The sequence below is a fragment of the Triticum aestivum genome, chromosome 5D (assembly GCF_018294505.1).
Source record: "Triticum aestivum cultivar Chinese Spring chromosome 5D, IWGSC CS RefSeq v2.1, whole genome shotgun sequence".
NCBI classification, from domain to species: Eukaryota; Viridiplantae; Streptophyta; class Magnoliopsida; order Poales; family Poaceae; genus Triticum; species Triticum aestivum.
The window spans coordinates 37,054,579-37,126,667 of NC_057808.1; the positions used below are offsets into that span (position 1 = coordinate 37,054,579).

The window sequence follows — 72,089 nt, forward strand, 5'->3', positions numbered from 1 at the left end:
GGTTGATGCAGCGGCCGAGGCTGAGGAAGACGAGAGGCGCAGCGGCGGCGGCGGAGCTCGGGCTCTGAGGTGTTGAGAGGAGGAAGACGATGGAAAGGGAGGAGTGAGAGAGGACCCGGTCGGGCCTATTTACAAGGGACGGCTGTTAAGTGGGCGCGAGAAACGAGGAGGCTGAAGACATGATTATCCAGCTGCAGAGGCGCCTCGATTTTCAGGATAGTTATTAAGATAAGGATTCGTTGAGATACGTTGGACGGAACGTGCATTAATGGCGGATGACGTCACGGCGGGTTACCAAGAATCCAGAAGATGACGTCATGGCGGGTTATAACCTTCGTGCAAACAGAAGCCGGAAGATTTTCTCTTAAGGTATTGAAGATTGACATGAACCGGTTCAAATCAATCTGGGGCCTAATGTTGAGGATATAGCTACCAGTGTAACCCGCCCAAGATGGGTCGGGTTACGTTGCAACAGCTCTTCGTTCAGAAGCCCAAGGACAAGTTAAGGATGGCGGTTTAGTAGTAGGTTTAAGGCCCAGAGGCGACTTAAGGCCCGTAGTGGTAAACCACCGTTGTGGCATGACTTGTAATGTAAGGCAAGAATAGTTAAGAGTCCAAGCCGGACACAGTTTATGAGCCGGCCGGGACTCTGAGAGCCGCTGGGCGTTAACCTTTCTATATAAAGGGACGACCCGGCGGCGGTTCAGGACAAGGAAGATCAGATCGATAGCTAGGCAGAGCGGTTTAGCTCCTGGTCATCGAAACCCTAAGTAATTCCACCTCAACTGGAGTAGGCTTTTACCTTCAACGTAAGGGGCCGAACCAGTATAATCCTCGTGTCCTTTGTCCCGTTTAACCCCTTTAAGCTTCCTAGCTGCGATGGCTCCACGACTAAGTCCTTGCACGAGGACATCTGCCGTGACAATTCCACGACACAAGGTGTTCCTCCGGTATTCGGGAGTTGCATAATCTCATAGTCAGAGGAACATGTATAAGTCATCAAGAAAGCAATAGCAATAAAACTATACGATCATTATGCTAAGCTAACGGATGGGTCTTGTCCATCACATCATTCTCTAATGATGTGATCCCGTTCATCAAATGACAACACATGTCTATGGTTAGGAAACTTAACCAACTTTGATTAACGAGCTAGTCAAGTAGAGGCATACTAGGGACACTCTGTTTGTCTATGTATTCACACATGTACTAAGTTTCCGGTTAATACAATTCTAGCATGAATAATAAACATTTATCATGATATAAGGAAATATAAATAACAACTTTATTATTGCCTCTAGGGCATATTTCCTTCAGTCTCCCACTTGCACTAGAGTCAATAATCTAGTTCACATCGCCATGTGATTTAACACCACTAGTTCACATCACCATGTGATTAGTTCACATCGCCATGTGACTAATACCCAAAGGGTTTTACTAGAGTCAATAATCTAGTTCACATCGCTATGTGATTAACACCCAAAGAGTACTAAGGTGTGATCATGTTTTGCTTGTGAGAGAAGATTAGTCAATGGGTCTGTCACATTCAGAGCCGTATGTATTTTGCAAATTTCTATGTCTACAATGCTCTGCACGGAGCTACTCTAGCTAATTGCTCCCACTTTCAATATGTATCCAAATTGGGACTTAGAGTCATCCGGATCAGTGTCAAAGCTTGCATCGACGTAACTCTTTACGACGAACTCTTTATCACCTCCATAACCGAGAAATATCTCCTTATTCCACTAAGGATAATTTTGACCGATGTCCAGTGATCCACTCCTGGATCACTATTGTACCCTCTTGCCAAACTCATGATGAGGTTCACAATAGGTCTGGTACACATCATAGCATACTTCATAGAACCTATGACTGAGGAATAGGGAATGAATTTTCATTCTCTTTCTATTTTCTGTAGTGGTCGGGTTTTGAGTCTTTACTCAACTTCACACCTTGCAACACAGGCAAGAACTCCTTCTTTGACTGTTCCATTTTGAACTACTTCAAAATCTTGTCAAGGTATGTACTCATTGAAAAAACTTATCAAGCGTCTTGTTCTATCTCTATAGATCTTGATGCTCAATATGTAAGCAGCTTCACCGAGGTCTTTCATTGAAAAACTCTTATTCAAGTATCCTTTTATGCTATCCAGAATTTCTATATCATTTCCCATCAACAATATGTTATCCACATATAATATTAGAAATGCTACAGAGCTCCCACTCACTTTCTTGTAAATACAGGCTTCTCCAAAAGTCTGTATAAAACCATATGCTTTGATCACACTATCGAAACGTTTATTCCAACTCCGAGATGCTTGCACCAGTCCATAGATGGATCACTGGAGCTTGCACACTTTGTTAGCACCCTTAGGATTGACAAAACCTTCTTGTTGCATCATATACAACTATTCTTTAAGAAATCCATTAAGGAATGCTGTTTTGACATCCATTTGCCAGATTTCATAAAATGTGGCAATTGCTAACATGATTCGGACAGACTTAAGCATCGCTACGAGTGAGAAAATCTCATTATAGTCAACACCTTGAGCTTGTCGAAAACCTTTTGCGATAATTCGAGCTTTGTAGATAGTAACACTACTATCAGCGTCTGTCTTCCTCTTCAAGATCCATTTATTCCCATGGCTTGCCGATCATCGAGCAAGTCAACCAAAGTCCACACCTTGTTCTCATACATGGATCCCATCTCAGATTTTATGGCCTCCAGCCATTTCGCGGAATCTGGGCTCATCATCGCTTCCTCATAGTTCGTAGGCTCGTCATGGTCAAGTAGCATGACCTCCAAAACGGGATTACCGTACCACTCTAGTGCGGATTTTACTCTGGTTGACCTACGAGGTTCGGTAGTTACTTGATCAGAAGTTTCATGATCATCATCACTAGCTTCCTCACTAGTTGGTGTAGTAATCACTGGACCTAACTTCTGTGATGTACTATTTTCCAACTCGGGAGAAGGTACAATTACCTCATAAAGTTCTACTTTCCTCCCACTCACTTCTTTCGAGAGAAACTACTTCATTAGAATGTATCCATTTTTAGCAATGAATATCTTGCTTTCGGATCTGTGATCGAAGGTGAACCCAACAGTCTCCTTTGGGTATCCTATGAAGACACATTTGTCCTATTTGGGTTCGAGCTTATCAGGTTGAAGCTTTTTTAGATAAGCATCGTAGCCCCAAACTTTAAGAAACGACAACTTGGGTTTCTTGCCAAACCACAATTCATATGGTGTCGTCTCAACAGATTTAGATGGTGCCCTATTTAACGTGAATTTAGCTGTCTCTAATGCATAACCCTAAAACGATAGTGGTAACCGGTAAGAGACATCATAGATCGCACCATATCTAATAAAGTACGGTTATGACATTCGGACACACCATTACGCTGTGGTGTTCCAGGTGGCGTGAGTTGCGAAACTATTCCACATTGTTTCAAATGAAGACCAAACTCATAACTCAAATATTCACCTCCACGATCAGATCGTAGAAACCTTATTTTCTTGTTACGATGATTTTCCACTTCACTCTGAAATTCATTGAACTTTTCAAATGTTTTAGACTTATGTTTCATCAAACAGATATACCCATATCTTCTCAAATCATCCGTGAAGGTCAGAAAATAATGATACCCGCCGCAAGCCTCAACACTCATCAGACGGCATACATCAGTATGTATTATTTCCAATAAGTCAGTTGCTCGCTCCATTGTTCCGGAGAACGGAGTCTTAGTCATCTTGCCCATGAGGCATGGTTCGCAAGCATCAAGTGATTCATAATCAAGTGATTCCAAAAGTCCATCAGCATGGAGTTTCTTCATGCACTTTACACCAATATGACCTAAACGGCAGTGCCACATATAAGTTGCACTATCATTATTAACTTTGCATATTTTGGCTTCAATATTATGAATATGTGTATCACTACGATCGAGATTCCATAAACCATTTATATTGAGTGTATGACCATATATGGTTTTATTCACGTAAATAGAACAACAATTATTCTTTGACTTAAATGAATAACCGTATTGCAATAAACATGATCCAATCATATTCATGCTTAACGCAAACACCAAATAACATTTATTTTAGGTTCAACACTAATCTCGAAGGTAAAGGGAGTGTGCGATGGTGATCTTATCAACCTTGGAATCACATCCAACTCACATCATCACCTTGCCCTTAACTAGTCTCTGTTTATTTTGCAACTCCCGTTTCGAGTTACTACTCTTAGCAACTGAACCAGTATCAAATACTATGGGGTTGCTATAAACACTAGTAAAGTACACATCATTAACATGTATATCAAATATACCTTTGTTCACTTTGCCATCCTTCTTATCCGCCAAGTATCTAGGGCAGTTCCACTTCTAGTGACCATTTCCTTTGCAGTAGAAGCACTCACTTTCAGGCTTGGTCTATCTTTGGGCTTCTTCATGGGAGTGGCAACTTGCTTGCCATTCTTCTTGAAGTTCCCTTTCTTTTTCTTGCCCTTTTACTTGAAACTAGTGGTCTTGTCAACCATCAACACTTGATGTTTTTGTTGATTTCTACCTTCGCTGATTTCAGCATCGCGAAGAGCTCGGGAATTGTTTTCATCATCCCTTACATATTATAGTTCATCACGTAGTTCTAGTAACTTGGTGATAGTGACTAGAGAACTCTATCAATCACTATCTTATCTGGAAGATTAACTCCCACTTGATTCAAGCGATTGTAGTACTCACACAATCTGAGCACATGCTGACTGGTTGAGCTATTCTCCTCCATCTTGTAGGCAAAGTACTTGTCAGAGGTCTCATACCTCTCGACTCGGGTATGAGTCTGAAATACCAATTTCAGCTCTTTGAACATCTTATATGCTCTGTGGCATTCAAAACGTTTTTGAAGTCCCGGTTCTAAGCCGTAAAGCATGGTGCACTAAACAATATCAAGTAGTCATCATATCGAGCTTTGCCAAACGTTCATAACGTCTGCATCTGCTCCTGCAATAGGTCCGTCACCTAGCGGTGCATCAAGGACATAATTCTTCTCTGCAGCAATGAGGATAATCCTCAGATCACGGACCAAGTCCGCATCATTGCTACTATTATCTTTCAACTTAGTTTTTCTCTAGGAACATATCAAAAATAAACGGGGAGCTACATCGCGAGCTATTGATCTACAACATAGATATGCTGATACTATCAGGACTAAGTTCATGATAAATTAAAGTTCAATTAATCATATTACTTAAGAACTCCCACTTAGATAGACATCCCTCTAGGCATCTAAATGATCACGTGATCCATATCAACTAAACCATGTCCGATCATCACATGAGATGGAGTAGTTTTCAATGGTGAACATCACTATGTTGATCATATCTACTATATGATTCGCGCTCGACCTTTCGGTCTTAGTGTTCCGAGGCCATATCTACATATGCTAGGCTCGTCAAGTTTAACCTGAGTATTCTGCATGTGCAAAACTGGCTTGCACCCGTTGTATGTGAACGTAGATCTTATCACACCCGATCATCACATGGTGTCTCAGCACGAAGAACTGTCGCAACGGTGCATACTCAGGGAGAACACTTATACCTTGAAATTTTAGTAAGGGATTATCTCATAATGCTACCACCATACTAAGCAAAATAAGATGCATAAAGGATAAATATCACATGCAATCAATATAAGTGATATGATATGGCCATCGTCATCTTGTGCCTTTGATCTCCATCTCCAAAGCACCGTCATGATCACCATCGTCACCGACTTGACACCTTGATCTCCATCGTAGCATCGTTGTCCTCTCACCAACTATTGCTTCTACGACTATCGCTACCGCTTAGTGATAAAGTAAAGCAATTACATGGTGATTGCATTTCATACAATAAAGCGACAACCATATGGCTCCTGCCAGTTGCCGATAACTCTTACAAAACATGATCATCTCATATAACAATTTATATATCATCACGTCTTGACCATATCACATCACAGCAAGCCCTGCAAAAACAAGTTAGACGTCCTCTACTTTGTTGTTGCATATTTTACGTGGCTGCTACAGGCATCTAGCAAGAACCGTCCTTACCTACGCATCAAAACCACAACGATTTTCCGTCAAGTGTGCTGTTTTAACCTTCAACAAGGACCGGGCATAGTCACACTCGATTCAACTAAAGCTGGAGAAATAGACACCCACTAGCCACATGTGTGCAAAGCACGGCGGTAGAACCAGTCTCATGAACGCAGTCATGTAATGTCGGTCTGGGCCGCTTCATCCAACAATACCGCCGAATCAAAGTATGACATGCTGGTAAGCAGTATGACTATTAACGCCCACAACTCTTTGTGTTCTACTCGTGCATATAACATCTACGCATAGACCTGGCTCGGATGCCACTGTTGGGGAATGTAGTATTTCAAAAATTTCCTATGATCATGCAAGATCTATCTAGGAGAAGCATAGCAACGAGCGGGGAGAGTGTGTCCACGTACCCTCGTAGACCGAAAGCGGAAGCGTTTAGTAACGCAGTTGATGTGGTCGAACGTCTTCTCGATCCGACCGATCCTAGCACCGGACATACGGCACCTCCGTGTTTAGCACACGTTCAGCTCGATGACGTCCCTCGTACTCTTGATCCAGTTGAGGCCGACGGAGAGTTTCGTCAGCACGACGGCGTGGCGACAGTGATGATGAAGTGACCGGCGCAGGGCTTCGCCTAAGCACTACGACGGTATGACCGAGGTGTGTAACTGTGGAGGGGGGCACCGCACACGGCTAAGAGATTGTCTGTTGTGCTATTGGGGTGCCCCCTGGCCACGTATATAAAGGAGGGAGGGAGAGAGGAGGCTGGCCAGGTTGGGCGCGCCAAGGGGGGAGTCCTACTTGGACTCCTAGTCCAAGTAGGATTCGGCCCCCCCTTTTTCCTTTCTTGCACCGGAGGGAAAGGGAAGGGAGGGAGAGGGGGAAGGAAAGAGGGGGGCCGGCCCCCTCCCCTAGTCCAATTCGGTTTGGGCAAGGGGAGGCGTGCCCCTCTCTTGTGGCCCTTTCTCCTCTGCTCCATAAGGCCCATTAGGCCCAATACTTCTCCCGGGGGTTCCGGTAACCTCCTAATACTCCGGAAAAATGCCCGAACCACTCGGAACCATTCCGTTGTCCAAATGCAACCTTCCAATATATGAATCTTTAGGTCTCGACCATTTCGAGACTCCTCGTCATGTCCGTGATCTCATCCGGGACTCCGAACAAACTTCGGTACAACAAATCACATAACTCATAATACAAATCGTCATCAAACGTTAAGCGTGCGAACCCTACGGGTTCGAGAACTATGTAGACATGACCGAGACACATCTCCGGTTAATAACCAATAGCGGAACCTGGATGCTCATATTGGCTCCTACATATTCTACGAAGATCTTTATCGGTCAAACCACATAACAACATACGTCGTTCCCTTTGTCATCGGTATGTTACTTGCCCGAGAGTCGATCGTCGGTATCATCATACCTAGTTCAATCTCGTCACCGGCAAGTCTCTTTACTCGTTCCGTAATGTATCATCCCGTGACTAACTCATTAGTCACATTGCTTGCAAGGCTTATAGTGATGAACATTACCGAGAGGGCCTAGAGATACCTCTCCCATACACGGAGTGACAAATCCTAATCTTGATCTATGCCAACTCAACAAACACCATCAGAGACACCTGTGGAGCATCTTTATAATCACCCAGTTACGTTGTGACGTTTGATAGCACACAAGGTGTTCCTCCGGTATTCAGGAGTTGCATAATCTCATAGTCAGATTATGCTAAGCTAATGGATGGGTCTTGTCCATCACATCATTCTCTAATGATGTGATCCCGTTCATCAAATGACAACACATGTCTATGGTTAGGAAACTTAACCATCTTTGATTAACGAGCTAGTCAAGTAGAGGCATACTAGGGACACTCTGTTTGTCTATGTATTCACACATGTACTAAGTTTCCGGTTAATACAATTCTAGTATGAATAATAAACATTTATCATGATATAAGGAAATATAAATAATAACTTTATTATTGCCTCTGGGGCATATTTCCTTCAGGATCCTTCGTGACCATGGATGCGAAGGCATCGTCGTTCATACCATTGATTAGCCCCTTCGCGAGCCGATGCTCGTCGAGGAGACGAAAATTGTAGTCTTGGTCCTCTTGCGCCTGCTAGAACGCTGACACAGGCGACGTTGGCTGCTCTTCCGCCATGATGGCATTGAAGTCCACGTGCATGGGCAGTGGTGCCGGCTCGTCCTAGGTGTTGGGTAACGTAGCAGAAAACAATAATTTTGTGCCTACGCACACCCAAGATCAATATGAAGATACATAACGGGTTAGGATCACAGTCGTTACCATCACCGAGTTGCAGTGGAAGAAGATTGTGTTGGTGTAGATCGTTCTTGGAGTCCCTTGAACCGTCGACGAACGATCCCACAAACCGCTCATGAACAGTTCCTCAAACCGAAGACCGAAAGCACGGTCTCTCTACTTGGTTTCAAGCATGCAGCCTTCATGATCCGGCAGCACTTCGCCGTCCAGAACAATCGTCGCCGGAGAATTAGAGGGAGAATATTAGAACCACGTGGGGCTTCTAGTTATGACTATTAGAGGTTTGGTCTAGCTCTAATTAGTCAACAAGGACCAAGTAGAATTGGAATTATAAGAACTAGAGGATCAAATGCCTTTTTTGCCACGAGCTCCTCGAATTAGTCAACAAGGACCAAGAAGAACTAGAACTAGAAGAACTAAATCTAGATTATGTCTTTTTTGCCACGAGCTCCTCGAATGTACAAACTTCACGAAATTTTGCACGGAGTTCACGCACAGGAGCATCTTGCACCACAAAAGAATTTGGATTTTTTTGAACTTTTTTCCTTTTTAAATTGAGGTACTGTTCACCGGACTCATGTGAGCCCGGGCTCTGGTTTGAATTATCGCAATATTTATGACTATAATCATTCATGATATAATCGCATATAGGTATTACATTTGTGATAAGTAAATCATTAATACAACTTCATCTATTACTAAGGCCAACTCCAATGCATGACCCCAAATGGTCCAGCCGGGTCCGTTTGGGGGTAAACGGACAGAAGAGGCCGCCCAACGCGTGGGAGAAAACGTACCAATGTCCGTTTTTGGTCCGCTTTCGACACATTCCTGACCAACCTTTGGGTCGCGTTTCGGCCGAACGGACACGCCCGGACGGGCGCGGCGCACGCCCTAGTCCCCCCTGACCCGCCCGTCGGGGAAACAGACATTTTCCTCTTCCCCTGCCCTTCCCCTCCGCCCTCCGCCAGCCGCCCCCACCATCTTCGCCGCCACCCTTGTTCCCGTCCGCCCGACAACCACGCCATGTCATAGCCGGCCCACGCCCGCGTTTTGGTAGAGCTTTTTGCCGGCGTTCGTGGTTCCTTGTTACGGGTGGGAGAGAAACTACGAGCGCCGGCGCCGACAGTCGACCCCAACAACTTCCGGCAGGCGCTACATTGCCGCAGGGCACGCACCCACCAACACCAACCTTGCTTCTCTTCCTCGACTTGCTCTTTCCGGTCGCGTCTCCACCACGACCGCAAGGTGTTTGACAATTTACAAAAATGGTATCATGGATAGCGGGGATGAGTTTTTCTTTCACAACTTCATTTGTTCATCGTGATTCGTCCTCAGATGATGAAGAGCTTGTGGTGGCTGCATTGGTCGTGCACGACCACATTAGTAGGAAACGGTCTTGGTTCAGGGGATTAATCCTCGGCCATGCTCCAGCCTTGCACCGCAATAGGGAGAGAGGCCACTGATGGAAATATGCCCTAGAGGCAATAATAGATTGGTTATTATTATATTTTCCTAATCATGATAAAGGTTTATTAGTCATGCTAGAATTGTATTGACCGGAAACTTAAATACATGTGTGGATACATAAACAAATACCATGTCCCTAGTGAGCCTCTACTAGACTAGCTCATTGATCAAAGATGGTTAAGGTTTCCTAACCATAGACATGAGTTGTCATTTGATAACGGGATCACATCATTAGGAGAATGATGTGATGGACAAGACCCAACCGTTAGCATAGCATATGATTGTTCAGTTTATTACTAATGCTTTCTTAATGTCAAATACATGTTCCTTCGACCATGAAATCATGCAACTCCCGGATACCGGAGGAATATCTTGTGTGCTATAAAACATCACAACGTAACTGGGTGATCATAAAGATGCTCTACAGGTATCTCGAAGGTGTGTGTTGAGTTGGTGTGGATCGAGATTGGGATTTGTCACTCCGTGTATCGGAGAGGTATCTCTGGGCCCTCTCGGTAATACACATCACAAGAAGCTTGCAAGCAAAGTGACTAAGGAGTTAGTTGCAAGATGATTTATTACGGAACGATTAGAGAGACTTGCCCGTAACGAGATTGAACTAGGTATAGAGATACCGACGATCGAATCTCGGGCAAGTAACATACTGACAGACAAAGGGAATTACGTATGTTGTCATAAAGGTTCAACCGATAAAAGATCTTCGTGGAATATGTAGGAATCAATATGGGCATCCAGGTCCCGCTATTGGTTATTGACCGGAGAGGTGCCTCGGTCATGACTACATAATTCCTGAACCCGTAGGGTCACACGCTTAACGTTCGTTGACGCTAGAGTAGTATTGGGATATTTGATGAGTGGTTACCAAATGTTATTCGGAGTCCCAGATGAGATCCCGAACGTCACGAGGAATCTCGAAATGGTTGAGAGGTAAAGATTTATATATGGGAAGTCATATTTTGGGTTCGAAAAAAGGTGCAGTTTTTTTGGTATTGTACCGGGAAGCTTCCAGAAGGTTTCAGAGGATTCTGGAGGGGTCCGGAAGTCCACAAGTGGGTTCACCACGACCCAAGGGCTAGCATGGGCTGTGGGGAGGCGCCCTGGCCTTATTGGGCTAGGCGGACCAAGTCTCAAAAGCCCATGTGTCTAGGTTAGGCAAAAAAGGAATTAGTCCTAGTAGGAATAGGATTGGACTTGGAGTCCAAGTCCTCTCCCCCTTAGCTGCGCCCTCGGGATTGGAGAGGCTGTTTCCCACGCCCCTCCACCTATATATAGAGGGGAGGGGGCGCGCCAAGAGGACACACCAAGCCCTTGGCGCCCCTCTCTCTCTCGCGCGTTACTCCGTAGTTCCACCGCCTCGTCCCGGCGACGCTTAGCGAAGCGCTATCGGTGCACCACCACCACGCCGTCGTGTTGGTTGTGATCCTATCTACTTATCCTCTCCCGCTTGCTGGATCAAGAAGGAGGAGATGTCATCGAGCCGCACGTGTGCTAAACTCGGAGGTGTCGTCCGTTCAGCACTAGATCGGTTGGATCGTGATTGGATCGCGAAGAGTATGACTACATCAACCGCGTGATAAATGCTTGCGCTTACGGTCTACAAGGGTACGTAGACACACTCTCCCCTCTCGTTGCCATGCATCTCCATGGATAGATCTTGCGTGTGCATAGAATTTTTTTGTTTTCCATGCAATGTTTCCCAACAGCCACACCCTTCTCTATGCCGATTACTTTGAGAATAGCGCACTCTTCAAACCACAGAAATTTTGCCCCCGCTTCCGTATGGCGAGACATGTGTTCAATCGTATTCGGGAGGGAGTGGTAGCATATGATCCATACTTTGAGTGCAAGGAGGATGCCCTTGGCAAGCTTGGCTTCTCTTCTTACCAGAAATGCACTGCGGCTATTCGCATGCTTGCCTATGGAATTCCTGGTGATCTTGTGGATGAGTATGTGCATATGAGTGATTCCACATGTCTCCTCTCAATGTATAGTTTCTGCAAGGCCGTGGTGGAAGTGTTTGGCCTTGAGTATCGGAGAGAGCCAACTGCCGCTGATACAGAGAGGTTGTTGGCGATCAATGTCGTAGGGGCTTTTCGGGCATGCTTGGTAGTATATATTGTATGCACTGGTAGTGAAAGAACTATCCATTTTCTTGGCAGGGGCAGCACAAGGGGCGTGTGAAAGGTGCCACTGTCATACTTGAAGCAGTGGCTTCACAAGATCTGTGGATATGGCATTCCTTCTTTGGCATGGCTGGTTCTCACAATGATATCAGTGTTCTTCAGCGTTCTCTAGTGTTTGCAAGGCTTGCATAAGGCCACTCCCTGGAGGTCCACTTTGAGATCAATGACCACCATTACAACAAGGGATATTACCTAGCTGATGATATCTATCCTCAGTGGTCCACTCTTGTGAAGACCATACCCAATCCGCAAGAAGAGAAGAGAAAGAGGTTTGCCCAAATGCATGAGAGTGCTAGGAAGGATATGGAGCGTGCTTTCGGTGTTCTTCAGTCTCGATGGGGTATCGTTCGAAATCCTGCATTGACATGGAGCACTCAGAAGCTCTGAGAGGTGATGACTTCTTGGGTGATCATGCACAACATGATTATGGAGGATGAGCGTGGTGATAGCATCTACGACCAAGGGTTTGATTTCGAGGGTGAAAATGTTGAGCCTCAGCAGCCACCTCCTGCAACCTTTGAACATTTTGTCCATTTTCATCGTGAAATGTGTGGTTTGCATACTCATGCCCAGTTCCAGGATGACTTGGTTGAGCACATGTGGATTCACATTGGCAACCAGTAGATCTATCAGTTTAATTTCTTTTCATGCAAACAAATTTCGATTGGGTTGTAATACTATTTAATATTGTTTTTATTTCGATTGGGTTGTAAGAATATTTCGAATGTTGAACTATTTGCTATGTTTGATTTGAACTATTTTTTTATGCTTCATTTTAGTATGCTAGCTAGAACGGACGAGATGCCGCCAAAATGCGGCCATGCGTTGGGCGCACGGCCTGCCCATCCACAAAGCCGGGCGGACACGGCCCCATTGCCACCCCCAAACGGACGAAAAGCGGACATCCGTTTGGGGCCGTGTGTTGGAGTTGGGCTAATACTCCGCCCAAAACCGCTATCCAGCATGCATCTCAAGGTACTAAGTTTGCAAAAAATAAAGTGTCGCAATAAGCAAGATGACATAATATAGACAGAAAGAAAATAGTCAACATGATAAAACCCCATTGTTTTACCCTTAGCGACAACAATAAAATAAATTGTCTTGGCCCTTATAATCAACAGGCTAGATCACCGCAAGACTGAACCCAATACAAAGTGCCACTTCCTCCGAAGGAAAACCACCGAACTTGATCAAAGAAAACAGACAGACCGAAGACGCAAAGTTATTTAATGATAAATAAATAAATAAAACCACAAAAAAGTTCAGTTGATTTCAGTGAACAATATGATCATAAAGTGACAACTCATCATCTTCCAACAAACACATCATCGATTACATCGAATTGATCCCGATCATACGAGAAAGCTCACTAGAATATGGTATTGAAAATACAAATACAGAGAGTCATATAGCTACTACCATGGATCCATAGGTCCCGATACTCATACATCATCACGGAGACAGCAAGATTGATGAAGAAGACTTTGGCAATGGCTTCCCCCTCCGATGGAGCTCCGGAAAAGGCCTCTGGGATCTTCGTGCAATAGGAACTTGCGACGGCGAAAAAATTCTTCTTGAGGTACAACAAATAGTTTGGGTATTTATAGGAATTTATAGTAGTGGAATCAGATCAAGGCGGTGCAGAGGGCCCCACGCGCAGGCAGGTGGCGCGCACCTAGGCCGCGCGGGCCACTTGTGTGGGCCCCACGCAGGCAGGTGGCGCGCATCTAGGCCGTGCGGGCCACCTGTGTGGGCCCCTGGCAGCTCCTCCTGAGGTGTCTCAAAGCTTCGTGTGTTTCTTATTGCCCAAAAAATCGTATTCAACAACTTATTTTGACCTTAGTAAATATTGATTTCCGGTGAAACCAAAACAAGCAAGAAAAACAGAAACTAACACTGTGCACTAAATTAATAGGTTAATCCATGAAAATAATATAAATTTCTATAAAAATTAAAAAGTATATAAAAGTGGTAATATAATTAAACAATAAAAAAATTATAGAGGCGTTTGAGACGTATCAACGGGCTCCTCCTTCACGCGGTAGCGTGGCGGGGATAGTGGCTCCTCCTTGACAGCACACGGAGGAAAGGGTGGCGTCTGAGAGCGATCACTCCGTCATGAGCTCCATCTGATGGACGGATTCCTCATCTCACATAGCGGCCTCCGCGAGAAGGTTTGGCTGTTGCTGCGGCCGCTGCTCCTTCGACGGCGCTTGGTCCTCATCATCGTCGGAGGAGATGACGATCTCCTCTTTGCCGGAGGAGCCAGCCGACATGGATGCCGAGGGGCTCGGAGAGCTAGGGCATCGGTGGCATGAGCTGCATGACGAAGAACTGCAGCAGCCTTCGCCTGCCGGCGTGGAGAACTATGACTTCGGCATCGCCAGAGTTGGAGATACTCGGGGAGGAGAAGGGGCTCAAAAAGGATGAAGTATGGATGTTCATTGCCGACACGCGGCTTAAATAGCCGCGACCAGGCCATGCGAAGGGCCGGTCTTTTTCATTTTGTCGCAGCGGCCGGAGTTGATTTCTCGGCACGCGACGTCCGAAGCGGCGACGTCCGAGAGGTTGCGTCGGTTCAATGTCACCTTCCTGTCAGGTCCGTCGGGCAGCTTCAACGTCGGCCGCGCTGTACTGACATGCATGCGGTGCGGGGACAATCTTTTATAGTCATCTTCACCTTCAGAAGTTAAGACGGGAAGAATTTTTTATAGTCAACCGAGAGTTGTAACTAGTATTTTCTTTGTACAAAAAGGAAACCATCTCTCTTTGGGGTGTTTGGTTCACAAGTCCTAGAACTTTTTCTAGTCTCAGGGACTAATCAAAAAAAACTTTCTAGTAGAGTCTTTTTCTAGTCCCTGTAGAAAAAGTCCCTCCCGTTTGGTTCCCAGGGACTTTTTCTAGTCTCTAGGACTAAAAAGTCCGTGAACCAAACACCCCCCTTTGTTCCTTGTATGATCTACTCGTAGATCCTTGTTTGTTTGTTTTGGGCTAGCACGGAGTAAAGCAGCAGCATCTTTTGCAGTCAGCCGAAAGCTGAAGAAAAGAACATAGAGCACATATTTTTTACTGAAGCTATCATGTGATGAGCTGCCATGGCAAGATAAGCCAGACATGACCTGATCTGATTCGAGTGGCCGCCGTGTGTCTGAAAACCTTAGAAGCATTTTCACCGACTTGGCTTGCGCATGTGAGGTTCTGTCAGTGGTGCGGGCACATCCCAGTGTAAAACTACGCTTCTGCCCTGGGCGCACCCACGACGATGCTTCTGGAGCGCACTGTGGAGCGGGATCGCCATGCTGTCCACAACACGTACCCTTCCTGGTGCCTGCCAAGTGCCACGTCGTACACGTACATGTACTCGCTTGTATACTGTCCGTACACCTGTAGACTTGCTGTAGGTGGCCATGGGGTACTCTGGTCTCCCGGTCTCTCTCACATCGTCGCATCACACTAGTCTCTCTCCTCTCACTCTCTTGCAGTGAAATTTCCAAAATCTGATACTAGTACAAATTCAAGAACCGTTTCTCCTATTTGATCGCTTATAGCTACTATTAATTATTAAAGGGGCATATATATCATCTTCTGTTTGTGGTCAGCCGGGAGTTGAGCAAGCACACGGACGGCATTCTTGTCACCAGCAATACACACACGCACCGTACATTGCTCCTTGGACAAGCTAGATTGGCAAAACAGAATCTGATGCGTCTGGCATGGGCGGCTGGGTCGGCTGACCGATGAGTGAATAGAAAAATCAATGGACGAGAGAGAGAGAGAGAGAGAGAGAGAGAGAGCGACCGTCGGTCCGAAAAATAGTCCCGTCTGTTCAACCTGAATGCGCATTGTTCCTTGGGATCGTCACAGTGGGTGGGTGCGTGCATGCACGTGGCACATGTGATGTGAATGCCACATCAGTGCATGCGAACCAGCTGTGACATGAACCGACGGCCGATGAGCTCCATGTTCTCAGAAAAGTGTCAAAAAGTGCAGGGCCACGGGCATGACACGTCAGCGTCACATCTCTTCCGGTTACGAGATCCAAATTCTCTGAGTCAATGGAAACGAAACAAAAAAATTAGTTGCTGTATTCCGCGGAGAAGCGCACAACAAAGGTGACAACTTTCCCGCCAAAACACGAAAACGATATACGTACTACTACTTTTTTTATAATACACATATAACCCCGTATGGTTCGCATGGTTTTTGTAATATTGAATATACGATGTGTACGTATAAATAATAATAAAGTATGCCTAAATTATCATCAGGATTCCCGAGCGTGTTATCTGCTCTGGCTCTTGGACGGTGTCTGTGTACGTGATGCGTCGGTCCGTCCACGGCTCCGCGTGCCCTGCCTTGCCTGCCAAGTCATATCTGACAGAGTACGCACACTTGTAGCCTTCCCGTGGGTCAGGTATGGATAATATCATATAGTACTACTAATTGTATTTTAGATCGAATAGATAAAGGGTCAAAGGGAATGCCCAGCCAGCCACATGCTCTGGAGACTCACAAATCCATTAGAGCAACTCCAATGGTGCGACCCATTTTGTCTCCCTGCGTCTGTTTGAGTTGACGCGGACAAAAGTGAAGGCCCAACACGCTGACCCAAACCCAAATCTCGTCCGTCTGGCGTCCACGCCGACCCATTTTCGGCCCAAAATTGCTCCTGAAATGCGTCTGCGCCGACGCGCCTCGCGTCTCCTCGGCGTCCGCCGCGGCCTCACTTGTAGGCCACCCAACTACCGCCGTTGTTTTATTTATGACGACCATCGACAGCGGGCCCACTAGTCAGCCACTGGAAGCGTCCTTTTTAACCACGCGTGCGGCGGAGGCCGGCCTCATCCACTTACGTCCACATCTGGCCCCTCACCACCCCCTTGTGCTTCCTCGCCGGCGACACCGAACCCTAGCAAGCAATGGGCCTCTCCGACAGCAGCAACCGCAAGGGCAAGGGCAAGGGCACCCCCGGCGCCTCATCCTCCCGTGCTCCTCCCCCCTCCTCCTCCGGCGCCGGCGCGTTTCCGCCCAGGTCGCCGGCGTCTGCACTTCCCGGTGCACCAAGTGCGGTGGCACTAGAAGTACAGGCAGCCGTTGCCCTACCCCGACGTCATGCTGCCGCACCACTGGCACCTGGATCCGCACCGGATCCCGGTGCCAGCAGTTCCCCGGACCTAGCGGGCGCACGACGAGGAGGTGCGCAGGCACCGGGCGCAGCACATGCCGGAGCAGCGGCGGATGCCCGAGTACGCCGCCGACTCTCCCAACTGGGAGGCTTGGTTTGCCCTTGAACACGAGGAGCAACGGTGTGTAGGCGTCGACGCCGTTTCCACCGCTGCCCCCGCGGGTAGAGCTGGAGGAAATGGAGGCGGAGGCGGAGTACCAAGCCGCCCTCGAGGAGGCCCTGCAGCACGCGCTGGAGGCTAGCGCCGGCTCGAGGAGGACGCGCACTCGGATGGGCTGGAGCAGGCCATTGCCTTGTCGGCGGGGAGGGGGGACTCTGTCGACACCCCGCTCTTCGTCCCGCCTCCGCCACCGCCGCCGCCCGTCGAGCCCGAGCCGACGCGGAAGTGCTCCCCACCTCCACCCACTTGGCCGGAGGAGGCCTACACGTGGACTGGCCAGTACCACGAGTGGGTGAGCGCGCCTCCTGTCCACTACGCCGCGAGGCCGGCGCACGAGGCGGCCCACCTTGAGCGCTGGAAGGCGCACTGGCTCGCCTAGGAGGAGGCCGACGGCGAGCGCCAGATGCGCTACGAGCAGATGCTGCAACACGACGCGGAGGCGCTGCGGCTTGAGGAGGAGGAGGAGGAGCGCGTGCCGTCGCCCCCAGCAGACGCTGGAGGAGGCTGCCCTGGCAACGTACCAGGCGGCGTTCTGGTGTGCTGGCCCTGCTCCCGTCTTCACTGACCTCACCGGCAGCGATGGCGACGTCGACGTCAAGGGCAAGGGCAAGGCCGACGACGTCTAGGGCAGCGTGCGGGCGCAGACTTTTTTATGTTTTAATTAATGTTTAATTAGGTTTAAGTGGACTTTGGCGGCGGTTGACCGGTCACTTATGTTTAATCAATGTTTAATTATGTTTATTTCTGCCTGCTGTTTTCATTTATTTATGCAGGCACATTTGGGTCCGTCTCTCTTTAGGCGGTCAAGCCGATCCATTTGTGAATGCGGATGTGCATGTTCACCTGGCCGAGTCAAATGAACGAAAAGTGAATAAAGCGCTTATCCGTTTAGATCGCCCCGTTGAAGTTGCTCTTAGAGACTCATTTTGAGAACCGTAGAGCGGGTTGGATTAGATCGCCGTGCTGTCCACGTCACGTACTCTTCCTGGTGCCTGCCAAGTGCCACGTTGTACACGTATTGATCTTTAAAAAAAAAGTAGGATGACTTGTGGCCTCTGCATCTGGAGGACGAATGAAGTCATTTTATTAATTATTCATAAAATACACCTACGTTGTACACATACTCGTACTCGCTTGTATATTGTTCGTACACCTGTAGACTTGCTGTAGGTGGCCAAGGGATACTCTGGTCTAGTCTCTCCTCTCCCTCTCTTGTCTCACATCACAAGAGTGAAATTTCAAAATCTGATACAAGCTCAAGATCCGTTTCTCTTATTTGATCGCTTATTAATAATTAAAGGGGCGTATATATCATGTTGTGTTTGTGGTCAGCCGGGAGTTGAGAACACACGGCCGGTATTCTTGTCACCAGCAATACACACAGACCGTACATTGTTTTTTTTTGACAGAACACAGACCGTACATTGTTTCTTGGACAACATTGGCAAAACAGAATCTGATGAGGCAAAAAACACATATTTGACCTGAGGATGAAAAGAATTCACAATCTGAAATGCTTTTGAAAAAATTTCACTGAGCTGACCGTTTCGAGTGGCGCCCGACAGATAGGCGCCACACTATACTGTGCAGCGCCTGACTCTTAGTCGCCACACGCCGGTCCAGCGTGGCAGCCCGGGCCCCACTCCTGGTTGTGCAGCGCCTAACTGAAAGGAGCTGCACCGTGTAGTGCAGCGCCTAACCGAAAGGAGCTGCATAGTGTAGTGCAGCGCCTAACTGAAAGGAGTTGCACTACCTTATATTAAAATTGTTGTAACTTTTAATCCATGCATCCGATGAAAACGTGCTTTATATGAATGTTGTACATTTTTCCGTGTTCTACGCAATGGTGGCATTTTCATCTATGTTAGGATCAATTGGCTTGATGAAAACCCTATTGCAATAGTGCATCATAATATAACTGACAGAATCTGTTAAAATTTACAAACTTGGCATGATCATAGCCATTGACCTATAGCTCTTACGCGTGTTTTGCACTTCATAATGTGTACTTCCACGCCATGCATATGCTTGCCATGTTAATCATCTTTAACATGTTCATTTCTTGCATCTAAGTGACTAACATGATATAAGTGAACTTCTGTTACAGAAAGTTACATTTTGTACATCACTGCTCAATTTATCCTCTAATCTCTAATCACCCCTCATCATTCCAAATCATCTAACTTCCCGGACGGTCACCCATCCTCTCACTACTCCAGCATGAGCACGCTTAACTTCCGGGTTCTATTCTCCCTCGTTTCCAAGTCTGCACTTGTTGTTTTCCTGACAATAGTAAGATGTCAATTCTATTAACCCTCAGGAATTTAGCTTGAGCATGAAGTGACACATTTCACTGTTTGAGTTTGAAACTATTGTTTCAAAAAACAATAATTATTTAATAACACTAATATTTCTGGAATAATTAGTTTGACCATTGTTTGACCACTGTTTGACCACAGTTTGACCAGATTTGACCAAAATTCAAAAAAACTGAAATAATTATTTAGTAACACTAATATGCTAGAATAATTAGTTTGACCATTGTTTGACCACAGTTTTGACCACAATTTGAATTTTTTGAATTTTTTTGCCTCTCCAGATCTTAAAAGCCCCGTATCTTTTTTCTATTAGGTTTTTGAGGATTTTGAAAATGTTTAACAGGGTTCCCCCCTTTAAATTCGGATGTAACTTTTCGAGTAGATGATTTTTCATATGAAAAACTTTTTCATCCGAGTTCGTATGCAAAAGTTATGCCCATTTTAAGAAATTCCAGAGAGATTTTGCAAATAAAGTCGAAATTCATATTTGTTAATTTTCCCAACAACTAGACCACATATCACATGGGAAACTTATTTTATTTTATTTTTTTGACATTTCCATCATTTTCTTTTGGTTTTTTTCTAAAACTGTAAAGGCGGTCCGGGGGGTAGAGTTTGATGGGCCCTTTAATAGCAAAAAGAATTTTCATAAAGAATGTTTTTGTTAGACATTTTAATAGCAAAAAGCATTATCATAAAGATTTTTTTGTTAAAAACTAAAATAACAAAATTTGTTTTTGAATAGAATCATAAAACACAGTGATAACAAAATCAAAGAATTCAAATTTGAAAACTAATGGCACTAACAGAAAGTTTATAATTTTTGTGACCTAAAAGCAAAAAGAATTAAAAAATAAAATTTAATAAAATAAATAAAAATAGCAACAGTAAGTATTTTGTTATAAGTAGAAACAAAATAAAATAAATAAAGCAACAAAGAAAAAAAAGTGCCATCTACTGGGCCACCACGGCCTGAATACGACTAGAAACCCAACCATGGGCCAGGATTCAAGCCTGCAGGTCGCCCAGTAGGCCCACAGGCACACAGTGTACGGTTAGGCCCGAAAACCTGCAATTGAGAGGAGCTCGAGAGGGTGGGCGCAGCAGCGCTTATAAACCACTCTCGAGCTCTCTCAACTAGCGAGGTGGGACTAAACTTTGGCCGCGACGCGGGCAGCACATGTCCTTTGGTCCCGGTTGGTGGCACCAACCGGGACTAAAGGACTAACCTTTAGTCCCGGTTGGTGCCACCAACCGGTACTAATGGGCATCGCACCCTTTAGTCCCGGTTCGTGGCACGAACCGGGACTAAAGGGCCTAGGTGAACCGGGACTAATACCTTAGCCGCACGAACCGGGACCAATGCTCACATTAGTCCCGGTTCGTGACTGAACCGGGACTAATGTGAATATTGGCCTGTGACGAAAGCCCTGTTTTATACTAGTGTCATATGAATATGATCTAATTATGAAACTTAGAAAATATTATGACTACTTTAAGTCCATGTCATTTTCACACCCACTAAATATGTGCATCACTATGTTTTGAAACAGTAAAGTACCTAAGGCAATGTTCTGCCAGATTGACACATTAATTTCATCGAGTTCATGGATATCATCAAAACTTTGCATTTTATAAAGACGTATAGTTATATAGTCTTAAAATTTAGCACCTATAATGTTTGTTGTCAGTAGCAAGAGCACATGTTCTCTGATTTGGACTCTGTCTTTAAGCTACTGGAAAAAGCTGAGGTCGGTATGGAGTGAGTCGGTTTGAACTTGATAACCCAGGATGGCCTCATGCTAACCAGGACGACAAAACAGAGTTGACAGGAAAACTAGCTGTCAGCGCTACTAGCTCGATGTTAGAAGGCTTATCTTACAAGCATAATTGCGTAGATGAAAATGTACAACATTCATATAAGCCACGTTTTCATCGGATGCACGGATTAAAAGTTACAACAGTTTTAATATAAGATAGTGCAACTCCTTTCAGTTAGGCGCTGCACTACACTGTGCAACTCCTTTCGGTTAGGCGCTGCACTACACTGTGCAACTCCTTTCGGTTAGGCGCTGCACTACACAGTGCAACTCCTTTCAATTAGGCGCTGCACAACCAGAAATGGGGCACGGGCTGCCACGCTGGACCGGCGTGTGGCGCCGAAGAGCCAGGCGCTGCACACTATAGTCTGGCGCCTATCTGTCAGGCGCCACTCGAAACACTCAGCTCGGTGAAATTTTTCGAAAGCAGTTAAGATCGTGAATTGTTTTCGTCCTCATGTCAAATATGTGTTTTTTTTTTCATCTGATGATGCGTCTGGCATGGGCGGCTGGGCCGGCTGACCGATTAACGAATAAAAACCAATGGACGAGAGGGCGCATGCACATGGCTCATGTGGTGTGAATGCCACGGCATCACACACACAGTGAGTGCATGCAAACCAGCTGTGACATGAACCGACGGCTGCTGGGCAGCTGGTTCTCAGAAAAGTGCCAAAAAGTGCAGGGCCACGAGCATGACACGTCAGCGTCAGATCTCCTCCAGTTACGAAATCCAGCTTATCCGAGTCAAACAAAAACAAAAAAAGTTGCTGTATTCCGCGGAAAAGCGCACAAAGGTGATAACTTTCCCGCCAAATGAAGAAACAGCATACGACTTTTTATATACATACTGTACTCCTCATATGGTTCACATGGGTTTTCTAATACGGAATACTACGATCCCTCCATCCTAAATATAAGTATTTTTCTAGATATCTCAATAGGACTACATACAGATGTACATAGACGTTGTTTAGAGTGTATATGTACTCATTTTGGTTCGTATCTGGTCCATGTTGTAATCTTTAAAAAGACTTGTACCCCCTCTTGGTTTCCCAGCTACAAGCATTGTGGTTGTATTTAGGACCGGAGAAAGTATATTACACATATAAATAATAAAGTATACCTAAATTATCAGCAGGATTCCCTTGCGATGGAGGGTGTTGTCTGCTCTAGCTATTCGACGGTGTCTGTGTAAGTGCTGCGTCGGTCCGTCCACGTGCCCTGCCTGCCAAGTCGTATCTGACAGTGACGGACGTATGTATACTATAGGTCCACTCGTATTGTACGCACACTTGTAGCCTTCCCCGTGGGTCACGTACGGATAATATCATACAACTAATTGTATTCCGATCGAATACATAAAAGGATAAAGGGAAAGCCCACCCAGCCACATGCTCCGGGCTTTGCCGACAAGTGTGTGGTCCCGGGTGTCAGTCACTCACTTTCAGCTCCCGGCTAACCAGATCCGACCGTGACGTGAGTGCGTGGCTGCTCTGCTTCCTCAACCACTACAACCACAACTAATTTCCTTAAAATAACCACAACTAATTAGCACTATTATTTCCATTCTTATTTGCTATTATTACCATTTTTATTGGGAGCCTAAGCTCAATCTTTTTCTTCTCTTCTATTCACAAAAAGAAAAATATGTAGCGTCCTTTTGTCAGCTTGTCCTTTACTCAACCTTGCGTGTGTTTTCCCTTCTTCTTACTCAACCTTATAATAAATAAAAGTATGTTTTGTTTAGCAAGACAATAAATGCTTAGAAAATAAGAGTTGATCAAATAAAATCTTTTTTTATGCAACCTCAATAATATGAGCAGTAAATTACGGACTAACACTAGTAGAATCTTTATTCTCCAATGCAAGGCACGAGCAATTATCTAGTTTGATTAACAAAAAGTTTGTTGGTATGCCAAGTTCTCGTATGCACTCGTCCATGCTTACCAATTTACAACGACTTGTCACATTGTGTTCAAGAAACATGGATTTTTCTTGCTTACCACTATTCTTTTACCAACTACAGTAGGGAAAAATTCCTACTGTGATCTTTTTCATTGTGTAGTTAGGGGTTAAAACAAAGTACATGAAGGCATGAGTATGCCAGTTACATCCCATTAGTCTAGATCTAATACATCAATATTATAAATTACATACTATCTAACCATGAGAGCATTTCCTCCTTGATACTAGGCTTAGCCCTGATCATAGTGTCTTGAAAGTATCTTTTGAAACTGATCTTGCAATTTGTGATGGAGCATGGGATGTCTTCAAATATGTTGTCATTCCTCTGATTCCATATGGCCCAGCTACCAGTGATTAACACCTACATGAAGAAGTCCAATTATATCTTTGCTTTGCTTCCATGATCATCATGTGTATATTTAGATCAGTGTTCCATTCAATACCAATACTCCACCAAAAACCTTGACTAAATGGCAGCTGAATATCATGTGAGTTATGTCTTCCATATTGTCTCTACATAATATACACTCCGTGTTATCCAGTGTGAAGTTTTTTTCTAGAAAGTAAACCACAGATGTTTATTCTGTCATTGAGCATCAGCCAACAGAAAAATTCATGTCTTGGGAGGCAGCATGTTTCCCATATCCATTGCATTGGCATGGGGGCTTGTTGATTTCCCATAAGGATTTTATAGATTCTCTTTGCAGAATACTTGGAATTTCCCCACATAAAACCCCATTTATCATGTTCCTGGTTATCTCTGATTTCTACAAGGTGTTCAGATAGGGCAATAAATTGACCATAAGCAATCATAGATAGAGGTAGTTGGAACATGCTACTATGGTCAATCATAGATTTTGCCTACTGGATTGTGATGTTGGTGTTTGTTGCAATGAGTGTAATTCAACCCATTTTCTTTTAAGAATACTACCTTCCCATACATCTTCCCATAGCAGAACAGAGTCTCCTTTTGTTTACCCTGCAAGTTGCCATACCTCTGTATAAATCAGTTAAACTTACACAGTCCCTCCACCAGAAAGATCCTTTGTTGGTGCATCCATGAGGTATGTTGTGTTGGGGAACGTAGCAGAAATTCAAAATTTTCCTACGTGTCACCAAGATCAATCTAGGAGATGCTAGCAACGAGAGGGGAGGAGTGCATCTACATACCCTTGTAGATCGCGAGCGGAAGCGTTCAAGAGAACGGGGTTGATGGAGTCGTACTCGCCGTGATCCAAATCACCGATGATCCTAGCGCCGAACGGACGGCACCTCCGCGTTCAACACACGTACGGAGCGGGGACGTCTCCTCCTTCTTGATCCAGCAAGGGGGGAGGAGAAGTTGATGGAGATCCAGCAGCACGACGGCGTGGTGGTGGAAGTAGTGGGATCCCGGCAGGGCTTCGCCAAGCGCAAGCGGGGAGGAAGAGGTGTCACGGGAGGGAGGGAGGCACCAGGGCTTGGGGTATTGCCGCCCTCCCTCTCCCCACACATATATAGGGGCAAGGGAGAGGGGGGCGCAGCCTTGGCCCTTCCTCCAAGGAAGGGTGCGGCCAAGGAGGAGCCCATCCTCCCAAAGGCACCTAGGAGGTGCCTTCCCCTTTTAGGACTCTCCCTTTCCCTTATCTCTTGGCGCATGGGCCTCTTGGGGCTGGTTCCCTTGGCCCATATAGGCCAAGGCGCACACCCCTACAGCCCATATGGCCCCCCGGGGCAGGTGGACCCCCGGACCCCTTTCGGCACTCCCGGTACAATACCGATAATGCGCGAAACTTTTCCGGCGACCAAAACAAGACTTCCCATATATAAATCTTTACCTCCGGACCATTCCGAAACTCCTCGTGATGTTCGGGATCTCATCCGGGACTCCGAACAACTTTCGGGTTACCGCATACTAATATCTCTACAACCCTAGCGTCACCGAACCTTAAGTGTGTAGACCCTACGGGTTCGGGAGACACGCAGACATGACCGAGACGACTCTCCGGTCAATAACCAACAGCGGGATCTGGATACCCATGTTGGCTCCCACATGCTCCTCGATGATCTCATCGGATGAACCACAATGTCGAGGATTCAATCAATCCCGTATACAATTCCCTTTGTCTATCGGTATGTTACTTGCCCGAGATTCGATCGTCGGTATCCCAATACCTCGTTCAATCTCGTTACCGACAAGTCACTTTACTCGTACCGTAATGCATGATCCCGTGACCAACCACTTGGTCACATTGAGCTCATTATGATGATGCATTACCGAGTGCGCCCAGAGATACCTCTCCGTCATACGGAGTGACAAATCCCAGTCTCGATTCGTGCCAACCCAACAGACACTTTCGGAGATACCTGTAGTGCACCTTTATAGCCACCCAGTTACGTTGTGACGTTTGGTACACCCAAAGCATTCCTACGGTATCCGGGAGTTGCACAATCTCATGGTCTAAGGAAATGATACTTGACATTAGAAAAGCTCTAGCAAACGAACTACACGATCTTGTGCTATGCTTAGGATTGGGTCTTGTCCATCACATCATTCTCCTAATGATGTGATCCCGTTATCAATGACATCCAATGTCCATGGTCAGGAAACCATAACCATCTATTGATCAACGAGCTAGTCAACTAGAGGCTTACTAGGGACATGTTGTGCTCTATGTATTCACACATGTATTACGGTTTCCAGTTAATACAATTATAGCATGAACAACAGACAATTATCATGAACAAGGAAATACAATAATAACCATTTTATTATTGCCTCTAGGGCATATTTCCAACAGTCTCCCACTTGCACTAGAGTCAATAATCTAGTTCACATCACCATGTGATTAACACTCAAAGTTCACTAGAGTCAATAATCTAGTCCACATCACCATGTGATTAACACTCAATGAGTTCTAGGGTTTGATCATGTTATGCTTACGAGAGAGGTTTTAGTCAACGGGTCTGCAACATTCAGATCAGTGTGTGCTTTACAAATCTCTATGTCATCTTGTAGATGTAGCTACCACGCGCTACTTGGAGCTATTCCAAATAACTGCTCTACTATACGAATCCGGTTTACTACTCAGAGTCATCCGGATTAGTGTCAAAGTTTGCATTGACGTAACCCTTTACGACGAACTGTTTTACCACCTCCATAATCGAGAAAATTCCTTAGTCCACTAGATACTAAGGATAAGTTTGACCGCTGTCATGTGATCCATTCCCGGATCACTATTGTACCCCTTGACTAACTCATGGCAAGGCACACTTCAGGTGCGGTACACAGCATAGCATACTGTAGAGCCTACGTCTAAAGCATAGGGGACGACCTTCGTCCTTTCTCTCTCTTCTGTCGTGGTCAGGTCTTGAGTCTTACTCAATACTCACACTTTGTAACACAGCCAAGAAATCCTTCTTTGCTAATCTATTTTGAACTCCTTCAAAATCTTGTCACGGTATGTATTCGTTTGAAAGTACTATTAAGCGTTTTTTATCTATCCTTATAGATCTTGATGCTCAATGTTCAAGTAGCTTAATCCAGGTTTTCCATTAAAAACACTTTTCAAATAACCCTGGATGCTTTCCAGAAATTCTACATCATTTCTGATCAACAATATGTTAACAACATATACTCATCAAAAATTCTATAGTGCTCCCACTCACTTCTTTGGAAATACAAGTTTCTCATGAACCTTGTATAAACCCAAAATCTTTGATCATCTCATCAAAGCGTTCATTCCAACTCCGAGATGCTTACTCCAATCCTTAGAAGGATTGCTGGAGCTTTGCATACTTGTTAGCATCTTTCAGGATTGACAAAACCTTCTGGTTGTATCACATACAACCTTTCCTCAAGAAAATCGTCGAGGAAACAATGTTTTGACATCCTATCTGCAAGATTTCATAAATAATGCATTAACTGCTAATATAATTCTAACAGACTCTTAGCATCGCTACGAGTGAGAAAGTCTCATCGCAGTCAACTCCTTGAACTTGCCGGAAAACATCTTAACGACAAGTCGAGCTTTCTTAATGGTGACACTTACTATCATTGTCTGTCTTCCCTTTAAAATCCATCTGTACCCAACAGCCTTACGACCATCAAGTAGTTCTTTCAAAGTCTATACTTTGTTTTCATACATGGATCCTCTCGGATTTTATGGCCTCGAGCCATTCGTCGGAATCCAGGCCCACCATCGCTTCTCCATAGCTCGTAGGTTCATTGTTATCTTGCAACATGACTTCCAAGACAGGATTGCGTACCACTCTGAAGTAGTACGCATCCTAGTCGTCCTATGAGGTTTTGTAGTGACTTGATCTGAAGTTTCATGATCACTATCATAAGCTTCCACTTCAATGGGTGTAGGTGCCACAGGAACAACTTCATGTGCCCTGCTACACATTAGTTGAAGTGACGGTTCAATGACCTCATCAAGTCTCCACCATCCTCCACTCAATTCTTTCGAGAGAAACTTTTCCTCGAGAAGGACCCGTTTCTAGAAACAATCACTTTTGCTTCCAGATCTGAAATAGGAGGTATACCCAACTGTTTTGGGTATTCTATGAAGATGCATTTATCCGCTTTGGGTTCGAGCTTATCAGCCTGAAACTTTTTCACATAAGCGTCGCAGCCCCAAACTTTTAAGAAACGACAGCTTAGGTTTCTCTAAACCATAGTTCATACGGTGTCGTCTCAACGGAATTGCGTGGTGCCCTATTTAAAGTGAATGCGGTTGTCTCTAATGCCTAACCCATAAATGATAGTTGTAATTCGATAAGAGACATCATGGTATGCACCATATCCAATAGGGTGCTGTTATGATGTTCGGACACACCATCACAATATGGTGTTCCAGGCGGTATTAGTCGTGAAACAATTTCCACAATTTCTTAATTGTGTGCCAAACTCGTAACTCAGATATTCATCTCTATGATCATATCACAGACATTTTATCCTCTTGTCACGACGATCTTCAACTTCACTCTGAAATTACTTGAACCTTTCAATAATTCAGACTTGTGTTTCATCAAGTAAATATTCTCAGCATCTACTCAAATCATCTGTGAAGTAAGAACATAACGATATCCACTGTGTGCCTCAGCACTCATTCGACTGCACACATCAAATGTATTACTTCCAACAAGTTGCTCTCTTGTTCCATCTTACTGAAAACGACGCCTTTCAGTCATCTTGCCCATGTGGTATGATTTGCATGTCTCAAGTGATTCAAAATCAAGTGAGTCCAAATGATCCATCTGTATGGACTTTCTTCATGCATATATACTAATAGACATGGTTCGCATGTCTCAATCTTTTCAAAAACGAGTGAGTCCAAAGATCCATCTACATGGAGCTTCTTCATGCGTTCTATACCAATATGACTCAAATGGCAGTGCCACAAGTATGTGGTACTATCATTACTATTTTATATCTTTTGGCACGAACATGTGTATCACTACGATCGAGATTCAATAAACCATTCATTTTAGGTGCAAGACCATTGAAGGTATTATTCAAATAGACAGATTAACCATTATTCTCCTTTAATGAATAACCGTATTGCGATAAACATAATCCAATCATGTCTATGCTCAACGCAAACACCAAATAATAATTAGTCAGGTTTAACCCCAATCTCGATGGTAGAGGGAGCATGCGATGCTTGATCACATTAACCTTGGAAACACTTCCAACACATATCGTCATCTCACCTTTAGCTAGTCTCCGTTTATTCAGCAGCTTTTATTTCGAGTTACTAACACTTAGCAGCTGAACCGGTATCTAATACCCTGGTGCTACTAGGAGTACTAGTAAAGTACACATTAATATAATGTATATCCAATATACTTCTGTCGACCTTGCCAGCCTTCTCATCTACGAAGTATCTAGGGTAGTTCTGCTTCAGTGACCGTTTCCCTCATTTCAGAAGCACTTAGTCTCGGGTTTGGGTTCAACCTTGGGTTTCTTCACTAGAGCAGCAACTGATTTGCCGTTTCATGAAGTATCCCTTCTTGCCCTTGCCCTTCTAGAAACTAGTGGTTTTACTAACCATCAACAATTGATGCTCCTTCTTGATTTCTACTTTCGTGGTGTCAAACATCGCGAGTTGCTCAAGGATCATCATGTCTATCCCTGATATGTTATAGTTCATCACGAAGCTCTAATAGCTTGGTGGCAGTGAGTATGGAGAACCATCACTATCTCATCTGGAAGATTAACTCCCACTCGATTAAAGTGATTGTAGTACTCAGACAATCTGAGCACATGCTCAACGATTGAGCTTTTCTCCCTTAGTTTGAAGGCTTAAGAAACTTGTCAGAGGTCTCATACCTCTTGACGTAGGCATTAGTCTGAAATCCCAATTTCAGTCTTTGGAACATCTCATATGTTCTGCGACGTTTCAAAACCGTTTTTGGTGCCATAATTTTAAACCGTTAGCATCACACACTGAACTATCACGTAGTCATCAAAACGTGTATGTCAGATGTTTCGTAACATCTACAGACGACGCTCGAGGTTCAGCACACCGAGCGGTGCATTAAGGACATAAGCCTTCTGTGCAGCAACGAGGACAATCCTCAGTTTACGGACCTAGTCCGCATAATTGCTACTATCAACTTTCAACTAAATTTTCTCTAGGAACATATCTTAGTAGAACTAAAGCGTAAGCTACGACATTATTTGCAAAGACCTTTTGACTATGTTCATGATAATTAAGTTCATCTGATTATTTAATGAACTCCCACTTAGATAGACATCCCTCTAGGCATCTAAGTGATACATGATCCGAATCGACTAGGCCGTGTCCGATCATCACGTGAGACGGACTAGTCATCATCGGTGAACATCTCCATGTTGATCTTATCTACTATACGACTCATGTTCGACCTTTCGGTCTCTTGTGTTCCGAGGCCATGTTTGTACATGCTAGGCTCGTCAAGTCAACCTAAGTGTTTTGCTTGTGTTCTAAGGCCATGTCTGTACATGCTAGGCTCGTCAACACCCGTTGTATGCGAACGTTAGAATCTATCACACCCGATCATCACGTGGTGCTTCGAAACAACGAACCTTCGCAACGGTGCACAGTTAGGGGGAACACATCTCTTGAAATTTTAGTGAGGGATCATCTTATTTATGCTACCGTCGTTCTAAGCAAATAAGATGTAAACATGACAAACATCACATGCAAATCATAAAGTGACATGATATGGCCAATATCATCTTGCGCCTTTGATCTCCATCTTCGAGGCGCCGCATGATCACCTTCGTCACCGGCATGACACCATGATCTCCATCATCATGATCTCCATCATCGTGTCCTCATGAAGTTGTCTCGCCAACTATTACTTCTACTACTATGGCTAACGGTTAGCAATAAAGTAAAGTAATTACATGGCGTTTTCATTGACACGCAGGTCATACAATAAATTAAGACAACTCCTATGGCTCCTGCCGGTTGTCATACTCATCGACATGCAAGTCGTGATTCCTATTACAAGAACATGATCAATCTCATACATCACATATATAATTCATCACATCCTTTTGGCCATATCACATCACATAGCATACCCTGCAAAAACAAGTTAGACGTCTTCTAATTGTTGTTGCATGTTTTACCTGGCTGCTATGGGTTTCTAGCAAGAACGTTTCTTACCTACGCAAAAGCCACAACGGTGATATGCCAATTGCTATTTACCCTTCATAAGGACCCTTTTCATCGAATCTGATCCAACTAAAGTGGGAGAGACAGACACCCGCTAGCCACCTTATGCATCAAGTGCGTGTCAGTCGGTGGAACCTGTCTCACGTAAGAGTACGTGTAAGATCGGTCCAGGCCGCTTCATCCCACAATGCCGCCGAATCAAGATAAGACTAGTAACGGCAAGCAAATTTAACAAATCATCGCCCACAACTACTTTGTGTTCTACTCGTGCATAGAATCTACGCATAGACCTGGCTCATGATGCCACTGTTGGGGAACGTAGCAGAAATTCAAAATTTTCCTACGTGTCACCAAGATCAATCTAGGAGATGCTAGCAACGAGAGGGGACGAGTGCATCTACATACCCTTGTAGATCGCGAGCGGAAGCGTTCAAGAGAACGGGGTTGATGGAGTCGTACTCGTCGTGATCCAAATCACCGATGATCCTAGCGCCGAACGGACGGCACCTCCACGTTCAACACACATACGGAGCGGGGACGTCTCCTCCTTCTTGATCCAGCAAGGGGGGAGGAGAAGTTGATGGAGATCCAGCAGCACGACGGCGTGGTGGTGGAAGTAGCGGGATCCCGGCAGGGCTTCGCCAAGCGCAAGTGGGGAGGAAGAGGTGTCACGGGAGGGAGGGAGGCGCCAGGGCTTGGGGTATTGCTGCCCTCCCCCTCCCCACATATATATAGGGGCAAGGGAGAGGGGGGGCGCAGCCTTGGCCCTTCCTCCAAGGAAGGGTGCGGCCAGGGAGGAGTCCATCCTCCCCAAGGCACCTAGGAGGTGCCTTCCCCTTTTAGGACTCTCCATTTCCCTTATCTCTTGGCGCATGGGCCTCTTGGGGATGGTGCCCTTGGCCCATATAGGCCAAGGCACACACCCCTACAGCCCATGTGGCCCCCCCGGGGCAGGTGGACCCCCTTGGTGGACCCCCAGACCCCTTTCAGCACTCCCGGTACAATACCGATAATGCGCGAAACTTTTCCGGCGACCAAAACAAGACTTCCCATATATAAATCTTTACCTCCGGACCATTCCGGAACTCCCCGTGTCCGGGATCTCATCCGGGACTCCGAACAACTTTCGGGTTACCGCATACTAATATCTCTACAACCCTAGCGTCACCGAACCTTAAGTGTGTAGACCCTACGGGTTCGGGAGACACGCAGACATGACCGAGATGACTCTCCGGTCAATAACCAACAGCGGGATCTGGATACCCATGTTGGCTCCCACATGCTCCTCGATGATCTCATCGGATGAACCACAATGTCGAGGATTCAATCAATCCCGTATACAATTCCCTTTGTCTATCGGTATGTTACTTGCCCGAGATTCGATCGTCGGTATCCCAATACCTCGTTCAATCTCGTTACCGACAAGTCACTTTACTCGTACCGTAATGCATGATCCCGTGACCAACCACTTGGTCACATTGAGCTCATTATGATGATGCATTACCGAGTGCGCCCAGAGATACCTCTCCGTCATACGGAGTGACAAATCCCAGTCTCGATTCGTGCCAACCCAACAGGCACTTTCGGAGATACCTGTAGTGCACCTTTATAGCCACCCAGTTACGTTGTGACGTTTGGTACACCCAAAGCATTCTTACGGTATCCGGGAGTTGCACAATCTCATGGTCTAAGGAAATGATACTTGACATTAGAAAAGCTCTAGCAAACGAACTACACGATCTTGTGCTATGCTTAGGATTGGGTCTTGTCCATCACATCATTCTCCTAATGATGTGATCCCGTTATCAATGACATCCAATGTCCATGGTCAGGAAACCATAACCATCTATTGATCAACGAGCTAGTCAACTAGAGGCTTACTAGGGACATGTTGTGCTCTATGTATTCACACATGTATTACGGTTTCCAGTTAATACAATTATAGCATGAACAACAGACAATTATCATGAACAAGGAAATACAATAATAACCATTTTATTATTGCCTCTAGGGAAATTCCTGGCAGCTTTGTTGACATGTTCCAAGATGGTATAGTGAACCTTGAAAGTACACATAGCAAAAATGGGCATAGATGCAGCCGCCGAGTTAACATATGTCAATCTGCCAGCATAATTCATGAAGTTTGCAACTCCAGATAATCTTCTATCAATTTTAGCTATGGTTGGCATAAGATCATGGACAGATGGTTTGGTGGTTCCTAGGGGGTAGCTTACCACTATTTTCCATGTTTGACCTTTTAAACATGATTTTTGTCCCTCTGATACTATCGACTTCTGGATGCAATCTAAACATGTTTATTGCGGGAAATTTAAACATGTTTGGCCACGAGACTTTGTGTGATCCCCAATGAGATATTTTGAATATGCCTTAACCTAGAATCTTAAAACTTTAGATTGAGAACTTGAAAATCATGTGCATATATTTGGTCTCAAGAAGTACTTTTAGGGCCTCTTTGTTTCGCATGATTCTAAAAACACGGGAATAGAAACAAAAACATAGGATTGGAATCTCGATCCTATAGGATTTTGGATTATTTGATTGCATCACAGGAAAAACAAATGATTCTTTTAAAGAGGTTTAAGCGAGTGCTAGAAATCCCATGAGAAGTAGTACAAAGAAATCCTTAGGAGAAATTCTTATAGGATTTAATCCTATGAAACAAACAACTAACACAGGGAAAAAAATCCGAAGGACTCTAATATCTAAAATTCCTATGAAAAACTTTTGAATCATAGGACCCCTTAGAATATTACAAATTTTACCGGCTGTTGTACATATACTAGGATAAAAAAAACTAGTGGTTGCAGTAATATTTTAGAGCTATGTTAATGTTCAAATTGTCCCTTTTTGGTGAGCTACAGGGTGTAGTATCTTGATATTAAAATTGAGTGACTTATATTTTGGATGTACTAGACTACAACTGTTTCTTTTGAGCCACTGCTATTAAAAATAACCATAGCCTGCACCTTTTAACATGACGCTGAGCATGAAATTTCTAAACAATTTTGTTCTTCTTCTAAACAGGTCTTTGAGTAGACATAACATTGACAATTTGCGTCAACTTCAGATTTTCCGATCTAATCATGGAGTGGGGTCAAATTGCATGCATTTTGCCCCTGGGTGCAAGCTCAGTGCAAATCCAACGACAAAGCAACGCGAGGAAATTGAATTTTGTGTTTCTACAGAATTTGCATTTACTTACCGACCCATAGCATGTATGCCTTTTGCGTTAGATTTAATCTCTGCCATTCCAAACCAATAATAGGGTCGCCGAAAAGGACAAACCATAAATTTAGAGGTCAAATATAGGGATCACCACAAAAAGAAAGGTCATCTGGTTTAGAAACCACAACCAAATCATGGTGTCGACGCGGCGTAGCCTATTCAATAAGGGTTTGGCGACATACGTTAATTTATCCATCCATCGATTGGAAGAGCTGCAAAAAAGTATGAATTACATTTTGGCACCCGCTCCTTGCAATTCAGCAAGTAATAAATCGCCACAGGTTATGTTGGACAACTAGGGTATAAAAATGGGGAGTAGTATATGAATTCAAATCTCAAATATTAAAAAAAGTACTCCTTCCGTCCCACAATGTGAATAGTGTCAAAAAACGTGTATAAGACATTGTTGCGGGTTCAATTTGGACAGAGTTATTATAATCGAAGGAGATTAGTACTAGTACGTTCGATTGCACGTCATGAACGAAGGTAATTGTACCTACATTTATTATTCAAATTAATGGATGGTGGGATTAGGACAGGCTGCAGAGTGGAGCAGATGAGAGCAGAGCAGAGTCCCACAAAAGCAGCAGAGCACAACACCTCACCTCACCTCACTCCTCTCTTCCCCCCCAACCTCCCCCCTCTTCTCCCTCCAAAAACCAACATCTCCACCCTCCAAACACCGCCACCATCAAGAGCAGCCCAGTCCCGCCAGAACCGCGAGATCCGATCCGAGCACCACCAGCAGCAGATTTGGCGCCACGGAACCGGAGCTCGCCTCTGTCCTTCCCGCCCGCCTGCCGTTTGATCCTCCAGGTGCGCGAGCGCTCTCGGCTGGTGAAATCTTTCCTCCCTGCTCGATCCATGCCCGGGGGGTGCTCGTCCTTGCCCGCGAGATCCGTCCGGCCCGTCCTGAGCAGCAGGATCTCCCTGTGATCCTCGTCTTGGCCTTCTTCCCCGGCGCCAAGATCCGGGATTTCCTTTTCGGTTTCTCCAGCGCGCGTTTTCGCCGGAGCGCCGCTGCCGGGCATGGCGTACGCGTCGCCGTACGTGCTGTCGTTCCTGCTGCTGCTGTCCATGCCGGCGGTGTACTACCTGGCGCCGCGCCTGCTGATGCCCAAGACGCTCCCGGCCATCCCGGACGCCGACGAGACGGAGGACCTCGCGCTCTTCCGCCGCGCCGTGCTCCTCTCGGCCGCGCCCGCCGCCGGCTCCGGCTCCGGCTCCGGCGCGGCGCCCTCCTCCTTCGGCGTCTTCGGCCGCCGCCCGCAGGCGCGGCCCAAGGTGGCCTTCCTCTTCCTCACCAACTCCGACCTCGTCTTCGCGCCGCTCTGGGAGAAGTTCTTCGCGGGGCACCACGGCCTCCTCAACCTCTACGTCCACGCCGACCCCGCCGCCAACCTCACGCTGCCGCCGACCCCCTCCTTCCGCGGCCGCATCATCCGGGGCAAGGCCACGGCGCGCGCCTCCGCCACGCTCATCTCCGCCGCGCGCCGCCTCCTCGCCACCGCGCTGCTCGACGACCCGGCCAACCAATTCTTCGCGCTGCTCTCCCAGTCCTGCGTCCCGCTCCTCCCGTTCCCCGCCCTCTACCGCACCCTCCTCACCGACAACAATGCCGGCCGCCACCGCCGCCACCGCAGCTTCATCGAGATCCTGGACAGCGAGCCCACGCTGCACGCCCGCTACTACGCGCGCGGCGACAACGTGATGCTCCCGGAGGTGCCCTTCGACCGCTTCCGCGTCGGCTCCCAGTTCTTCGTGCTCGCCAGGAGGCACGCCGTCATGGTGGTCAGGGACAGGCGGCTCTGGAACAAGTTCAAGGCGCCGTGCCTCGTCAAGGAGAAGGACTCGTGCTACCCGGAGGAGCACTACTTCCCGACGCTGCTCGACATGCAGGACCCCGACGGCTGCACCAAGTACACGCTCACCAGGGTCAACTGGACCGACGCCGTCGGCGGCCACCCGCACACCTACCAGCCGGAGGAGGTCTCCGGGGACCTCATCAGGGAGCTCAGGAAGTCCAACGGGACCTACTCCCACATGTTCGCGCGCAAGTTCGCGCCCGAGACCCTTGCGCCGCTCATGGAGATCGCCGACTCCGTCATCCTCCGTGACTAGGCGCCAAGTGTTCGTGGACATGAACAGAACAAGGTAAGGAAGAGATATATCATCCCTTTCATGACTTTTCTTCTTAGAATTTTCAGTTCTGCAAAGTCCTATCAGGTTTTACTTACTTTTTAGTAGACATTTCAGCTGTGCCAAGTCTCATCAGTGTTTTAGGCAATTTCAACTGTGCCATGTCTCATTAGATTGCACTGCAAGTTACAATGAGAATGAGCAATAAGTTAATCTGATTTGGTAGCCATTTTATATCACAGTGTCTTTAATTCAACGCAAGTATCCTTATCTTGCAGTTCAGATAGTATCAAAGGAGAGTATTGTTGCAGTGAATACTAATAAAAATGGTGTCTTAGTAAAAGGATGCTGACGATATTGTTCGGGTGTCGGTTGGTGAATGGAAATCTCACAGCAATTCTCTATTTTGTCCTTGCAGGGTTGGTGATGTGATGAAGAAGCATAAGCTGATCCATCCATCCATCCCCTTTGTGGTTTCTTCAGAGAGGAGCAAGCAACCAGCAGCAAACCTACTTCGCCTTGTTGTTCCGTCGGTGGCGCCGTGGGCGAAGGGGATGCTGCTGCTTGCTTAGAATCAGAGAGTGATGTGGTGTTGGTGGCGAAGTGCCCCGACTGCCTCTATCCTATGTGAGTATTGTTGTGTTTCTTGGTGTTTTTCCTTTCCACTTTGATCCGAGCGAGAGGAAGTCGTTGGCACGCACGCGGTAGGCGTGTCGCTGGTAGTTAGCACGGATGATCATCCTATGTATTCACAATGGAGGCAACCTGTCGATACATGTAGTGATGGTTTTTGTAGTGTATGTTATCCCCATGTTGTCATTGTCAATATCACACACCTTTTCCCCTAAAAATGTATCATCTGTATCATGGCACCACTATCTTCTTGCTTTGAACCGAAGTTGCTTATATTCTTTCTGGCTCTAGGTGGCAACCGCACCTGCCTTAGCATATACTCCTTCCTAGTTGATTAATCCTGAAAGAGCTTACTGGGCAATCTTACACTGAATTTCTGACCAAAACAACATGCTTGTCAAGCAGCATCTAACAACCCACTACAGAATCAAGGTTGCGCTATCACATCGATCGATCCACCGATCTTGTAACCCCCGTCGGAAAGTTTCGGATATTTGGAAAATATCCCAAATATTTGGAAAGTTTAACTGAATCTACTTGTTGTGAGGTGTGTTTGGAACCGAAACAGTCGGTGTTAAGAGGTGGTCACTTGCCTGTCCTGTAGATTTAGGCCAGGGAAAGATGATTCCTGCACTTTTGTTTTCCCATGCTTTCCTCCCTTTGTTCCCCACTTTCCTCTTGTTTCATTGTCCTTTTGGTTGCTTGCTGGTGAGGAGGTTGGTGCATGGAAAGAGACACCGGGCTCCATATTATTCACCATCATATATGCTAAGTAGGCTCACTCAGGACATGGCAACCATAAAGTCAGCAACTTTGTCCTTGGGAGAAGATTTTGTGTGATAATTTGTTGAAAGCAGCATGATGATGATGATGATGATAATGCTAGCACGGGCCACGTTTTCTTTAGTGAAAATGGTACTAGTACCATAGTGTCCTGCTGCGTATATTAAATTGCAAAGTATTTTACATAAAGGAGAAGGATAAAAACTTGGGATTTGGCTATCAACTCTCTTGTTCTAGCTCCAAGAACTGACATGGATGTGGAAACGGTAGTGCTAGTAGTAGTACTTGTTATCCCTTTGGTGATTATTGGGGTGGCAATGGGTGGTGGTGGTTGAGATGATGATGCTTCACTTTCACAGGCTGAGCTCTCCGGAATAAATGTGGTGGGCGCAGTGCGAAATTGACAGTTTGTGCAAGTTTCACACTGCGGTGCTGCCCTTTGACACAAGACAGTAAAGAGACGAGATGTGTGGTCATAGTTGTTGGTTGGTGGCTTTGGTGCTCTGGTAGCACAGTTGAGCTGACACATTTTCACTCTCTTGGTGCTCTGATTTCACACCTTCCATAAATAATGCAGCGAATGAGCTTGGTGCTCTTAGCAGCGAATGAAAGAAAAATAATGCAGTTACACGGGCGTTCTGGCACCCGGGAGCATCAAGCATAAAGACGGACGTGAAGTTTTTGTACCCGAGCTCAAATGAGCTTGGGTGATCAGTAAAATCGATCCTATGAAAATGCTACTTTCGAAAGAATATTGGAGGCACTGGTCTTTTTATTTTTTGGTACGACTTCAGAAAATGTGATTTTCTGATGCAAGCTCTTAGAACATTTGTCAAAGCTTTTCATAAAAAAATTCAGATTTTTTTTCAACATTTTTTAAATGTCTTTTGAGTTACTGTTTATCCCAAGCTCATTTGAGCTTGGGTGTAGAAAGGAACTTGCAAGGAAAGACAAAAGTTAAGTAGCCCAACAAATTATACTCAAGGCCAGACATTACTGGCTAATACCTGCCAATGCCTCACCTAAAAAAAAAAAGAGAAGTAACCGCAAATGCAATACCTCGCTTTGGGAAAATCCTATTCGCTAACAAATTAGGACGACTCACCTGCTGCATCTAAGTAGGTTAAAAAAAACCTGCTGTATCTAAGTTCTTTTTTTTTCTTGTTTTCTTGTGCGCCTTATGTAACACTAAAAGAAAAGAACCAGGTTTTCCTTTTATTCGGCTTTAGGCGGTTTTTACATGGTTTTTTTCTTTTTCTTTTCTTCCTGATTTTCTCAAATGCGTGAAATTTTTAATAATTTGAAACTTTTTCAAATTCGTGATTTTTCTCAAATTTGTGAATCCTTTTCAACTTCGCACACTTTTTTTTTCAAATTTCACAAAAAAATTCAAATCCGTAAACTTGTTTTTCAGTTTTTTGCTAACTCTCTAGTGATCTTTTTTTTTAATTTTCATGAACTTTATTCAAATCCGTGAACTTTATTCAGTTTCTGTTTTCAAAATCCCTCCGTGAATCCATGATTTTTTCAGAATCTATGAAGATTTTTCAAATCAATGATTTTTTTTTCCATACTGATGCACTTTTTTCAAATTCATGAACCATTTTGTTTCAAAAACGATCAACTTTTTTAAAATTTGTAATTTATTTTTCAAAATTGTTGAACATTTTTTTGTAAAATTGTGAACTTTTTCCAAATTTTAAAACTTTTTTTCAAAGTTGATGATTTTTCTTCAGAATGAATGAGCGTTTTCAAATCCTTGAACTATAAAGTCCACTAAATTTTTCAAAATTTATGATTTTTTTAAAAAAATCATGAACTTTCTAAATAATGATTTAAAAATCAAAATTTGCAAACTAATTTTTTTGCTAAAAACCCCTGAATTTTGTCAGATTGTTGAACTTTTGTCCATACTCTTGAACTTTGTTGAAATCTATATTTTTTTAATTCGTGATTTTTTCAATTTGTTTTTTGGATTTTGGGATTTTGTTGTGCTTTTTGAAATAGTCAACGGTTGACTGGTCGACTGATCAACTGTCGATCGGTCAATCATTGATCGAGCGAACTAGAATTGGCGCCGGCAAAGAGAAGCAACCGCGTAGCCGTGTATAATGGGCCGGCCAATGGTTGCGGGCGCGGGCACCAGAGAACGGTGGTTGTGTTTGTTGCAGAGGCTACCTAGTCACCTCAAGAATACCCCTTAGTAGGCCGGCCCAATAGCACGATTTTGGGATGCTTTTATGGACCTGCTTTAGAACCTTCCACATATTTTTTGCGTGTCTTTTACTTATCGGTTTCCCTTGTTTTTTATTTATTTTCGAATACATGACATTTTCTGTCAGTACACATTGAACATTGTAGGTATATTGGTTCAACATCTTTCAGTAACACGTTGAAATTTTACGAATACACATTGAACAATTATTCCAATACATATTGAAAATTTGCAAAATGCACATTGAACTTTTCTTTTAATTCACAGTGAACATTTTTTAACACACATTTGAACAAACTAAAAAAACAATTAACACATTTTTTTATTATGTCTCGCTTTTTCTTTTGTGGGTACCACATTTTTCTAAATGACAATTTTTTTATGACTATTTTTAAAATTCTGCGACCAAATTGTACATTCAAATTTTATAATTGTCATGAAACATGTTTTAAACCTGAAAATTAATAAATTTCATGAATTAATTTATGAATGTTACATTTTTAAAGATTTTTACGAACATTTCAAAATGCCGTGAACATAATTTCCAAAGTGTGAGCGAACATTTAAAAAATCGTTTAAATTGTTTAGAAATTAAAAAGTAAAATAGAAACAAAAAAGGAAAGACCAACATCGTAAACTAAATACAGGGTTGGTCCAGTACGCACTATCGCTTGCGGCGAGGCGAGCTACTATCTCGTTACAAGCGAGACGTAGCGCACCCAATAAGCAACTGTCGTCACCTACATGAAGAAAGCTTGCCCCAGTTAAAACTTGGAATGATGGACATATGCAACTTGGAATGATGGATTGGCAAAAAGGGGACTTCCTATTTGACGCATTTTGCGTCAAACAGAGCCGCGATGCACAAGGGCAAGCGAGACTGAGCCAGCCCATTAGAGGTTGCCGCGAGCAGGCCACTGTAAACCAGCGTCGAAACTGTAGCACTAAAATCCGCAAAAAATATGCGCTCGCCTGGATTTGATCACAAGATCTCATGTTCCTAAGCGAGCGTTGCTAACGACAGCTCTAAGAACTAACGACAGCTCTTTTTAAATTTTGAACATATTTTTTTTCAAAAAGGGAGAAGGGCGCTACTACGCATTAGCCGATGGATCTTTTTATATCCGCCGCATCGCAAGCCATCGGATTCGGTTGATTCAGCCGCCGAGTGTCACCTTCTATCATTGCAACACATGGCATGTTGCGAGAAATATCTGTAACACAAGTCATGTTGCAGAAAATTTTACAACATAGGTCAAATTGTAGATTGTTTTGCAACAAAGGTCTTGTTACAGTTTTTTTGCAAGAGGTCTTATTACAGTTTTTTTGCAACAGAGGTTTTGTCACAATTTTTTTATACTAGACACCTCGATGCAATTCTTTTTATTTTTTTTTGTAACAGAGGTCTTGTTACAACTCTTTTTGCAATAAAGACATTGCCGCAGAAACTCACTATAGCGGATCAGTGACAAGCATTGCACGGAAGAGATGACAGATGCTTGCGTACAATCCGACGGCTGGAGCCAAGCACTTTCCAATATTTTTAGAAATGCGACCACTTTTCAAATCTATGAACAAAATTTAGAAAACCCAACTTTTTATGGAAAATGGATTTTTTTTGAATCTATGAACAAGTTTTGAAATCATGCACAAAATTTACAATGTGAATAATTTTTTAAAACACTATTTTTTTTAAAAAAGAGGACGTTTTTTGAAACTCACTTTTTTATGAAACATGTGAACATATTTAATGAATTGGGTACACATTTTGAAAATAAGAACATTTTATGTATTTGTGAATAAATTTTTACACGAGCTTTTAGAATTAACGAACATTATTTGAATTTGTGAATAAATTTTTTAATTTGAACATTTATTTTTTGCAAAAGTGAACATTTCTAAATCTCCCTGAACGAATTTGAACATGAGGATACTTTTTTGGAAACACGAATATTCTTTGAATTTTGAGAACAATTTTTGAAGACACAACATTTTTTCTTTCATGTTCATAAAAAATAAAATAAAATTATTTTTTTACGAAGCACTAAAACTTTTCAAATTTCATGATCCAGTTTCTAAAGAACTAAAACGTTTTCATAAACGGGAATATTTTTTGAAACTGTTAACAAAATTGGAAGACATGAACAATTTTGGGAAAAGCGCACATATTTTTAACTTCCCGAATAAAATCGAAAACACGAATGTTTACTGAAATTTGCGAACAAATTTAAAAAATGAGAATTTTTTTGGAAATACAAACATTTTTTGAAATTTCCAAACAATTTTTGAAAACAACATTTTAAAAACAAATGGAAAAGGAAAACAACAGAGTAAAGAAAAAGAAATAAAAAAGAGAAAAAAGGTAGAAAAGCAAAAATAAACAGGAATGATGAAAATCAAAGAAGAAACAAAACAGAAAAAAGAAGAAGAAGAAAATCAGTTCAGAAACCTTCTAGAAGGTTCCCAAAACCAGAAAAAACCGACTGGGAATCTCTGAAGGTTACGAAAACAAGGATAGCTGAAACGATTAATGGGCCGGCCTAGATCGCGTCGTTCACTCTTGAAGCCTGTGTGAATCCCCGACAACTTGACGCGACGCGCGTCGTATAGGATTTTCCTCTGTCGGAAGGGAAAAAATAGAAAACGCGTTTTTTTCGTTTCCGAGAGAGGCACGGTCGTGCCTCTCGCGAAAGCAAAACTGTGCCTCTCGCGGAAGAAAAAAACAGAAAACGCGTTTTTCCGTTCTCGAGAGGCACGGTCGTGCCTCTCATGAAAGCACAACCGTGCCTCTCGCGGAAGCAAAACCGTGACTTTCGCGGAAGAAAAAAACAGAAAATATGTTTTTTTCGTTTCCAAGAGGCACCGCCGTGAATCTCACGAAAGCAAAACCGTGCCTCTCGCAAAAAAAGTAAGAAAACGCGTTTTTTCACGCAAAAATTTTTTTTTTTGTTCCAAATGTTAAGGAAGACCTGTGGAAAACCGAAACATAAAAAAAACCTTTTAAAAAGCCGAAAACGCGTGCGGAAAAATTAAATAAAAAACAAATCCGAAGGAAGCGACCAGAGCGCGACACGTGGCGGGCGGCTGAGAGCGCGTCAAGTGACGCTGATCGTCGTGAGGCTCCCGACCGGAGGGAGCGGTCATTAACTAGTTGCTCTCTAGTTTGGGTGCGGCTTAATGTTGATTAGAAAAGGACCGTCTTGTCCATTTACAGATTCCAAGAAGTCAAGTGCCGGATAATATGATGAAGTTGTATCGGCACTTTTCATCCAATTTTGGTTTTGATCTTCATTTCATTTTTCAAATTTGGTTTTCAGCTGTCTGGAATTTGCTGAGTTATAAACATGGGCAAAAGGACGTACTATCACTTAATTTTCACTCGTCTTATCTTAAGAAAAATGAAAATAAATTCCACTAGTCTGAACCTGGACATTGAGCCTGTCTAGCTTAATTTTCAGTGCCATAGTGTGGTTTTGGAAGAAGATGAAAACACTGTGATAATATAGTGCTAAGCTTCTGGTGATAAAAAGAGTAGTGGAAAGCAGTAATATAGTGTGTTAAAAACAGGGTGAAGATAAGAATAAGACCAACATTATTAGGATGGCAGCAGAAGGGGGGAGGAGGAGTGGCTGCCACTGCACCACACACTGAAGCCACCATTGCTAAAATATCAGCTTCAGGGTCCACAACTTTGAGCTGTGACGTAAGACGGCCAAATTAACCCTAGTAACATCAGCAGCTAACCCACATGCTCGGTAGCAACATTGCTAGTTTGACCGTCTATTTTTCTAGGAATTACAGACTTAAATTCAGTACCACTATCACTTTTGCTAATTGCTGTTTTGGCTGCTTATTTTCCCTTCATCTGTATTTTCACAGAAACTTTGCCTACTTTTGTGTACTACAATGCACTAAAATACAGGGTATTTTCTTTCCAACAACTTTTGAGTGCACAACCATAGCCCTCCATTAAGAATGTAATCTGCAGAAAATAGTGGTAGGTGCAACTTCCAAGCTAGAACACTAGAAAACTAAAAGATTGCTCACAACTAGCTAACTGCATCTTGCGAAAATACCAGTCTACTTGTCAATAGACCAGTGGCTCATATGTTGTGTCTGCTTAAATATGAGCATATAATATTTGCCATACACTACATTATGTGGTACTTCCCAGAAAGGCTATCAAGAACTAGATTCTGTTTGCCAAGATGGCTGATACAGCACCAAAATCTAGTTGGTTCTCCACCCATGGAAAGCCTTTTGGACAGTAGCACCTTTTTGTGCTATACAAAATTGAAGTTAGGTTTTGTGGATAGAGCTCGCTGAGACTGAACCTATCTGGGGCACTGAGTGACCTGATCTTTAGGGGGCTCCAGAGGACAGTATATGCCTGAAATAGTTGAGACTATAATACTCTGAACTGACTGAATGATCGCTCTTTTTGGCGAGGTCGTGGTGGCACCATTCTACTCATTGGGGTTTAAATTCGGGTGCAAGTATTCACATAGTATGTGACTGCGCTTCAGTAGAAAATTACAGGCAAAGAAAAATATTCTTGATACCTTTCAGAGCAGAGGCCAAAGAAAAATATAGACAAATTCGACACTAAATAGTACCTAATGTAAGCTGGGCTTTGAAGTCGGCCCATTACCAGATTTGATAATGAAACTATTATGTTTGTTGGTTATATTTCAAATTTTAGACATAACATAGATTGAAGTTGTGATAACAAGCGCGTGAGTACCGGATACTTTCCACGTATGCACACTAGATCTTTCCAGAGTTTAACTGGTAAAAAACCCGCTTTATGTCCACTAGTTATCGACACATATCATGGATGCTTAACAGAATTGTGGATATCATACTATGAAAATCTGTGTAAAAAAACATGCATTCATTGTTAGATTAGAATGAGACTGATGAATATTCCCACCAATCCCTAACAGCATGGTACACTACACTCAGTGAAACTTTCTTAATCTTTTTGAGGAAGTCAAGTTAAATCGCAGCCAGCTCAAAGTGATGTGGACTCCAACACTAAGTACAACCCTAATGACCCTTCCTCCCCAAATGACCTCTGGTTTGTACTCTTTTCGTTTCCTTTTTAAGCTTTACACCCCTTGGTGCCTGATTACTCATCTGATTAGCTCATCAAGTGGTGTATAAATGGTTTGAGTTTGGTGTAAAAGCCTCAGCATTAGGCACCAGGCTAAACACGCGGTCCTAGTCCTTAAGCACTAAGCAATTCATACAAGTAATCAAAGTTCTCTTTTAGAAGAATTGACGATCAGCTTGTCAATTGTTTGCTTATGACATACTCCAGGTATGCTTTTTTCTTCTTATGTAAGATGCCCAAACAATTAAAAGTTCAAGCTTGATCAATAGTCAGACAAATAGTATATAAGGGCTTATTTGGATTGTAGGAAATTGAAAGCATAGGAATAGAAAAACACATGATTGAGATCCTATCATACCATGAATTCCTATAGGATTTCAAAACATAATTTTTTTGTAAGAGGTGCATTTCGATGGTGCTCATAAAACAAAATAATTAGGAGGATTGATGACAGAAGTAGGGAGAGATAGAGTTCAAGTGCATTGGTTTTCTCAAAGGAAAATTAAAATGAGGTTTGAGCTCATGTTGAGATTGGTTCATATGTAATAAAGGGCATATGAATGGATTCTGTAGGAATTTGGTGAACCCAATCCTATGATCCAAATGGCTTATATAGGAAAAATCCTATGAATTGATATCCTCCAAAAAGTCTATGAATTTCCTTCAACCCAAAGCACGGCAAATCCATATTTTATTAACAAAAGAATAAGGGAAACACATCATTAAGAGGTCATGATAGTGAAATTATGTAGGAAACAAAAAGCTCCTTGAATGCTCCACAAGAATTTGGTAGAAATTGAAGAGAGAAAATGTTCATGCAAGACTCACAAGAAATTCCCCATGAGGTCTAACTTCTTAGAAACAGTCGAAGATAGAGTGTACAAAACAACGTTTGGCAATTTTTGTGGTCTCATTCCTTTGATGCAAAGGACTTACATAGGAAAAAAACCATATTTTTTGTAATAAAGGGTACAACCATCTGTTGTATCAACACAATAACGAGGGCTAAGGAAAAACTCATATGGATTGGAAACCGCTAATTACCCATTAAACTCCTTCAGTTAAATGTGACCCTAAATATACTCCATCTGCAGACTAAAATTTGATATATGCTTCAAGTTTGCTGAAGAATACCAAAAAATGTGTCTCCTTTTTAATGTGAGAGCTACCTAGACACTGAGAAATCAAATTAGAACACTCGTACTTTACATTTTATGAAGTAATCGGAAGGTTGCTACAAATTTTCTTGCAATTACCTAGAGTCTCAAGATTTATGATTTTACTTTAGTTCCATGCCCATGTTGTTGTGGCCGGTAACGATTACATGATTATTGCATATTAAATCAAGAGTATAACACTAAAAAACAACACAATGAACAATAGTATGATGTCAATTATCACATATCGTGTTATATTAAAAATTGAAGAGCGCATATGTAAGGTGTTGATGTCGTTTGAACTACGTCGGTATTTACCCAAAGAGGAAGAGATGATGCAACACAGCTACAGTAGGTATTTCCCTCAGTGATGATACCAAGGTTATCGAACCATTAGAAGAACCAAACAACACTATGTAAAGGGTAACTGTACACAAAGAACAAATACTTGCAACCCGACGTGCTAAAAAGGTTGTCAATCCCTTTCGGGTAACGGTGCTAGAAATTATCAAGTTGACGGCAAATAAAATTCAGCGAGGTAGTTTTGGGTTTTTGATAATATAGATCTGTAAATAAAAGTGACAAATAAATAAAAAGGCAAATAGCAATATAGATCTGAAAATATATGATGAGAAAATAGACCCGGAGGCTGTAGATTTCACTAGTGGTTTCTCTCGAGAAAAATAGCATGCAGTGGGTAAACAAATTACTGTTGGGCAATTGATAGAACTTCAAATAATCATGACGATATCCAGGCAATGATCATTATATAGGCATCACGTCCAAGATTAGTAGACCGACTCTTACCTGCATCTACTACTATTACTCCACACATCAACCCCTATCCAGCATGCATCTAGTGTATTAAGTTCATAGAGAAATGGAGTAATGCAATAAGAACGATGACATGATGTAGATAAGATCTATTTATGTAGGAATAGACCCCATCTTGTTATCCTTAATAATAACAATACATACGTGTCTTGCTGCCCCTTCTGTCATTGGGAAAGAACACCATACGATCAAACCCATCACAAAGCACCTCTTCCCATGGAAAGAAAAATCGATCTAGTTGGCCTAACTAAACAAAAGATTTGAAGAAGAAATACGAGGCTATAAGTAATCATGCATATAAGAGATCAAAGAAACTCAAATAACTTTCATGGATATAAAATAGATCTGATCATAAACACAAAGTTCATCGGATCCCAACAAACACACCACAAAAAGAGTTACATCAAATAGATCTCCAAGAGACCATTTTATTGAGAATCAAAAAAGAGAGAGGAAACCATCTAGCTACTAACTACGGACCCGTAGGCCTACAATGAACTACACACACATCATCGGAGAGGCACCAATGAGGATGATGAACCCCTCCGTGATGGTGTCTAGATTGGATCTGGTGCTTCTGGAACTTGCGGCGGCTGGAATTGGATTTCGTCGACTCCCCTAGGGTTTTTGGATTTTAACAACATGGAACAATAAAAGATTATAGATACGTTGGAGACGTATCAGTATCATGGTTAAATATCTTCTATAATCTCATCTTGTTTCTTAGGATTTTATTTTACCATGAAATTCTCTTTCGATAAACAAGATCATAGAGCATCTCATGTATACTAATTTCTGTTCAAATAGAAGACTATGACAAATTACTTCAGCATGCTGCGTTTGATGCGCCTTGCCTGCGTATAACCGCTGACCAATGTGCATGCATCATTACCTTGATCTGGTGATAATTTTTCTTTGAGATATATTGTTTTGTAGCCTACTAGATCAATCAGAGTAACAGTAAAGATACTAGGTTGATGGGTTCAAACACGGTTTTTTATTGGGGGCATACCAAGGAAAACCTGTACATATATACATTACCAAAAAAACTTGTGCTCAATCGACCCAATATGGCTCTAGGCTGCCTCCGCCCCTACAACAGGTTCTTGTTTCGAGCCCAAACAACAACGTGCGAGAGCGAGGCCCTGAGCGGGCCACCTACTTGCAATACTTGATGTCTATCACTATACCTGATGACAACCCCCAATCGTTGCTACCCCAGTACAATACCCGCCTCACTTAGCCGACCCACGGTTTTCTCCTCCCTCCCCTCATCTAGCTTCATATTCTATGATTTGGAGCACGAAGCTTGATCTAGAGCGTTTCTCTGCTGCCCCACCGGATCTGCAAAGAGGAATAGATAGGAGCGCGGGAGATAAGTGTTTGGCAATCAGTAACTTTTCTCTTGATGGAGAACAGTATATCAATCCTTAGAGTTAACACCCCTAGACCCTCTCAAACAACATTGCAATACAAAAAAAACCTATTTGTGCCCCCAATGGTTCTAGCGAGGCTGCCAATCTCACTGAGAATTTTCTAGTTGCAACAAATTATGAACATATACTATAGAACAATCTATTTATATATATTTGCATTAATTAATAACTGAAAATAGAAGAGCATGTAATGAGTTTTGGAGATTTTACTTATATGAATAATTGAACGATGACTCATAGATTTGTGCTACACTAAGTTTTTCGAGTGCAAGGACCCCGGTCCACCTTGTTTATACAACTTAATATGTCCAATCTGTATTCCCTCCGGGGTTCCTTCCAGGCGGACCAAATTTGGGTATTAATCTTATCCAACTCGATATGTTGCTGCTCTTTCTTCCATATTTCATCCAAAGGAGCCTTAGGAACCCCCTATTCTACTGCCTTGCTTCATTCTTATGTTACATTTCAAGATCCTTTGCGACAAAACAGGACAAGAACCATGAACTGAAGCATCATCAGACATGTCTAAGATAATACCTGGCTTACAAGCTAAAACATCGATGAAACATGAAAAATATGGGAGTGAGTTTTATAGGTTGAGGGTGGCAAGGGAAAAAGGGTGGTGAAAAATGAGTTGGAAAAGTTGGTGGGCAAAAGGGTGTGCGGAAAAATTAGAAGGAGTTATCTGGGGCGAAAAAGTGGCAACAAAAAATGTGTGGGAGAAAGACTGAGTCATTTTGAGGACAAGTCACTACAAACAACAATGTCGCTCATATAGACTCAACGACACATTGCAGCCGTTGCGAGCGAATACGACATGCCACTATCGGCGACGTTGTTATGCAACCTCGTTGGGCCACCATGGGCCTATTGTTGGTAGTAGCCATGATAACCCTCCTCTCCTTGCCAACTTACATGATCAAACATCCTAGAGTTGATGATGCCAACGATACCCCAATATCCGCTTCGAATAGATCTAATGGCTGCCTCACCAATTTATAGTCACCACTCACTTGCCACCCTTGCAGATCTTACCCATCTTAGTAGTACTAGTTGCACACCCCAATACACTGCTAATGCAATTTTTCAATTCTGTTGAAAACAATGTTAGTCCGGATTAGTTTCACTCAAATTAAAGGCCAAAATAATGACAAGAGAGTTTGAAAAGTAAATACATTTGAGACGTATCATTGATCCCACCACTTCAAATTTTCTCAACATGTGTGCTCATCATTAAATTTGTTGTAGCGAATAGATTGATTTACTAGCTTCATCCATCAACTTTCGTCTAATCTATGCATGAGAATCTTTTACCATGCAACATGTATTAGTGCATTCTAAGTGAGTTTTAAATTACATTACATTTAGTTGTGACATGCACAACTTTTCATGTTAAACTTTCTTGTGTTTATGTAGAAATTTCTCACATACTTTATTGCGGAAGGATTGAGTGATTATTCTACTCAATATTTAGAAACTATTCAATTTCGCGGCAACACAAAAGGTATCGTAAACTTTTGTAAATTTCACATGTAACTCTAGTGACTAGTCCAACCTGAAAGCCAATGGTGGAGCTTGGATTAACTGTCCCAATTAAGCTTCATGGTTGTTTTGATGCCACACCTGAGTATTGTGTCTTTGGTTCACATAATTGTAAAAAATGTACTCCCTCCGTTTTTAAATATAAGTCTTTGTAGAGATTTCACTATGAACCACATACGAATGTATAGATGCATTTTAAAACTAGATTCACTTATTTTGCTCCGTATGTAGTTCATAGTGAAATATCTACAAAGACTTATATTTAGGAACGGATGGAGTAGGAATAGTAAAAAACATAATTAAAATGTCTTGTCCATGGGGAATTCTACATAATCTGAGTTTGTTTGATTGCATCATAAGAAACACAAATATATTTTTTTCAAAAAATATGCGTGGATGTAAGATTTTCTATGAAATGTAGTATAAATATTTCCTTAGAGAAAACTCCTATAGAATATAATTCTACAAATCAAATGGCTAACGTAGAATTTTTTCTAAGGATTCTAACCTCCAAAATCCTATGCAAATCTCTTGAATTGAAAAGCCTGTAAGATTTAACTTCAATCATCAATTAGACCAATAATATATGAGTCATGTGACATAAAAATCACACCTTTGTTTCTTGCCTTGGGGCGAACAAGGTGACTAGGGTTTCTGCCTCCCACTGGCGTCGCCGTAGATATGTCTCACCTCCTGTGGCCTTAGGGCTATGAATTGACGTGGATCCCGGTCCTTACCGGTGGGAGGGCTCCATTTTTAAGCGTTTTGTGAGTTTGGTTAGGGTTTGTGTCTGCTTAGAAACGTGAGATGACAACATCTCCCTGAAGATGGATTAAGGTTCTCCCTGTCTAGTCTCCGTCCCGATGATGCGCCTAGCATCGTCAGAGGACGTGTGAAGGTGTGCCTCTATCGGATCTCATGGGGTTCGCTCGGTGGTTGTCTTTGGTGGACTCGATTGGATTCGGTCTTCATTCGTATGTGTCTGTGTGTCTACAGGTTGGATCCTTTCTATCAACAATCCTCTTCATCAGCGACGATTCCTGTTCTGGTGCACTGGTCTTGTGGGGCCTTAGCACAACGCTTTCTCGGCTTACAACAAAATTTACCCAACTCTCGTGAGGGACGGGCGATGACGGCGGTGCACTTTCAGCTCATTCCAGGGCTTGTAGTTATCGCTAGGTGGTCTACGGATATAAATGTAATTTCTATTACTTCTGGTGTTCCTTATACCGCCTTGATTGTTAATGAATAGATAAAAAAATCCGCAAAAAGAACCACACCATCGAAACTTCTTCCGAATACAAATGTAATGACGGTCAAACTTATTTTGAATAGAATAGTTTAGATTGCTTACCACATGTGCGATGTGACTATTTTTTGAAATAGATGATCAACAATAATTTTGATGGCACACAACACATATTTTATTGGTCAAATTGATGGTCAAACTTAATTCTTGAGATACGTGCATGAATTATACTTTGGGTTGGAAGAAGTATACCCTCTCATTTAAGTGCTTTGAAAAAACGAAATTGCTCTGCGTACAACTTTAAAATGTACGATTCAGTCCGATCCAGTGATCCCACGATTGCCGCTGATGCAGAGATTTGATCGAAGGGTGACTGAGCAGTGTCGTACAAAGTCGTACAAGTATTCATCGTACGCGTAGCACTGCTCTTGAAAAAAATGCATGCGCGGTAGTTATGCATAAATGCTTAACTCCCCACGAGATACAGAGTACTACTCCCAATTACAGTAGCAGTACAGTGATCCATCGCCCAAAAAACAAAAGTACAATGGGTCACAACGAAGAAAAGAAAAATTATTGTACTCAGTAGTATAACAAGACTGAAAGGGAAAACATGACTGGTAAAATAAACAATACTAGTACTAGCAATATATGTTTGTTCAAAAAAGGGCATTGCATTTACAGGGTACTACTACACAATCTGTTGATGGATGCACAGTCATTCCATTCCCAGCCCATGTATGATAAGCTAGAAGTGGATTTTTGGAATCCAAGTGATGGCTACTTGTAGCAGTACTTGCTACAGGAACCTAAACTGTTCATGTCTGCCTGCCTCACCAATTTATAGTCACCACTCACTTGCCACTCCTGCAGATCTCATCTTACCCAGCTTAGTAGTACTAGTTCCACACCCCAATACACTGCTAATACTATTTTCAAATATAAAAAATCCTCTAGTACCTTACTTTTGACAGCATGATTAGTCCAGTATAATCACCACTTGCAGTGAGCACCCAACCTAATAATTCCAGCACCGGGGAGTTGAAAGGTCTGGGCCGGGAAAGGGAGCCCAACTGGGCAGTACTACCTCCGTCCGGGTTTTTAAGTCCCCCCGACCGGAACGCACGGACCAAGGCAGGATCTGCTGCAGCAGCAGCAGATATTGTGGCAGAGCGACGGCCAACGAGCTTCGCGCAGTTATTACTGCATGCATGCAACGCTTCGCTTTTTCCTTGCACGCGTGCATGCAGTACTCTCGCTTGCATGATCCGGCGTCGGCGCCGTGACCCAATCAGCTTGCTCCCTCGCTAGCATCCATTGGACAATTCATCATGCCACGGATCGATCAACCATCCATTGGCCAATTCACGATGCCACGGATCGATCAACCATCTGCATGCAAGCTATACGCCAGCAGCTTTGAATTGATTGCGCTTTGGGAAGACGCAGCGCCTTCACTTTTTGCATGGCGCCCGAGGGAGCGGCCCTGTAAATGTGGTACGAACGTGCGGCACCGAGGGGACCTAAAAACCCGGACGGAGGTAGTAAATAACAAGAACTCAACTTTTCTTTTATGCAAAATAAATATTTTTAGTGGGAAATAATTATGTTTTTGGCAAAGAGGAAAAGGAAAAATCATTCGGGCTTTGCAGTTTTGGAGTGGAAGGAAGGAGTAGTAAAATGTGAAAGCAATGAGCTTTGGGTGGAGCTGGGGAAGGAGGAAGGGAAAGCTTTTTCTTGGTTTCAGTACCGCCCATTTATACGCGCCGCTCCCGTCCCGTCTTGTCCTCTCTCTCTCCTCCTCCTCCCTCCTCCCCCAATCCCTCTCTCTCCCCCATCACCTCACAGGCACAGTTCTTCTTGTTGTCCTCATCCACCCCATCATCAGCTGGAGCTGGAGCTGGAATGTGAGTGGCCTTTGGTTTCCTCCCCTGCTCTCCTCCCTCCTCCCTCCTCCTGTGCTGTGCTGCGCTCTGCCGCATGCATGTCTTGGATCCTTTCGCTCGCCTTGGTCTCTTGCTGCTGAGATTCTCGCCGCGCACATTCACGGGCTCTTAAAAGTCCCCTGCCCTGCGTTGCGAGTTCCTACCGGCTCCAGGCGCTGCTGAAATCCCTGTGGATTTTGGGTACTGTAAATCTTCTTTTTTTGCTTTCAGTAAAAAAAAGTTCCACCTTTCGGTTCAGTTCTTGGGGAATTTTGCCCTCTCTCGGTTTCTTGATTCGTTTCGGTTTTTAATCTCCTCCTCCTCTCACCCTGCATTCCCCCCTCTTTAGCGACATCCTCCGCATTCTGTTTCTGAAGATTTTTTTCGCCCCTCTTTAGCGGCAATCTGCACTTCTATTTCTGATTTAATCAATGCTCAATCTCAATCTGTGTTGCTTGTTTTTTGGCGCTCTTGATTGCAGCAGGTTGGTAGGCGCTTAGTCACATCCGGACCGCCGCAATGATGAGCTTCAAGAACCACCACGAGGGATTTGCGGGGCAGCAGCTGCTCGCCGCCGCCGCCGCCGCCGCGAGCCAGGCCTCCGGAGGGGCGCCGCTGCCCTGGTGGGTTGGGTCCCAGCTGCTGTACGGCGAGCCGATGGGCCACGGGAAGGCGCCGCCGGCCGTGCCCATGTCCATGTCGCCGCCGGAGGATGCCTGCCGGGACGGCCAGTTCCAGGTCGTGCCGAGGGCCCAGGCGCTGCTGGACGCCGTGCCGCTGCCGCAGCCGCCGATGGGGGAGAGGGGCATCCCTGAAGCTCTGAAGTTCTCCATGGCTCATGGTGAGGCTGCTCTGTCCTTTGAGATATGTGTTTGTTCTGTGGCCTGAGATGAGCTTGTTTAATCTGTGCATGCTACTTGCTACTAGTAGAAAAGAGTAGATAGTGGTGTGACACATGGCTGGGTTCAGCTCTCAGTAATTTAAGTTTTCAGTATTCACACACACAGAAAAAAGATTCAGTACAAATTTGGCAATGTTTGTAGCATATATAGACATACAGAATGCAGTTCTAGGAGTGCTTAGGTAATGTTGAGTGCACATAGTAGGGTGGTGTTTTTCTCAGATAATAGGGCTATTACAAGAAAACCGCGTAATGTATCGTGAGAACAGTATGATGTGCCATACCCAATGAACTAGTTAAATCTGTGCATGTTAGTAGAAAAGAGTAGAGAGTGATGTGATACATGTGAATGACACAGGGTTTGGTTCAGCTCTCGGTAATTTATATGGTTCAGTACAAATTTGGCACTATCTGTACCTATTTCTCGACGTAGGTAGACAAATTTGGTGTTGTTCAGAGAAAGGTAGATAAGTTTTTTGTATGAAGTGTAAACACAAATACTAGAATGCTTACCGCACCGCAACTATGTGAGTTAATTAGCTTAAATTAGATAAAAATTTAGTACTTTCCAATCTGCAAAAAAAAAAGAGATGATTATCTTTGCTCTTTGGTAAGGGAAATATAGGGTAATTTTGAACAAATCTTGCACGTAGGTGGAATCTGTATATGTTGTGACAAGTGGATGATGAGTCATGCTGGATGAGGGCTCTTTGGATTCTTCTAAATTAAGGTCTTATGTGGATGCCATTATTCATAGACACCATTTACATCACATAATCAATTCAACAGATATTTTTGTACCGCTTTCACTTAAAGGCTAAACCTTGGACAATTCCATGAATACTACTACATCAAGGGTCAATGTGGTGTTTAAATTTATGGCTACAAAACAGAATAGATTTGGGTGGAAGCCTGTGACCTTCCTTCTTATACCCCTTGAGCTCTTTTAAATTTACTGGTTCCTTATGGTTCTAGCATAAGTATTGCCAATTTGTGTATACCTTGATTCAGAGATCAATCAACATCTTGATTCGGAAAAACCATACTGCACAATTATGCTATTTCTGACATGAGAAAAACACCCCAGCGCACAACTAGTCTGTAGACACGTGCCATGGAAATTCTGACATTTTCTTGGGTTAAAAAAATATTTTCTTCTATTCAGACGTGGCATGACACCAGAAGAACCTAGTATGTAACCTAATACGCCTTGTAGAAAATCTGCTGCTATATAGATTCAATCCTTCTGAAACTTATGCTTTTTTTTAAACACTGAAACTTATGCATTTGATATGGAAAATTGAACATCATGAGTCAAATTGCCATGGGTTCATGGATCCACAGCTTTTTAGCACATGCTCTTAGGAAATGTAATGCCACGTAATCGTCTCAATGAGACTAGAAGGATTTCCCTTTGTCAGTTAAAGATCTCCTATCATTCATGACTTTCTCTCTCTAGCAACTTGAATGACTGGCGGATTTCAAAGTACAGACTAGAACTGTTTTTATGGATCTTGGAAATGTGATTGATGGTGCATTTGGGTTCAGGTAAAGGAGGGAACAGTTCTGAGCACTCTGCCCCGATCACTCTGCAGTCACCATTCACAGAATATAATGACCACTTTGAGCTGGGCCTTGGCCAATCCGTGGTAAGCTTTTCCCACTCTTTCGGTTTATCCGTATGAATAATGCTGACAAACCTGTGATTAAATTAGTAATGCATTTAGGACTTTGCAACCTTACAGTTACAAATGCCTTTCTGAATTTCCTTAGCCTTGAGTTCATCAATGCCTTCTGATGTTTTTCAGATTTCCTCCAACTACTACTCTGATCAGCAATATGGCCTACTTTCTTCTTATGGAATGAGATCAGCGGTAATGTGCATTTAATTTTTAATGAGTCATCTCCACTATTTCTATGACTAATCCTTATATATATGTACATAACTTTAGTCCAGTGTTCATCTGAATTCCACAGTTTGAACAATCTAGCACAAGGTTTCCGTAAAATGGTTCATAGTGCTAGTTATATTATGTATGACATTTCTGAACATGAAGTGTGTGGTTGAACCTTTTGATTTCTTTTAGTGCAAATATGAATCTTTAATTTTCTCAATAAGCAACAAATGGAATATAGTACAGAGTGTACACCAAAGAGTACAAAGTTAATATTTTCGAAGTTTGTGAATAGCAATTGCATGGTGAAGCTTTCTTGGCTTAATGTCAGGAAAGTGTTCTGGGGTATCCTTTTTTCACTGACACCAAAAAGGATATATAACAGGGTTTATCTTTGAGTTTGTAAGCCTGAAGCTCGTATACAATTTATTTTATCTAGTAATGTATGATATCTAATATGTTCCTCCATTTCCCTTTGTGCAATGCAGTCTAGCGGGCGTATGCTTATACCACTGAACATGCCTGCTGATGCGCCGATTTATGTGAATGCAAAGCAATATGAAGGCATCCTTCGTCGCCGTCGTGCTCGTGCCAAGGCAGAGAAGGAGAATAGGCTGGTCAAGGCCAGAAAGGTACGGCCCGCCTTCTCAAGTATAAACAGAGGACGTTTATTCCACCATGGCATGCAATGCAAATGATCATCTTTCTTTCGCACTCATGTGAGTGCTTTCTACAATGCAGCCATATCTTCACGAGTCACGCCATCTTCATGCAATGCGCCGTGCGAGAGGCTCCGGTGGACGCTTCCTCAACACTAAGAAAGAGACCAATGGAAAAGACACTGGTGTTGGGAGCAAGGCGATGGTTGGTAACCCGCTTATGCGGTCAGCTGCATCTCTCAGTTCAGAGATCCAGCACTCTGAGCAGGGAAACCCAAGCAGTGTCTCCAGCCTGTCTGGCTCAGAGGTGACAAGCTTGTATGATCACGAAGATGTGGACCACTACCACAACTTTGAGCACCTCCGGACACACTTCTTCACCCCGCTCCCGAGCATCATGGACGGTGAGCATGGGGCCGGCAACCCCTTCAAGTGGGCAGCAGCCTCCGATGGCTGCTGCAACCTCCTCAAAGCATGACTTGAGGGGGTGACGGACAGCCGAAATATCAAGAGATGGCGCAAACCGGCAGCATCTGCCGGCATTGTGTCCAGCTCCAGGGCAGGGATCGTCCCTGCCGGTCATCTGGCTGTCCGTGGGCAATTCATTCTTGGCTCATGGCATCGGTAGTGCTTTCGCTCATCGCCTACTTGTCCTTGAAACTTCAGTGCTAGTTTCCAGGATCCTGTGGTGTGTGGAACACCCCCTTTGCCATAAAAAAATTATTATCTAGGTAACTACTACTGCTTGCTACCATCATCCCACCGTTTCGCGGTAGCAGGCTTAAGTTTCTATTTGAATAAATGTCTGAAACTTCAGACTAGTTGGAATGGTACTGGAATCGGAGTTTGTATGAAGTATTGTATCCCTTTTGTTTGGAGAAGTATTGGAGTATGTTAAGTAGACTTGGTGATGTGTTGTAATAGTTGGCTTGAAGGTTCTCTGTGTAGACTTGGTTTGGTGTTAACACCTGAATTCAGTGATGTATTGAGACTTGGCATGGTTTGTGAAATTCTTTATGCTGTGGTCTGTTAGGTGTTTTGCTTTTTCTGGAAAGGTAAATTCCATTTGCCTCACACCTGGAACTGCCAATTTGCAAGAAGGCATTGATGTTTACTTGATCGGAAACTCGAGGAAAGTGAATTTGTTTTTGCTAGTTCTTTGTGATATATACGGGAGTAAATAGTAATCCTGCAGAAAAATGAATAATAAACAATTACAGATATTTCAAACAAACACCAAGCATAGGTATGATAAATTAGCACAAAAGTAGTTGATAAATTGTAATATTTCAAAAAGAGCATTATACCTCCAATATGATGTCCATTAATAAAATAATTACATTTATCATATGAAGTTTTTAAAAGAAATCACCACGGGCTTCATAAACTTACCGTCATTATGATATCTATTCGTTCCGATTGGTGCTTAAACTTTAAACATATGGACTTGTGGTCATCCAACTTGCGTCCTCGTGCAAATATGCAGTGGTGGTGCCAGGATCAAAACATTGTGATGTCAATCTTTTCTAATGAATTTTCTTTGTACCCGCAAAAAAGGTTTTTTAGATAAGTTTGTATCCCTTTATTTATCCCCTTTATGTTACATTATGAGCCAACGAAAACATAATACTTCATGACTTATATAAAAATTTATGGCAGCAATCCTTTGTGATCATGCATATCTTGATACATATATGCATATTGCATAACATATTGGAATAAATTTCAGTATGAGACAATGATTGGAAGAGAAAAAACATATAGCAATACAAAAGACAGAACTTACGAATAGAAGGGGAAGGGCAGATGGCCTCGTTCTGGCTTTGGACCCGATGACCAATACAGCAATATTGATCGATTTATGCGACACACCATTGACGGTCCATCGCTCGCGGCTCACTGGATGGCCGGAGGTGGCCATGCCTCACGGCTCATATCCTGACCGAAGATCGCAGGTGGAGGACAGGAGTCGCTCGCGGCTCGCCGGACGGCCGGAGGTGGCCCTGTCTCACCCCTCATGCCCTGGCCAAAGATCGCAGGCGGAGGACAGGATGAGGCTGTGGCGGAGGGAGAAAAGGTTAAACTGACGAGGAGAAAGTTGGGAAGGCAGAGAAGTCGAAGGAGAAAATCAAGGGATTTCTGTGATGCATTACGATCAGGGAAGATATTTAGGACTTCCTATTCCTGTACGACCTAGCCCTTTTCTTTAGAAGATCCTAGCCCATTGTTACACGAATCAGACGATACATGGGCCTGTAGTCAAATTCCAACAGTTTTTTGTTCAGAGGCGTGTTGTACGCAGCCTGGGTCAATTTGTTACGAAATTCCTGTGTAGTCATACGACTACACAGGCTTAACGTGGCTTCGCCACTGCAAATATGGTGACATTACTCGTATTCTGATGTATTCCGCGCTTATGTGACAGGCCAGCATGGCTATGGCCCTTTGTTGGAATAGCTCGCGTGTTTTTTTTTGCAGAAGCACCCCTCGTTCTGTATTTAATTAAGCAGAAATTTTATAGTGTGGGACCCACTTCTTTGCACGAGGTGGTGGGAGAAACAGAAATGAGAATAACAAAAAGGTCACGCAGGGATTGATACTCCAGATCTCATATACACGCACGCACTAGCCAACCATTGGACCAAGTCCATAGTAATGCCTATAAAGAGAAACGCTTGGATTTATAATGGATGCATAATTTTTTCCTTGATTCCTTTTTTCCCGGGTTCGGCCAGAAATCCAGTTTCTAAAAATCTTGGATTTTTCAACTAAAAAATTTCAAATGAAATTCAAATTAAGAAAACCGTGTCCAATGTATAATGTTTAACCCATAATGTAAAAAACTATTCCACGAGCGAGATTTTTTTAATTCCCTTTTTTCCGAAGGGCCCAGAAAATCTGGGTTTCAAAAATATTTCTGCAACACCATTTTTTCGCCCGAAATTTTGAAAAGAATATTGAATTCAAATAAAAAGTGATTCCTATTACAGTAGTCAGCTCGACTCCTCTTATAGAAGGTCGCAAGTTGAATTCTTTATTGCAGCACTGAGACCAATTCTTTTAAATGAGCATGAATAACGTAAAAATATATGTTGAGTATATTGATTATTAGGAAAGATGAGATAGACTAGGATTCAGTCCTATCTTGTCTTGTACTTCAAGTTGATCATTGTAGAGTGCAGCGTTTTGGTGTCCAGGCTCATCTGCACCCGGTTAGTAAAAATATAAAAATAAATACTAGAAAAATTAAAAAAAAATCAATTTTTTTTGTGGTAGATAATTTGATGCGTGAGGTTCGCTCTAATTTTTATATCACTTGGACATCTGAGAAGCTCTCAGCAAAAAACACAAATCGGGTCAGAACAGTGCGTGAACAGTAAACATTTTTACAGACCCCGGATTTGTCTTTTTTGCCGAGCTGCTCAGATGTCCAAAATTGGAGCGAAGCTCACGCCTCAAAATATCTACCACACAAAAAATTGGAATTTTTTGAATTTTTCTAGTATTTGTTTTGATTTTTTTCGTCGGGGTGGGTGCAGCTGAGCCCGTGCTCAGAAATGGATTACCGATCATTGTACTCCTGTATATATGCCCACGAGGCTCAAGCAATACAATGAACTATTCCACCAAATCCCCCTCTCCCTTCTAACATGGTATCAGCCTAATCGATCCTAAACCCTAGCCGCTGCCGCTTCCGCACCCGCAGGCCGTCCCCGGGGCGGTCGGCCTCCATGACCGCCGCCGGGGGCCGCGCCGCCCGTACCTAGGGTTCGTACGCCGGTCGTGTTGACCGGCTGCCCTAGAGAGTCTTTTTCCCGAGCCCTTGCTCCGTTTTTCTCTCTCTCGCCGGTCGTTTTGATCGGCATTTTTCTTTTTGGTTTTCCGATCTATGCTTGATCGGTTTGCGTCGCCCACCGCCGCCATCGACCCCCGTGCGTCTCTACTCCGACACCGTACCGACCGGCTCCTTCACCGACCCGGCGGCCTCGCGCGATGATAATCCCCAAGTGCAGGGAATCATCGTGGCAATTTCCAAAGGTGAAAGTGATAAGTATGGAGTGTCGAACCCACAAGGAGCTAAAGGTAAGATCAATATTCTCTCAAGTCCTATCTGCCACTGATACGACTCTACGTACACCGAACGTTTGCTTCCAACTAGATACAAGAAATAAAACTACGTTGTGGGTATGAAGAGGATAACTTCGCATGATATCGGAGAGCTAACATATAAAAGTAGGTGCTGTTATCATAAAGTTATAATATATTACTAAATATTATAAATAGCGAGTGTGGAATAATGATTGGTCGGTGTGCGGAATTGTCCTAGGCAATTGTTAACAAGACCGATAGTCGTCATTGCAATTTCATATGAGGGAGAGGCATAAGCTAACACACTCTCTCTACTTGGATCATATGCACTTATGATTGGAACTCTAGCAAGCGTCCGCAACTACTAAAGATCATTAAGGTAAAACCCAACCATAGCATTAAAGCAACAAGTCCCCTTTATCCCATACGCAACAACCCCCTTACTCGGGTGTATGCTTCTATCACTCAAGCCACCCACTATAAGCGAATCATAACCGTATTGCAACACCCTACAGCGGGAATCCCTCACGCTTGCGCGACATGGAGGGCACCATAGGACATCACCAAAATTAAACATACAACTCGTACCAATCTATATCATCAATCAACCCAAGGACAAAGGATATCTACTCAAAACATCATAGGATGGCAACACATCATTGGATCATAATATGTAGCATAAAGCACCATGTTCAAGTAGGGATTACAGCGGGGTGCGGGAGAGTGGACCGCGTAAAGGAGATGAGGATGGTGATGATGATGGTGATGTTGATGAAGACGATCACCGCGGTGATGATTCCCCTCCCGATGGCAGTGCGGCGCCACCGAGAGAGAGGAGGAGAGGTTCTACCCCTTATGCTTCCTCCTCCATGGCCTCCCCCCTGGTTGGGGAGAGGTTCCCCCTTTGGTCCTTGGCCTTCATGGCGATGATGGCCCCTCCGAGATCCTTCCCCATGGCCTCCGGTGATGATGGCCCCCTCCGGCAGGGTGCCAGAGAGGGCCTAGATTTATTTCTCATGGTTACAGAGGCTTGCGGCGGCAGAACTTCCGATCTAGGTTTATTTCTGCAGGTTTCTGTATTTATAGGAATTTTTGGCATAGGTTTCACATCAGGGGGGTGTCCGGGCTGTCCACGAGGTAGGCCCACGCGCCGGGGGGGGGGGGGGGGGGGGCGGGCGCGCCCCCACCCTCGTGGGCAGCCCGGGACTCTTTTGGCCCTACTCCGATGCTCCATGGTCTTCTTTTGGTCCATCAAAAATCATCAAAAATTGGCACGTCAATTGGACTCCGTTTGGTATTCCTTTTCTGCGATACTCAAAAACAAGGAGAAAACAGAAACTGGCATTGGGCTCTAGGTCAATAGGTTAGTCCCAAATATCATATAAAATAGCATATAAATGCATATAAAACATCTACGATGGATAATATAATAGCATGAATACTTCATAAATTATAGATACGTTGGAGACGTATCAGCATCCCCAAGCTTAATTCCTGCTCGTCCTCGAGTAGGTAAATGATAAAAGAAATAATTTATGAAGTGTGAAGGCTAGCAGGCGCACAAGTTTGATCAATGATAATTTCAATCACCTTTTCTAGCATCATCATATGTCATAACAGTAGCTCATCTCATAAAACTTTTCATGATCAAGTAACAAACTATTCACATGTTAAAGTATAGATCACAAACTTTATTGAAAACTAACAAACCGTGCCCTTAGTCATTAAACAATTGCAATTCATCTTATTTTCAGGAAGGGTCTATGTCAGAGCTTTGATTTAGCAAACTCCACATACTCAACTATCATTTAATCTTTCATAATTGCTAACACTCACGTGATATTTATGGGTTCAAAGTTTTAATCGGACACAGAGAAAGATAGGGGCTTATATTTTTGCCTCCCAACCTTTTACCTCAAGGGTAATGTCAACAATAATAAGTCATGAAAACCTACATCCAAGTGGATATATATATCTGGATCGTTCCAACACAAGGTGCTTGCCAAAGGAAAAAGTGTAAAAAGGAAAGGTGATGATCACCATGACTCTCGTATGAGGGTGGAAGATAAAAGTAAAAGATAGGCCCTTCGCAGAGGGAAGCAGAGGTTGTCATGCGCTTTTATGGTTGGATGCACAAAATCTTAATGCAAAAGAATGTCACTTTATATTGCCTCTTGTGATAAAGACCTTTATTATGCAGTCCGTCGCTTTTATTACTTCCCTATCACAAGTTCGTATAAAGCCTATTTTCTTCACACTAATAGATCATACATATTTAGAGAGCAATTTTTATTGCATGCACCGATGACAACTTACTTGAAGGATCTTACTCAATCCATAGGTAGGTATGATGGACTCTCATGGCAAAACTGGTTTAAGGGATGTTTGGAAGCACAAGTAGTATTTCTACTTGGTGCAAAGAATTTGGCTAGCATGAGAGGGAAAGGCAAGCTCAACATGTTGGATGATCCAAGACAATATAACGTTTCAGATATAGGAAAACATAACTCATTAAGTTGTCTTCCTTGTCCAACATCAACTTTTTAGCATGTCATATTTTAATGAGTGGTCACAATTACAAAAGATGTCCAAGATAGTATATTTATATGTGAAATCCCTCTTCCTTCAATATTCTTTCATGAATTGTTCAAGTGACCAATTCTGTGTTTGCTAACTTCCAGTAAGTTTACTACCTATACTCATTATGTGTGAAGTCATTACTCCCCATGTTATAAGCATATGAAACGAATATAAATTCAGATTTATGATATTCAATTCATTCAACTATTTACTCATAGGATATACTTGAAGCACGTGAGTAAATGACAAACTACTCCAAAAAGATATAAGTGAAGAATACTGAGTAGTCAAATAATCAACTAGCCATGGGAGGATTCTTTTTCGTTCAAGATTTCAGATCCAATGATTTTATTCAAACAGCAAGTAGAATTGAAAATACGCTCCAAGCAAAACACATATCATGTGACGAATAAAAATATAGCTCCGAGTAAGGTATACCGATAGTTTTGAAGACGAAAGAGGGGATGCCTTCCGGGGCATCCCCAAGCTTAGGCGCTTGAGTCTTCCTTGAATATTACCTTGGGGTGCCTTGGGCATCCCCAAGCATAGGTTCTTTCCACTCTCTATTCTCCTCATATCGATATCTCACCCAAAGCTTGAAAACTTCAATCACACAAAACTTAACAGAACTTCGTGAGATAGGTTAGTATGATAAAGAGTAAACCATTCACTTTGGTACTGTCAAAGACAAGATTCATAATTGTTCTCACACAATGCCTACTGTACCATATCATTTCTACAATTTATATTGAGAAAATATAAGCCATAGAAACTAGAAAACAAGCAAACTATGCAATGAAAACAGAATCTGTCACAAACAGAACAGTCTGTAATGATCTGAACAACAACCATACTTCTGCTAATCCAAAAATTATGAAATAAATTGGTCGACGTGAGAAATTTGTCTATTAATCTTATGCAAAAAGAATCAACTCCAAAGCACTCTTTTGTAAAAAATGACAGCTAATCTCGTGAGCGCAAAGTTTCTGTTTTTTTACAGCAAGATCACATTAACTTTCACCCAAGTCTTACCAAAGGTCTTACTTGGCACTTTATTTAAAATAAAGCTATAAAACATGATTACTACAGTATCTTAATCATGTAAACACACAAAAACATAAAGGGTAAATATTGGGTTGTCTCCCAACAAGCGCTTTTCTTTAATGCACTTTAGCTAGGCATGATGATTTCAATGATGCTCACATAAAAGATAAGAATTAAAACATAAAGAGAGCATCATGAAGAATATGACTAGCATATTTAAATCTAACCCACTTACTATGCCTAGGGATTTTGTGAGCACACAATTTATAGGTACAAGAATAAACTAGCATAGGAAGGCAAAACAAGTATAACTTTAAAACTTTAAGCACATAGAGAGGAAACTTGATATTATTGCAACTCCTACAAGCATGTATTCCTCCCTCATAATAATTTTCAGCAGCATCATGAATGAGTTCAACAATATAACCATCATATACAACATTCTTTTCATGATCTACAAGCATAGAAATTTTACTACTCTCCACATAAGCAAAATTCTTCTCATTCGGAATAGTGGGAGAAAACTCAAAAAAATAACTGTCATGTGAGGCACAATCCAATTGAAAATTAAAATCATGATGACAAGTTTCATGGTTAACATTATTCTTTATAGCATACATGTCATCACAATAGTCATCATAGATAGCAACTTTGTTCTCATAATCAATTGGAACCTCTTCCGAAATAGTGGAATCATTACTAACTAAAGTTGACACTCTTCCAAATCCACTTTCATAAATATCACACTAAGATTCAACACCCTCCAAAATAGTGGGATCACTAATTCCTAAAGTTGACACTCTTCCAAACCCACTTTAGATGATAGTATTATTCACACTCCAAAAGATATAAGTGAAGTTCATGGAGCATTCTACAATTAATATAGATTAACCAATATCCAAGCTCAAAATATATAAGTGAAGCACACGAAGCATTCTATAAAACCATACTCAAAAGATTTAAGTGAAGCACAAAGAGCATTCTATAAGGTCATACTCAAAAGATATAAGTGAAGCACATGAAGCATTATATAAATCGATGAAGGGATATCTCATACTAGCATGGTTCTTAAAGAAATAGAATAACACAAAGGACACAAATCATGTGGACAAAACAAAAATCGAGATATACCGATAATTGTTGAAGAAGAAAGATGGGATGCCAACCGGAGCATCCCCAAGCTTAGATGCTTGAGTATCCTTGGAATATTTACTTGGGGTGCCTTGGGCATCCCCAAGCTTGAACTCTTGCCTCTTCTTTATTCTTCTCACATCAGTAACTCCTCGTTCTTCGAACACTTCATTCACACAAAACTTTAACAAAAACTTTGTGAGATCCGTTAGTGTAATAAAGCAAACTACCACTTTAAGGTACTGTAATGAACTCATTCTTTATTTATATTGGTGTTAAACCTACTGTATTCCAACTTCTCTATGGTTCATACCCCCCGATACTAGCCATAGATTCATCAAAATAAGCAAACAACACGCGAAAAACAGAATCTGTCAAAACAGGACAGTCTGCAGTAATCTGTAACTCTCGAATACTTATATAACTCCAAAAATCCTACCAAATTAGGAAAACCTGAACAATTTGTGCACCAATCCAGAGCAGAAAGAATCAACTGAAAATCACGTTCCTGTGATTTATGAAAATTATTTTCGTGCACGCAAAAGTTTCTGTTTTTGTACTGCACAACGTAAACAAGCAATCTAATCATCCTAAAACCAAAGCTTGGCACATTATTTTTATAATACAACGAATATATACAAGGGGATATTTATTTACAGAGAAACTTCCATGAAAAATTCTAGATTGTTTCCGTGAGCATGAACACAAGTGCTTAAGGTCGACCCTCACTTCTTCAATGCATAACTTTCCAATCACTTCTCTTTTTGAAAAACTTTTTAGGCATGAGAGGCAAGTAATTTTTTTTGTATTTTCATTCTTTATATTTTTTTTATGTTTCACCCACAACTAAACAGAAACAAAAAAGGAAAAACAAAATCTACTTAGTGAAGAAAGCAAACAAGCACACATGAGAATACCAACCCCACGCTATTGCTCCCCGGCAACGGCACCAGAAAAGAGCTTGATAATCCCCAAGTGCAGGGAATCATCGTAGCAATTTCCAAAGGTGGAAGTGATAAGTATGGAGTGTCGAACCCACAAGGAGCTAAAGGTAAGATCAATATTTTCTCAAGTCCTATCTGCCACTGATACGACTCTACGTACACCGAACGTTTGCTTCCAACTAGATACAAGAAATAAAACTACGTTGTGGGTATGAAGAGGATAACTTCGCATGATATCGGAGAGCTAAAATATAAAAGTAGGTGATGTTATCATAAAGTTAGAATATATTACTAAATATTATAAATAGCGAGTGTGGAATAATGATGGGTCGGTGTGCGGAATTGTCCTAGGCAATTGTTAACAAGACCGATAGTCGTCATTGCAATTTCATATGAGGGAGAGGCATAAGCTAACATACTTTCTCTACTTGGATCATATGCACTTATGATTGGAACTCTAGCAAGCGTCCGCAACTACTAAAGATCATTAAGGTAAAACCCAACCATAGCATTAAAGCATCAAGTCCCCTTTATCCCATACGCAACAACCCCCCTACTCGGGTGTATACTTCTGTCACTCAAGCCACCCACTATAAGCGAATCATAAACGTATTGCAACACCCTACAACGGGAATCACTCACGCTTGCGCGACATGGAGGGCACCATAGGACAACACCAAAATAAAGCATACAACTCGTACCAATCTATATCATCAATCAACCCAAGGACAAAGGATATCTACTCAAAACATCATAGGACGGCAACACATCATTGGATCATAATATGTAGCATAACGCACCATGTTCAAGTAGGGATTACAGCGGGGTGCGGGAGAGTGGACCGCGTAAAAGAGATGAGGATGGTGATGATGATGGTGATGTTGATGAAGACGATCACCGCGGTGATGATTCCCCTCCCGATGGCAGTGCGGCGCCACCGAGAGAGAGGAGGAGAGGTTCTCCCCCTTGTGCTTCCTCCTCCATGGCCTCCCCCTGGTTGGGGAGAGGTTCCCCCTCTGGTCCTTGGCCTTCATGGCGATGATGGCCCCTCCGAGATCCTTCCCCATGGCCTCCGGTGATGATGGCCCCCTCCGGCAGGGTGCCAGAGAGGGCCTAGATTTATTTCTCGTGGTTATAGAGGCTTGCGGCGGCGGAACTTCCGATCTAGGTTTATTTCTGCAGGTTTCTGTATTTATAGGAATTTTTGGCGTAGGTTTCATGTCAGGGGGATCTTCGGGCTGTCCACGAGGTAGGCCCACGCGCTTAGGGGGGCGACCCCACCCTCGTGGGCAGCCCGGGACTCTTTTGGCCCAACTCCGATGCTCCGTGGTCTTCTTTTGTGAAGGAAATATGCCCTAGAGGCAATAATAAAGTATTATATATTTCCTTATATCATGATAAATGTTTATTATTCATGCTAGAATTGTATTAACCGGAAACATAATACATGTGTGAATACATAGACAAACAGAGTGTCACTAGTATGCCTCTACCTGACTAGCTCGTTAATCAAAGATGGTTATGTTTCCTAGCCATAGACATGAGTTGTCATTTGATTAACGAGATCACCTCATTAGGAGAATGACGTGATTGACTTGACCCATTCCGTTAGCTTAGCACCCGATCGTTTAGTATGTTGCTATTGCTTTCTTCATGACTTATACATGTTCCTATGACTATGAGATTATGCAACTCCCGTTTACCGGAGGAACACTTTGTGTGCTACCAAACGTCACAACGTAAATGGGTGATTATAAAGGTGCTCTACAGGTGTCTCCAAAGGTACTTGTTGGGTTGGCGTATTTCGAGATTAGGATTTGTCACTCCAATTGTCGGAGAGGTATCTCTGGGCCCACTCGGTAATGCACATCACTATAAGCCTTGCAAGCATTGTGACTAATGAGTTAGTTGCGGGATGATGTGTTACGGAACGAGTAAAGAGACTTGCCGGTAACGAGATTGAACTAGGTATCGAGATACCGACGATCAAATCTCGGGCAAGTAACATACCGGTGACAAAGGGAACAACGTATGTTGTTATGCGGTCAGACCGATAAAGATCTTCGTAGAATATGTGGGAGCCAATATGGACATCCAGGTCCCGCTATTGGTTATTGACCGGAGACGTGTCTCGGTCATGTCTACATAGTTCTCGAACCCGTAGGGTCCGCACGCTTAACGTTACGATGACAGTTTTATTGAGTTTTGATGTACCGAAGGAGTTCGGAGTCCCGGATGAGATCGGGGATATGACGAGGAGTCTCGAAATGGTCGAGACGTAAAGATCGATATATTGGACGACTATATTCGGACTTCGGAAAGGTTCCGAGTGATTCGGGTATTTTTCGGAGTACCGGAGAGTTACGGGAATTCGTATTGGGCCTTAATGGGCCATACGGGAAAGGAGAGAAAGGCCCCAAAGGGTGGCCGCACCCCTCCCCATGGACTAGTCCGAATTGGACTAGGGAGGGGGGCGCCCCCTTCCTTCTTTCTCCTTCTCCCTTCCCTTCTCCTATTCCAACAAGGAAAGGAGGAGTCCTACTCCCGGTGGGAGTAGGACTCCCCCCTATGGCGCGCCTCTCCCCTTGGCCGGCTGCCTCCCCCTTGCTCCTTTATATACGGGGGCAGGGGGCACCCCAGAGACACAACAATTGATCCTTGAGATCTCTTAGCCGTGTGCGGTGCCCCCCCCACCATATTACACCTCGATAATACCGTTGCGGAGCTTAGGCGAAGCCCTGCGTCGGTGGAACATCATCATCGTCACCACGCCGTTGTGCTGACGAAACTCTCCCTCAACACTCGGCTGGATTAGAGTTCGAGGGACGTCATCGAGCTGAACGTGTGTAGAACTCGGAGGTGCCGTACGTTCGGTACTTGATCAGTCGGATCGTGAAGACGTACGACTACATCAACCGCGTTGTGATAACGCTTCCGCTGTCGGTCTACGAGGGTACGTGGACAACACTCTCCCCTCTCGTTGCTATGCATCACCATGATCTTGCGTGTGCGTAGGATTTTTTTTGAAATTACTACGTTCCCCAACAGTGGTATTAGAGCCAGGTTTTATGCGTTGATGTTATGCACGAGTAGAACACAAGTGAGTTGTGGGCGATATAAGTCATACTGCTTACCAGCATGTCATACTTTGGTTCGGCGGTATTGTGAGATGAAGCGGCCCGGACCGACATTACGTGTACGCTTACGCGAGACTGGTTTCACCGTTGCGAGCACTCGTTACTTAAAGGTGACTGGCGGGTGTCTGTCTCTCTCACTTTCGTTGAACCGAGTGTGGCTACGCCCGGTCCTTGCGAAGGTTAAAACAGCACCAACTTGACAAACTATCGTTGTGGTTTTGATGCGTAGGTAAGAACGGTTCTTGCTAAGCCCGTAGCAGCCACGTAAAACTTGCAACAACAAAGTAGAGGACGTCTAACTTATTTTTGCAGGGCATGTTGTGATGTGATATGGTCAAGATATGATGCTATATTTTATTGTATGAGATGATCATGTTTTGTAACCGAGTTATCGGCAACTGGCAGGAGCCATATGGTTGTCGCTTTATTGTATGAAATGCAATCGCCATGTAATTGTTTTACTTTATCACTAAGCGGTAGCGATAGTCGTAAAAGCAATAGTTGGCGAGACGACAACGATGCTACGATGGAGATCAAGGTGTCGCGCCGGTGACGATGGTGATCATGACGGTGCTTCTTAGATGGAGATCACAAGCACAAGATGATGATGGCCATATCATATCACTTATATTGATTGCATGTGCTGTTTCTCTTTTATGCATCTTATATTGCTTTGATTGACGGTAGCATTATAAGATGATCTCTCACTAAAATTTCAAGATAAAAGTGTTCTCCCTGAGTATGCACCGTTGCGAAAGTTCTTCGTGCTGAGACACCACGTGATGATCGGGTGTGATAGGCTCTACGTTCAAATACAACGGGTGCAAAACAGTTGCACATGCAGAATACTCAGGTTAAACTTGACGAGCCTAGCATATGCAGATATGGCCTCGGAACACTGAGACCGAAAGGTCGAGCGTGAATCATATAGTAGATATGATCAACATAGTGATGTTCACTATTGAAAACTACTCCATTTCACGTGATGATCGGTTATGGTTTACTTGATTTGGATCACGTGATCACTTAGAGGATTAGAGGGATGTCTATCTAAGTGGGAGTTCTTAAGTAATATGATTAATTGAACTTAAATTTATCATGAACTTAGTCCTGATAGTATTTTGCAAATTATGTTGTAGATCAATAGCTCGCGTTGTTGCTTTCCTATGTTTATTTTGGTATGTTCCTAGAGAAAAATTATGTTGAAAGATGTTAGTAGCAATGATACGGATTGGATTCGTGATCTGAGGATTATCCTCATTGCTGCACAGAAGAATTATGTCCTTGATGCACCGCTAGGTGACAGACCTATTGCAGGAGCAGATGCAGACGTTATGAACGTTTGGCTAGCTCAATATGATGACTACTTGATAGTTTAGTGCACCATGCTTAACGGCTTAGAATCGGGACTTCAAAGACGTTTTGAACGTCATGGACCATATGAGATGTTCCAGGAGTTGAAGTTAATATTTCAAGCAAATACCCGAGTTGAGAGATATGAAGTCTCCAACAAGTTCTATAGCTAAAAGATGGAGGAGAATCGCTCAACTAGTGAGCATGTGCTCAGATTGTCTGGGTACTACAATCGCTTGAATCAAGTGGGAGATAATCTTCCAGATAAAATAGTGATTGACAGAATTCTCTAGTCACCATCACCAAGTTAGTAGAACTTCGTGATGAACTATAGTATGCAAGGGATGACGAAAGTAATTCCCGAGCTCTTCGTGATGCTGAAATCGACGAAGGTAGAAATCAAGAAAAACATCAAGTGTTGATGGTTGACGAGACCACTAGTTTCAAGAAAAGGGCAATGGGAAGAAGGGGAACTTCAAGAAGAACGGCAAGCAAGTTGCTGCTCAAGTGAAGAAGCCTAAGTCTGGTCCTAAGCCTGAGACTAAGTGCTTCTACTGCAAAGGGACTGGTCACTCGAAGCGGAACTACCCCAAGTATTTGGTGGATAAGAAGGATGGCAAAGTGAACAAAGGTATATTGGATATACATGTTTTTGATGTGTACTTTACTAGTGTTTATAGCAACCCCTCGGCATTTGATACTGGTTCAGTTGCTAAGAGTAGTAACTCGAAACGAGAGTTGCAGAATAAACAGAGACTAGTAAAAGGCGAGGTGACGATGTGTGTTGGAAGTAGTTCCAAGATTGATATGATCATCATCGCACACTCCCTGTACTTTCGGGATTAGCGTTGAAACTAAATAAGTGTTATTTGGTGTTTGAGTTGAGCATGAATATGATTTGATCATGTTTATTGCAATACGGTTATTCATT

The 72,089-nt window shown here is 43.2% G+C and overlaps 2 protein-coding genes across 5 annotated transcripts; both read left to right on the forward strand.

Annotated features, from left to right (window-relative positions):
- Nucleotides 1-35,003: 35,003 nt before the first annotated feature.
- Nucleotides 35,004-37,428, forward strand: LOC123119272 (glycosyltransferase BC10). Its single transcript, XM_044539002.1, has 2 exons — nt 35,004-36,550; nt 36,954-37,428. The coding sequence occupies exon 1, from the start codon at nt 35,426-35,428 to the stop codon at nt 36,515-36,517; it is 1,092 nt and encodes a 363-aa protein (XP_044394937.1). The 5' UTR covers nt 35,004-35,425; the 3' UTR covers nt 36,518-36,550; nt 36,954-37,428.
- A 15,651-nt stretch (nt 37,429-53,079) lies between these two features.
- On the forward strand, nt 53,080-57,890 carry LOC123119274 (nuclear transcription factor Y subunit A-2). 4 transcript variants are annotated; one of them, XM_044539004.1, is made up of 6 exons: nt 53,080-53,407; nt 53,910-54,266; nt 55,875-55,975; nt 56,135-56,200; nt 56,710-56,853; nt 56,963-57,890. In XM_044539004.1, exons 2-6 carry the CDS (start codon nt 53,945-53,947, stop codon nt 57,356-57,358), a joined length of 1,029 nt encoding a protein of 342 aa, XP_044394939.1. In that variant the 5' UTR covers nt 53,080-53,407; nt 53,910-53,944; the 3' UTR covers nt 57,359-57,890. The 4 variants fall into 4 exon arrangements, with proteins under 4 accessions (XP_044394939.1, XP_044394940.1, XP_044394938.1 ...); XM_044539005.1 differs by having other exon boundaries at nt 53,081-53,407; nt 53,907-54,266; XM_044539003.1 differs by lacking the exon at nt 53,080-53,407 and adding an exon at nt 53,418-53,626 and having other exon boundaries at nt 53,907-54,266.
- Nucleotides 57,891-72,089: the final 14,199 nt, after the last annotated feature.

Coding starts and splice junctions, on each gene's coding strand:
- LOC123119274 (XM_044539004.1), top strand. CDS start 53,945: ATGATGAGCTTCAAGAACCACCACGAGGGATTTGCGGGGCAGCAGCTG. Junction 54,267..55,874: donor GAAGTTCTCCATGGCTCATG/GTGAGGCTGCTC, acceptor ATTTGGGTTCAG/GTAAAGGAGGGAACAGTTCT. Junction 56,854..56,962: donor GGCTGGTCAAGGCCAGAAAG/GTACGGCCCGCC, acceptor TCTACAATGCAG/CCATATCTTCACGAGTCACG.
- LOC123119272 (XM_044539002.1), top strand. CDS start 35,426: ATGGCGTACGCGTCGCCGTACGTGCTGTCGTTCCTGCTGCTGCTGTCC.